Source organism: Quercus lobata, chromosome 1 (genome assembly GCF_001633185.2).
Source record: "Quercus lobata isolate SW786 chromosome 1, ValleyOak3.0 Primary Assembly, whole genome shotgun sequence".
Lineage (NCBI taxonomy): Eukaryota > Viridiplantae > Streptophyta > Magnoliopsida > Fagales > Fagaceae > Quercus > Quercus lobata.
In genome coordinates, this window is record NC_044904.1 from 22006640 (window position 1) to 22078728 (window position 72089).

At 34.1% G+C, this 72089-nt stretch overlaps 3 protein-coding genes across 3 annotated transcripts; 1 reads left to right on the plus strand and 2 right to left on the minus strand.

Moving 5' to 3' along the window:
- Positions 1–9623: 9623 nt before the first annotated feature.
- Positions 9624–14240, plus strand: LOC115983426 (CASP-like protein 5A2). Its single transcript, XM_031106100.1, has 3 exons — positions 9624–10152; positions 12806–12938; positions 13762–14240. The coding sequence occupies exons 1-3, from the start codon at positions 9896–9898 to the stop codon at positions 13951–13953; spliced, it is 582 nt and encodes a 193-aa protein (XP_030961960.1). The 5' UTR covers positions 9624–9895; the 3' UTR covers positions 13954–14240.
- A 6509-nt stretch (positions 14241–20749) lies between these two features.
- LOC115983436 (homeobox-leucine zipper protein REVOLUTA) lies at positions 20750–28408 on the minus strand. The gene is made up of 18 exons (XM_031106109.1): positions 27271–28408; positions 26807–26966; positions 26206–26291; positions 25996–26086; positions 25760–25855; positions 25519–25632; positions 25347–25430; positions 25087–25242; positions 24937–25011; positions 24688–24794; positions 24350–24533; positions 23738–23926; positions 23427–23507; positions 22796–22930; positions 22138–22472; positions 21798–21903; positions 21498–21647; positions 20750–21212 (listed from the first exon to the last, which is right to left on the minus strand). The coding sequence occupies exons 1-18, from the start codon at positions 27501–27503 to the stop codon at positions 21063–21065; spliced, it is 2532 nt and encodes an 843-aa protein (XP_030961969.1). The 5' UTR covers positions 27504–28408; the 3' UTR covers positions 20750–21062.
- A 15008-nt stretch (positions 28409–43416) lies between these two features.
- On the minus strand, positions 43417–47878 carry LOC115983446 (double-stranded RNA-binding protein 2). The gene is made up of 3 exons (XM_031106121.1): positions 47280–47878; positions 44972–45191; positions 43417–44494 (listed from the first exon to the last, which is right to left on the minus strand). The coding sequence occupies exons 1-3, from the start codon at positions 47523–47525 to the stop codon at positions 43767–43769; spliced, it is 1194 nt and encodes a 397-aa protein (XP_030961981.1). The 5' UTR covers positions 47526–47878; the 3' UTR covers positions 43417–43766.
- Positions 47879–72089: the final 24211 nt, after the last annotated feature.

Sequence of the window (72089 nt, forward strand, 5' to 3'; positions counted from 1 at the left end):
TCAGTTGTGGGTTAGGGATATATATATATATATACCACAAAGGGGGAAGGGACACAACGTTGAAGGCGGAAGCACAGTTTAATATACTGAAAATAAACAAAGTAATAGAACTAGCCAAAAAGGTGGTATTGCAGATATAATTAAAGTAATTTAAAACAATAGTAAGGCGGTAGAACCAACCAAGCTGTATAGATCAAAACAATAATAAGGCAGTAAAACTAGCCAAGCAGTATAAATCAAAACAATTTAAAGTATAGAACAAATTGAAAGCTGAAAGTAGTTAATATTGAAAATAAGTAGCAGAATTTACAGTAGTAGTTACAAGATCTCAATAGGTTAATTTCTAGGGAAGAAACAGGTTCTTTTTTAACAAGTGGTTTATCAGTGGCTGGGCTTTTGTCTTTGGATTGACTACTTGCCATGGTGACACTGCAGAAATTCACGAGTAAGAAAATCAGGGACAACATTTTAAGATCCTTTAATATATTCAATATCAAAATAAAAAACACTTAAAATAGCTTGCCATCTAGCAAAAATATGTTTTGAAGCAATATTTTCTACATCTTTTTCAATAACATATTTAGCACTTTTGCAATCAATACGTAACAAAAACTTTTGGTTTAATAAATCACTTTGAAATTTTGAAATACATAGTACTATAGATAAAATTTGAGCATTATTCAATTCATATTTAATCTTTATTTGACTGCCATTAGCAGAAACCAATCTTTCAGTTGACTTTTCAAAATATTTTGAAGGAATTAATCCTTCTTGGATACAATTCATATCCGCGCCAGAATCAATCATAGCAATAACAGTGAAATGGTAATTATGAGAAACAACAATTTTCACTTTTGTAAACCATTTTGGAGGAAGCAATTTATTAACAAGGTTAAGTTGAGAATTATCAACAATACCTTTATCAGAAAGAAGAGTCTGTTGATTGGATTCATCTCCATCTTTGTGCTCATCTTGTTCATTATCAGATTGATTTTGATTAAGATATTTATCAATTTTTAACAATAACAATTCTTGTTTAAGATTATTGTTATCACTTTTAATGCTTTTAAACTCATTTTTTAATTTAATTATTTCTTGTTTAACAACAGTGATTTCATGTTGAAGATCATTAACAGTTAATTCTTTGGATCTCTTTTTATTAAATCTTTCCAAAGTTTCTTCAAAGCTTATAGTTGATTTTAGTTTTTTACTAGTTTCATCTTTTATTAAATTTTTCTTAAGCTTATCCAAATATTCTTTTTGTAATTTAGGGTTTTCAATTTGACTTATCAATTTAATCAACAAACTTTCATTTTCTTCACTTTTAGTGAGAACATTAACATATTTAATAACATTACAACAGGAATCTCTACAACCAATTTAAACATTAGTTGAATCAGAAGAATCATTAGCAGATTGATAGCAAAAATTAGATGAGGAAGAAAAGTCATCTTCCAATGAATCAGACAAATTGTTTGATTCAAGGATTCTGAATAATTCTTCTTGATCTTTATCATCAATATTTAACATGTTAAACTTATTTTTTAACTTACTAGGTTTTTGTTTGCAATCTTTACTGTAGTGTCCAGGTTTACCACAGTTAAAACATTTGCTTTTACCTGATCTCTGTTTATCATATTTCTTAGAAACATTTTTCTTTTTAGCATAAAAATCATTGGGTTTAACAAAGTTGGTTATGTATTTTTTATGGCTATAATTTTTGTGACTTTTAAAATATTTTTTACCCTTTTGCTTGGAAGGAGCAATAGGGGGCAAACCATATTGTTCACAAAAATTACCCATTTCATATTTATCTTTTCTCTTATTCTGTAATTGGTACTTTAACAGTTTTTCATCATTACACATATTAATACCAAGTTTTTTAATAGTACTTAAAATATCACCATAAGTCAAATTATCATAATCAATGGAATCATTTTTACCCATCAACTCTTGTTTTACCTTATGAGCAAAGATAGGAGGCAAAGCATCAATAAACTTTTCTTTCCAATTAGCAATCTTTCCGAAGCATAACTTTGGAAATGAAAACATCAGAGCAAAGAGTACATGAACACTTTGGGAGCAGTCTCAGAGTGTATGAAAAGAAGCATCTGTTTCCAGGTCTTTTAGTTAATTATGAAGATGAAACAGATGATGATGACAGGGACCCTGACTGGCTATCCTAGATGTTTGAATATGGCTTTATCAGGTTCCTCAAGTTAACAAGCCATGACCAGATTAGCCAGTTCTTGCAAAATTATCTAAAGGGTTGTTTCACAGATTAATAGTCCTTTTATTTCCATCAGATGTTGGACTACCTTGCCAAAATGGGAAAGAGATAATTGGATGAATGTTTAGCCTTCCAAACATCTTGTACTCATTAATGGGTTCACCCATCAAGGTCAATGGTATGAAGGAGATTCCCGCCTATCCTTTAAGGACTCTTTTGCTCTTGTTGAATGTTGGAGAAACTATTTCAATAATCAAATTCTTGACGTTATTAGACCTGTGGAAGGACTACCATTTCATAGGTAACACAAATAGAATTCATGTTTTTGGCATTAAACCTTACATCTCTACAGTCCACCATTTAGAAAGAACTGGTCATGATGATCCAAAAAGGTTCCTTATACCAGGAAAAAGTCTAGCTTATGAGCCACTTCTATATTATGGATTTTGCAACCAATATGTTGCATATCATGTGCATGCATGTAATGATGATTCCCTATGGGATCCTTACAATGGTTATCCATTTGATGCCCCTAATACTGATTAAGTCCTCTCAATGCAGACAGCTGAACTAGCCAATGCACTTGTCACAAGCTTGTTAAGTTCCTTGATAAGTTCTATTGATGATATTTCGGATGATTGTTTGGAAGTTTGATTCTCCTATTTGTCTAGCCTGCGCAACGGCCAAAATGCTACAATGTTTACCCATGGTAAAATTCCCCACTATTTCACTACTACCCCATGATGATGTTTTTGAAAAAGAGATTCTTCATGATTTCTATCATTTCAAACTCTTTTTCGGCAAGCTTTGGACACTAGTTATTGCTCCTGTAGATTCCTCATGATCTCCTGCTGATTCCTCATGATTTAGTCAAAAAAGTGAATAAATCACTGTTCATTTTTTATTGTTCATCGGTACTGTTCACTACGCTTTTTATGCCTATTTAAGGGGGGATGTCCCTTATGTTAAACCAAGTTTTGCAAAGTTTTGCTCTAGAGCCAAAATTCTCTTTAGGACTACTTCTCTCCTTTAAAACTTCTCTCTAGAATTTCCCCTATTACCACTATTTCCCTACAAAGCCTTGTAACTAGAACTAGTTCAAGCCTTGTAATTGTTAACCTGTTGAGATCTTGTAACTACTACTGTAAGTTCTGCTACTTATTTTCAATATTAACTACTTTCAGCTTTCAATTCATATTTAATCTTCATTTGACTACCATTAGCAGAAACCAATCTTTCAGTTGACTTTTCAAAATATTTTGAAGGAATTAATCCTTCTTGGATACAGTTCATATTTGCACCAGAATCAATCATAGTAATAACATTGAAATGGTAATCATGAGAAACAACAATTTTCACTATTGTAAACCATTTTGGAGGAAACAATTTATTAACAAGGTTAAGTTGAGAATTATCAACAATACCTTTATCAGAAAGAAGAGCCTGTTGAGTGGATTCATCTCCATCTTTGTGCTCATCTTGTTCATTATCAAATTGTACGAGATGTTTGGAGGGCTGAACATTCATCCAATTATCTCTTTCCCATTTTGGCAAGGTGCTCCAACATCTTATTCTGTAATTGGTATTTTAATAGTTTTTCATCATTACACATATTAATATCAAGTTTTTTAATAGTACTTAAAATATCACCATAAGTTAAATTATCATAATTAATGGAATCATTTTTACCCATCAACTCTTGTTTTACCTTATGAGCAAAGATAGGAGGCAGACCATCAATAAACTTTTCTTTCCAATAAGGCTTATAGCAATCTTTCCGAAGCATAACTCTGGAAATGAAAACATCTTGGTACCATCTGTAATCATACATAGTAGGACATCTCAAATTGTTCAGATAATCAGAAATTCGGGATGAAATATTAGATGGAGTACCAACAAAATGTTTGAGAATAGTATAGACCAAGGTATTGACACCGTCAGGTATACCTTTGTCAATACTTTCATCACAAATAGGCAAATCTTCATCATTCTTTTTAACAGCACGTTTAATAGATTCTCTGGAATCTTCTGTGAGATATGAATCTCACCATCCACGAAGGGTACCAGAAAAACTAGTAGTAAGGAGATCAACAATTTTAGGGTGATCAAGATTATGGTTATTAATATAAGCAACTCCAACCATAGACATATGACCCATTTTATTAATGATTTCTTGTTCAGACAAACCATCAATATTCCATTCATAAATTTTATTAGCAGAAACAGAGAATTGTGTTTGAAAAGATCTTTCTTCAAACTGTATATCAGGTTGAGTAGGTTTTGAATACCAATTTTTTGTAAAAGACATGGGTTTGGAGTTTCCAACAAATCTTTTAATTTTTGGTAAATCATCATCAAAAACCTTTTTAGTAGAAACAGAAGATAATGAATCAGAATCTGTATTTTCATCAGAAACAATTTCTTTTTCCTTTCTTGATATGGTACAAGCAGCACTTGTAGAAGTACCCTCAGTTTTAACTTTTAAATCAGAAAGCATTTTTTGAACAATGTCAAGAGTTTTAGCTTGGGAAGTTTTAAACTTTAATTTTCCATCTTGACTGGGTAAATCAATTAAAGGTTTCTCAGTTTTTGAAATAGGGGTTTTTTCAACAATTTTTTCTTTAATACGGTCAAGTTGTTGACAAATAATATGCAAGGATTCATTAGTAAAATTGTTTTGTTCAATAATACTAATAATAGGAGTTTGATCATCAGCAATTTTGAAAGGGGAGGCCTTAACATCAGTCTTTTTACAGGTTATCAAAATTGTTTCAAGAGGTGGATGGCTAGACCTAACAATGATTTTATATTCTTTAACAAAATTTGATTTTTTTATCACATTCAAATGATTTTTTGAAACTTCATCTTTTAGAACATAATAATTTTCAAGAAAATAAAAAAACAAAATATGTTTTTTCAATTGATTCATCTTTTCTTTCCATTTCCTTTTTATATATATAAATATAAATATATATAGTTAGGTAATTTGACTATATTCGGGTTGGGTCCGGGTTCAAGGTGGGTATCACTAAGACCTGGGCTCAACCCTAACCCGCTTTGGGTTTTATTTTAAAAACCCAAACCTGATCCTACTATTTCGCGGGGCGGTTAAAACCCAACCCATTAGGGTCGGGTCGAGTAAAAATTGTCATTCCTAACTCTCAATGTCCTTTCTCATTATTGTTTTATTTTGGAGAAATACTATATCCATAATATTTTTACAACAAATCTTAAGTGACAAGTTATTACGGGTTGTTATTAATAGACAAGAAAGTAATTTTAGTGGTAGGCTCAAATAATAACAATAGTAACTTACCACCTTTGATTTGTTGTGAATGTATTGTAAAAATATTGTGGACGTAGCATTTCTCTTTATTTTATTATATAAATAATAAAGTTAGAAATACAATAAAAAAATTTTTCAAAAAAAAAATACAATAAAAATTTACACTCTCAAATTATTTTATCATTTCATACACATGGAAAATAAATAAATAAACCATCATAATCTGCAATTATTTTTGAGATTATAAAATAATTTGAAAATGTGGTTAATTATTTTAGTGGTGTGGACTCTTAGATATATGATTAATTAATTAATAAAAAAAAGCCAAATGAGATAGATATATATAAAATAAAATAAAAATTATCTCCTCTTTCTCTCTCTTCAAGCACAACTCTCATTGTTTATATTATTTAATATTGTAGTTTATATTATTTTAATAAGTTGTATGGAAAAATAGAAACTGAGATGTTGTATGAGTTGTAAAATGAGATGGTAAAATAGATAAAATAGGTTTTAGGGTATAAAATAGACTAATAGAGACTCTGTTGCATCTCCGGATGCTAGTGCTCTTGCCGTTCACAGATTGTAAATTTTTTTAAGTATACATTCTTGGATGAAGCTCTTTTTAAGATGGTCAATGGCTATTTTAGCAACTTGAGGGGTTTTATGCCCCCCAATGCTAATGCTCTATCACTTGTAGAGGAGTAAATTTTATGACTACTAAGTTGACAAATGGGTCCCACTAATACTACTTTATTATTTATTATTAAAAAATTGCAACATTGTTTTCTTGTTAAATTTGTTCCAACTCTAAACTAATTGCTCCTAAAAATGTATTGAGTGACTGCAGCATTAGCGAGCAAATTATTTTACAAAAGAGCATACAATGAGTTCTAACATACAAGATATAATAGGAAAATTAGTTGACCATTCTAATAACTTGGTTAACATTAGAAAAAATGGGTCAAAGAAAAATTATCTTTGGCCAACATAAAAAGTATGACTTATTTTTAGAGATTGTTTTTCACTATTTTTTTTTGGAAAACAACTCTATCTCACAGAAAGCTAAATAAGGAAAGTTAAAATATTGTTTTTCAACTCATTTAAGATTATTACCATATATAGGAAAATGAGATAGTGTTATAGAATTTTTTTTTTAGAAAATGACTAATTTTCTAGAAAATATTATTGCTGAAATAAATAGAGTGGAAGCTCTTTCATTCGTATCCTAATCTTATTGGCCTTATTCTAGATTTAGGGCTTGCACTCATTTTCCATAGATTCTATAATTTCTTTTCTTCATGATCATTTGCTTTTACTATTTGAAAAATTAGGAAAAGCTAAAAAAAAAAAGAAAAAAAAAAGAAAAAGAAAAAAAGAAAGGAATTCAATTCAAAAGTTAAATTGGGCGGTGTTAATGTACTGCATCTAAGTTACTAATATACTATATGTAAGTTTCATTTATCTATTAATAAGGTACGAAAATATAGTATATCTTTTTTCTCTATAGCATATCTAAGCTTAATAGTGTTGGGCTTTGACATTCAAACATATAGAAATTAAACAAAGAAAATTGGTTCAACCATTCGATTAGTTGTGGATTTTATTCCAAGCCAACCTTGCTTGAAAATTTGAATTTCAATGAAAGCCGAAGAAAAAAAAAAATAGTTTCAATAAATTGAAAGTTCTTTTTCTTTTTCTCTCAAGACATTTTCTATTGTTGAAAGAGTTATTGAGACCCTAAATTTGAATTACACCAAAATTGGGGAATGACCTAGGATCACTCATCTTTTCTTTGCCGATGACAGCCTCCTCTTCTGTAAAGCTAATAGGGAAGAATGTGAGAAGCTCAAGGAGATTCTTGAGAAATATGAGGCAGCCTCTGGGCAAAAGGTCAACTCAGATAAATCCTCTATTTTCTTCAGCCCAAACACAACCCCTGAACTTAAGGAAACAATCTTTAACATCTTAGGGCCTATGCAAGATTCAAGGCACAATAAATATTTGGGTCTCCCTTCCATCATAGGTAGATCCAAAAAGCTAGTCTTTGCAGAGATTAAAGAGAGAGTGGGGTTGAAATTGGCGGGTTGGAAGGGGAAGTTGCTCTCTTCGGGTGGGAAGGAAATTCTCATCAAAGCGGTGGCCCAAGCTATCCCCACCTACACAATGAGCTGCTTCCTTCTCCCAAAAAGCCTCTGTGATGAGCTTGAAAAAATGATGAGGAACTTTTGGTGGGGGCAGAAAAACCAAGAGTCGAAAGTTGCCTGGATTAGCTGGAGGAAGATGTGTAAGCCAAAATCTCTTGGAGGCTTAGGGTTCCGAAACCTTCATGCTTTCAATCTTGCCCTTCTTGCTAAGCAAGCTTGGAGAATTCTCACAAATCCGGGTTCTCTAGCAGCTCGTATTCTCAAGGCAAAATATTTTCCCTATGGAGATGTGCTTAATGCTAGCTTGGGTAGCAACCCCTCCTACACATGGAGGAGTATTTACAATAGCCTTGAGGTACTTAAAAGAGGCACTCGATGGAGAGTTGGGAATGGTCGGAGGATTCATATTTGGGATGACAAGTGGCTTCCATCCCCCTCGACATACAAAGTCATTACCCCCCCACGAATCACTGAAGACTACCCCATGGTTTCCTCTCTAATTGACCCGGATACTAGATGGTGGAAAATTGATTCTATTAGAGCTCTCTTCCTTCCCGTAGATGCAGAAGCTATTCTCAAGATTCCCTTGAGCTTCAATCTGCCTAATGACAGAATCATTTGGATAGGAAATAAAAAAGGAGAGTTTTCTGTTAAAAGTGCCTACTTTGTTGCTGTTAATCTCCTTGAATCAGCTGAGATTGTGGAATGCTCTTCGGGGGATCCCTTTTTGCCTCTTTGGAAGAATCTTTGGAAGCTTGATCTCCCTGAAAAAGTAAAAATTTTTGCTTGGAGAGCCTGCTTAAATGGCCTACCAACAATGGCTAATATGCACATGAGAGGCCTGAATGCCAACATATTCTGTCCGGCCTGTGATGAGGAGGTTGAATGTTTAAATCACTGCCTTCTCACTTGTGACTTTGCCCTATCTGTTTGGGCCCTTTGGCAAGACTGTCTGCTTGGTTTGCTGCTAGAATCTCGTGACGTTAAGGCCCTTGCTCTTCATTTCCTTGCAAATTCTCCTCCTCGGCACCTGCTGATCTTCTTTGCCATTTCTTGGGCAATTTGGCATAATAGGAACCTGCGTGTTCATGATGAAGATTGTCTTTCGCCCCTCCAAACTTGGAAGATGGCTCAAAGATTGATAGATGACTACCATGGCGCCATTAAATTGGATTTTCCCCCTATGCAGTCCACTCTTAGGGGCTGGTCTGCCCCTCCTCCTGGTGTGTTCAAGGTAAATGTAGATGGGGCATGCTCTATAGATCCTGTGGGGAGTTCAGGGGTTGGTGTTGTTATAAGGGATGAATCTGGCATGGTTATTGCAGCTCTCTGCAAGCTGCTGCCTTCATATTTCCCTGCTGAATGGACGGAGCTTTTTGCTATTGAGCAAGGCCTATTGTTAGCGCAAGAAATGGACCTCCCTCAAATCATGTTGGAATCAGATGCTCTTTCAGCAATTCTTGCTATTAATTCTAGTAACTTTGAAGGTGAAGCTGGTCATTTAGTGGAAGGCATTCTGCAGTCCAAAGTTTTGTTCTCTTGCTGCTCCTTTTCCTACTTGAAAAGGGACTACAACATGGTTGCTCACAAGCTTGCTCAATTTGCCAAGTCTAATCTTTGCTCTCATGTATGGAAAGGTGTTACACCACCTTCTGTTTCTCATTTGATTGTATTAGATTTAGAGCTTTGTGCTGGTGGCTCTCTGTTGTAGCCCTTTTCTGGTTTAATGATAGTATTTTCCTTTCAAAAAAAAAAAAAAAAAAAAAAAATTGGGGAATGACCAATGAGGTGAAAGAGTATAGTTTTTACTTTTTACCACTGGCCGAAATATACTGAGTGATTACTGATTACAGCAGCAGCGAGCAGACAATTTTTTTTTTTTTTTTTTTACGGCGACAATTAACTAACTTTTACAACACAGAAAAAACATTACACGAAAATCAGTTGACCCTACCGCTAAGTCTCTTCATTTTAACAAAAACCAATTTCATTCGCAACCTCTATCATCCTTAACTCCACAACAACAATAAAACCAACACCAACACCAACACCACCAACAACAACAACCTTAATCTCACTCAGAACCCTATTTTTCTCAAATATTCGATTTAGGGCTTACACTCTTTAACTCTTTCAATTCAAAAAAAAAAAAAACTTAGATCGTCGGGTGGTGGTGGTGTTGATGAAATTGAGAGAGGCTGTTGAGGTTGCTGTTGCTGTTGTGGTGGGGAAATGAATGTGAGCCACGCGACGGTTCACCCGGTGGAGGAGTTTCCTACGACGGACGCTGTTGGTGGTGGTGGTGGTGGCGGTGGCGGTGGTGATGGTGGCGGTGGTGGCAACCCTCCGAGGCTGAGGATGAAAGATGTACAGGGTATGCCAGGCACGCCTGGTGGTCTAGCCTTGCGCGCGTGCCAGTTTCTCTTCGCGGTTGCGGCTGTTTGTGTTATGGCTACCACCAGTGACTTCCCTTCTGTCACTGCCTTCAGGTTTAACAACAACTACACTTCCTTTAGCTAAAGCTTTAATTTATGCATTTGATTTTCGCTTATTTTTTTTCTTTATTATTGTTCATATCACTTCTTTTTGTTACAAAACAGTTTATGAATTTTGGATCTGGAAAGCATGTTTGGATGAATAATTTTGATCATACTGTGTACAACATGTAGCCCAATTTGGGTTTTTGGAGATATCTGATTACAGTTTTGTTATTGGTACATTGATTTTTAATCTGATTTCAATTTAGGTTCACCAATGTATATTGTCAGGATTATGACTTCGGATAGAATGTCATTGGTACATCAATTTTTAATCTAATTTCAATTTAGGTTCGCCTAAGTACTGTCTAGACTATGACTTCAAGTAGAATAAAATGGAGGAAAAGAATACAAGTGACTCTGACTAATTTGTTGAGGAGCCATAGTCGACCCTAACAAATTTAGGACTTAGTCTTTGTTGCTGTTGTTGTAACTGTTATTAGTATTGTCACGGAGTTCATAAATTGGTTTCCTGTCAATCTCTATGGGTAGGCAAATGCAAGAGTTAAGCTCACTCAGAGCATTTGGGGCTCATTCTAGATATTAACTTTGTAAGTCAATGTGAATTAGCATCCATCCATCCCTCAAACATAGGTACATAGGAAGTTAAGTGTTTGTCAAGCTCAAAACATGGTTGTGAAAATCTACAATATAGACAGGGCTGCAGGTTACACTTTTAAAATAGGATGCCTTGGCTGAGGTGATCTACATGTTTGGAGATACAGTTTGGGAATTAAAGAGCTCCTAAAGGGTTTTTGGTGAATTTTTTTTTCTGAATGATGTGATTCCCACAAGTGGGATCCCTTATAGGAAGGGACATTTGCATTTTAAAGGTTCTTGTGGGGTGATACCATTGCCCAAGTTTTCTCATCTTTCACCTCCAAGCAGATGTTGTTTCTGTTATTCCCTAGGAGCTGGCTTGTGGATGATGGGGGAGATGTTCATAATTTCTTAGGCATTTCCTCTGGTTTTAGGCTATGCTTGGTGGGGCTTTTAGAGGGGCGCTTAAGCTTTTAAAAGATAGAAGCCACCTCAATCTCATTTGTTAACCCAAGTGTGCTTTAGCTTTTCTTCAATTTTGTAAAACGCTTTGCTTTTTTTGTGGGATAGGAATAGTCACAAGTCACAACTTTGAGGGATGTTAACAGACTATTTCGGATCTGAAACTGCTGTTTTTCAAATCTTTGCATAAGTGGATGCTAGCTTTAGGCTACTTTTCTGCTTCCACCCTTGTAGATTTGCTTGATCATTGTAAAGACTTGAAGTTTGATGTATCCATAGTCTTAGAAATCTCCTCCCTGGTAATCTTCTCTTTCATAAGTTTTAGATTATGAATTTATCATATTCTAGAACATGATGTGGTTTGGCTGACTGATGTTAAAACTGATGCTGATGTCTGTTGTACCTGTGGGTTCTTGTTAGTTCACAAAACTTCTTAATAGAAATCTCCTCCCTGTATCATGCTTGCTTTTTAGCTGGAAGTATAGTAATTAAATGCATTGACAACAAAAGTGTTAGCTTGACGATCTTTTTCCCTTTACAAACTTGAATATAATGATTGCGGAAATGTGATATTGGCGGGCTAAAAGGGCTTTTGCTAGTATGAGGTCTGTGAAATTATTAAGTATCAATGTGATGTGGGAACAACAGCAACAACAACCAAGCCTCATTCCCAAATTTTTGTGGAATGTGAATAATTGGCTTTCCTAAGTCAACAAGAATTAGGGTTTAGTTTTAGTAGCCTACATAAGGGTGCTATTGTTCTCCTATGGAGATAAGTTTGCTTGGCTAATAAAGTTTATTTTGGAATTTTTTAGAATGTCTGGTGCTGATTCTTAGGCTTGTTCTCTCTTGGTTAGTCTGATTCCAAGAAAGCTTAGGTGCTGACTCCTAAGTTATCTATTTTTTATTTTTCTGTTCTTCAATTTTGTTATTGCATCCATTTTGGTTTGGTTCTACATCACAATGTTGGGGAAGCCATGCAAGGGTTAGGAGGATAGGAAAAAAAAAATCCAATATTCAGTTATTCAACAACGATATAATCTAAGATTTGGGGAGTAGACAGATCTGGCACCTAGATACACTTCTGCAACTGACTATTTATGTATATGCTTTTTCTTGTACTTTTATGTTGAATATATGTCCGTAAGATTTTTTACATTTATTTCGTGTCGCTGTTTTTGAATTCTTAGAGCATCCCATTGGGTAATGCAAGCAAACAAAATCCTTAAAACACACTCCAGCAGCTCATCTATTACTGTAGCAAACAATAATGTTGCTACAGTAAAAATGAAGAATACTGTAGCGTGGTGCATCTAATACTTCATTCGAAAAAATCATATTCTCTCTCTTGGCTGCATTGGTTTTTTTTTTTTTTTAATGGGATGAATTGGAAAATAAAGAATGGGATGTGGGGTGTGTTATTAAAATGGTAATGTAAAATAAATAAAGTGTGTTTTGGTGATGCAAAATGCATATATTTTTAAAGAAGCCAATGGGAATGCTCTTATAAGCTTGACTGTTTTTAATTTGTTGTTTCCTATCTAATGGTAGTCCAGCTATTTACTATTCCATATCCTCAAGTTTTTCTAATTTTGATTTCCAGCTACCTTGTTGCGGCTGCTGGCTTGCAGAGTTTCTGGAGCCTTTCATTAGCTATCATTGACATCTATGCCCTTTTAGTGAGGCGTTCATTGCAGAATTATCGAATTGTCAGTTTGTTTACTATTGGTGATGGGGTAAGAAAATCACATGTGATTCTAGCAAAAGACTGGATAACTTCTAGCACATGTTGGCACCACTTGCACTTTCCGCATGTGTGTGCTCGTTTTGTTTTTTCAGGATAAGTAATAATGTCACTTGTTTTGTGTTGGTTCCAGGTAATCACTGGATTTATGATTTCCTGCCCCCCTGGTTGTCTTATTATCACATTTTCCATTTAATTCACAAATTTCATATTCACTGTTATGCCGTCATTAACATTCATAAGCAGCATTGAACTCTTGTGTCATTTGCGAACTACTTGGCTAGCCTAAAATGATCTAATAATTCATTCATTAATGAACAAGAATATTTTTCATTCTCCATAGTTAGTTTTCAAGAGTAACTATGCATTGCATAGCTATCCTATGCACTGAAGAACCTATTTATAGATGACTTTATTTCTTCCCCAGTGAATACTGTAGGGAGTCCAAGTTGGCTCAGAACTAGTAGGGAGCTCCCGCTATTCACTAATTACTACAAGCAAACTGGAGTTGAGTTCAAATTGACTTGAAATGAAAATGATTGTTGTGACTTATGTTTAAAATACTAGTAGTAAACCTTAGGTTTTCTTTAGGCAATTATCCTAATTTTGCATACTAAGTTAGAAACTTATGTAAATTTGATTTTGAAACTATGTATCTTATGTCTCCATCGTGTCTTTTTCTGCCGCAGATGGTGATAAACTTTAGGTTTTCTTCGTGCAGTTGTCCTAATTATGCATTCTAAGTTAGAAGCTTTTGTAAATATGATTTTGCCACCATGTATCTTAAATTACAGCCATGTCTTTTTTGGTTGCAGATTACATCCACTCTTACTTTTGCTGCAGCCTGTGCATCTGCTGGCATCACTGTCCTTATTGACAATGACCTTGATATCTGTGCACAAAACCACTGTATAGAATTTGAAACGGCCACGGGAATGGCTTTCATTTGTTGGTTCACTTCATTGCCATCTTTCCTACTGAACTTCTGGTCATTGGCATCCCGATGAACTAAAAGAAAGCGAAAGAAGATAGAGGCCATTTGGAATATCATTTGAGGCATAGACTTTGTTGGTTTGATCTTTCTTTCCTGTTGTGTTTTGTGATATCCAAAGTACTCAAAGTTGGTTGTGTTTCATCATGTGTATATTAGTATATACGATGTATATCAGGCTGGGATGTTCTTCATATACTCAAGGTTATAGTGATCACAATGGTGAAGTGGTAAACATTCATTTGGGATTTATTACTTAAAAAAGTAATAGACGAGAATGAGTAATATTAAAGATTAAAAAATGATTGGTTGTGCATATGGTAAATGGCATCAAGTAATTCATAATTTAACTGATACATTGTCTCACCCTCCACTCCATGTCTGCAATTGCTCATTGTCTCACCCTCCACTCCATGTCTGCAATTGCTGGAGATCCAAGTAAATTTCAACTCTGTAATTGCCCTATTCATCATGATGCAACTCATTGCAAATCATTTAATCCAATTAGTCAATAGAACTCACCATTGAAAATTGGCTTGCAAGGGGAGGGTGCCGAAAAACTTATATACACATGGTTAAGCATGCACCTAAGTTACATGGGACACATAAATTGTTACATCGTGATATAAGTATCCTAAAACCTGAAACAAACCCTTCATGATGGGATTTCAGTAGTTGCAAAATTGCTTCTCCTATAGAACTTACTGTTAAAGGAAGGAAAGGCACACTAACAGATAACATTAAGCATCACTTATTTAACAAATTTAGCTTCAATTTCAATATAGTGCTTTATCAACAATGTACTCCACTATCTTCATGGACATGCGCTGGAGACCTGGAAATACTTAAATTAAAAACCACAAAAATAGCCTAATTGCTCTAAATGGAAAAGCAATTACCAATTACAGCTAAAACAAAAACTATAATTAATTATTACAAAGCTTATTTGAATCCATCAAATAGTATTTTACTATTTAAGAAAGATTAAAACAACTAAGGCACTTGCTAAGAGCATTCGCATTGGGCAAGATAAATGGTATATGTTAAGGAATTTTAGTATCAAAGCAAAAAAACAAGCCAACATTCGATCTTGTATCTGTTTTATCCTAAAAAAAATTTAGAATTGTGCTACAATACCATCACAAATTTGTGATGGTATTGTAGCACAATTGTAAAAGGAAATAATGTTTTTTTATTCATTCCTCTCTCCTCCCACTCTCTGTCTCACATCTCAATCTTTGTCTTTCTCTCCGTGTCTCATTTCTGGCTTTTATTTATGTTTTGAAATATATTATTTTAATGTGTTGTATTGTAAAATAAAAATTGGGATATTGGGTATATTGTAAAATGGTATGATATAATTGATAAAGTAGTTTTTTGAGATGATAAAATAGAATATGATAGAATTTTCAGATGGGAATGCTCTAAGAAAAAGAAGGTGCTAATTGCTAAACAGCTCCCATTATTTTTAATTCCTACAATAACTCACCATTTACAACGCAAGTAGTTCTCAAATTGTAAATTGCATCGAACATTCCACAGTGAAACCCCCATAAAAAAATAAAACCCAAACCCTCTAAACCGCTCACACTAAAAGCCTTATAATTGAGTGGCATTGACTAGCTCATTTATAGCTCTCATCAATTTTTAATCAATTATATTTCTAGCCCAAAAATTAAAAAACCAACATCAAATTTATAAAGCAATATATTTGCCAAAGTGGAAGAAATTATTTAACGTGCACACATAGAGAGTATTAATTTGGGGAAGTACGAGTGTCGCCATGGGGTAGCGATGTTGCTATAGCGGAAGCATAGCAAGGAGAGAAGCTTTGGACACCATAGGCGAAATCATATGTAAACATATTATTCTTCTATAACAAGTTTGATAAGTACGTGTACATATTATTGCTTTGACTTGATTACTATTTTTCTTATCATAAAATTTCAAAATTTTTCCTATTATGATGTGATGTGCATCTATGTTAGCCTGTGCATTAATTGTATGATTTGGTAGTGTTCTACCTTAATGTTTTCCTTAATTAAACATGGACTAGTATCTTTAGTTGAAGTTGATCTATTAGATCATGCGAACTTTGGATGTATAATACATTCCCAAGCCCATAGCCCAATTCCGGATCTAAGCTTTGATTTAGTTGGACTTTCAGATAGGTGTCAAATTTGGTTCTTAGACTTATAAATAAGTGGCGACTCCTTTCTCTACCCTAACCTCTAAGTTAGTGGTGTATTCTAAAACACATGTTTAGGATGGACACACATTAGGCAACTTCCACGAGATCCATTCACAAAGCAGATGTAAATACATTCATGGATCGCGCCTTAAAGCACTCACCAAAGGAGCAAGAAGTGTTGGGTGAGTTTATCGAAGAATTTGCTAGACTTGCACAATATAGTGAAAATCAAAACGAGAATGCAAAATAAGACTCAAATTTGTGGATTCTCAATTTTACTTCAGAAAATGAGCTATACAAAATGCATTCTTTTGAAAATGCAGAAACAGATCCTACAAAATGTGTTTCTAGCATTGCTAAAATGTGCCCTATTGAAAATGCATTTGAGTGGACATCATAATTGTGCCCTATTAATGTACAACTTTTGTTAATCCTTTTACAAAAGTGGTTAAAAATGGATCTTCACTTTGTTCTAAATTTCGTTAATCTCTTCTTATGTCACACACTCTCTCCCTTGTGAAACATCCCAACTATTAAGCATAGACATTTTACTATCAGGTATAGGTATTTTTTTAAACTAAGGACAGACCATTTAGGTGAGTGACTCAGTGGCAAAGGTTTGTTAAGGTCAATGTTAAGGGTTCACATCTTCGGGAGCTCAGCGTTAATTCACTCAAGATGTCCATAACAAAGTGATCAAAATTGCACCGTAGTAGCCATTACAGCTGAAAAATGTTTAATGTCGGCCCCCAGATGGTATGTACTTTAAACCCCTAGAAAAATATTGATTTAAACATCAGACTATTCAGTTTATGCTAACCATTTCCACAAGTCCAACAGGTACACATATTTCAGACCAGTACAAGATTAAAGGGGTCTTTTGAAAAAAAAATAAAAATTAAGAACATAAAGATAAGCTTATTGAACCAAAACTTTTGGGACGACTCATTTTGGTGCTCCACCATTATTGAACCAAAATTGTCAAACATTGGCATTGTCCGATTGACCAGTTACTCCTGGTCTGTCTCCATGTGGCATTGCATATGGTAACAATGCCGGTAGCCAGAAATACCATGGACTTGGTGAGGAGCTCCAACATAGATCAAGGAAACAAGCAGCAACGACACAAATCAAGATGAGTGACTATCAACAACCAAAATCAGTAGGAATCGTTTGACCTGTGAACAATTTCTGGGATCAACAAGTCTGACTACCATCGAACATTTCCATCCCTTAAATTGCTTTTTCCGGTTATAAAAAACAAACCAACTCGGACAGTAGACAATTAACCCGATCCAACCAATTGATTCGGTCGGATTTTTAAAACCATGGTCATAGATGCCTAATAGATATTTCTAGAGAGAAATTGTAGGATCCGTTTCTGTTTCTGCTTCTGCTTCAGACGTTGATGTTGATTCAAACATTCAACAAGGTGCATCCATATATTTTAGCAATGCTAGAAACACAATTCCACCACCTTTTTAATAGGGCACATACACGAAATTTGAACAAGTCTAAGAGCATCAGTACCCGACCTTCTAAAACTCATAATATGCTATATTTAGCATCAAAGCACAAAAAGTATGCATTATCCGGACTTCCAATTGTAAATTTTTTTATAATCTTGCTATAGTAACCTCTTACAAGTTACAAGTAAGAGCATTTCCATCAAGAGAGTCAAAATTTTTAGCATTCAACATCTCAAAACATTACTTTAACAATTTTAACACCTCATTTTACAATATACCAAACATCAAAAGTTTATTTTTTTTACAACTTCATTTAAATATTATTGTTTTATTCTCTCACTATATTTCTTTCTCTCTCTATTCCTATTCGTGTCTTTCTCTTTCTCTAAAGAAACCCACCACTTTTTTCTCAATCCAAGCAAACCACAACCACACCCACACCCACACCCACACCCACGGCTAGCCACTGCCAACCATCACCACCCAAAAAAAAAAAAAAAACCCACTAGCCAACAGCCACCACAATCCCCAACCACCAAAATCACAAAACCCAAACCCACAATCTCGTCACCACCAACAACCTGAAAAACAAAAACAAAAAGAAAAACAAACTACCAAAATCACAAACCCAAACCCACTGCGAGACCACGAGTTGAGCCACCCACTTCTGCTGAGAAACACCACTGAGACCATCGAGCAACCCAGCAACTGAGCAACCAAGACCCATCAAAACCCACCAACAACCCATCGTGCCACCAGACCCATCAACAACACCACCAAGACCCATCAAAACCGTCGCTGAGGCACCACTGATACAAAACAACCAAGACCCATTAGCTCTGAGACCCACCAAATCAAACCCACATCACCACCGTGGCAACCACCATTAGAATCATAAGTTACCTAAAAAAAAAACTTCAACACCACCATTAACATCACCACTACCACCGTGATTTTTTAGTTGTTGATGCCTGTGAAAGAAGAAAAGAGAGAAGTAAGACCAGTGAGAGAAAAAGAAAGAAGAGAATAGTGAGAGAGATCAGACCTGTGAGGAATTAAAAAAAAATTGTTTACAATCTAGCTACATTGAGCTGTTATCAATGACGACTCACTGTAGCTGAATGCTAAAATATTTAGCATTTAGCATCTTTATTGTAGTTATGTTTTTATGATTTGAAGTATTAAAAATGCTAAAAAATAGCATTTAGCATTTTTAACACATTTGATGAGAATGCTCTAAGAGCTTACTGTAGCAAGATTGTATCTTTAAATAATATTATTTTATTGTGTCTCCCTTTTTTATTAATATTTGTGATTCTTTTCCTCTCTTCTCTCTCTCTCTTCGTCTCATTAGTTTAGTCCTTTTTCTCTCTCTTCCTTCTTTCTCTCATGTTGCTCTCTCTTCTCTTTAAACCCGAAACCCATGGTCATGAACACCATCACCAAAGCCACCCATGGCCAAACCCACTAAGAGAGGCCACTGAAAGCCACCACCATCACAAGCCGCCGTAAGCCGCTAAACGCAAGCCATGGGTTTGCTCTCTCTCTCTCTCTCTTGTTTTGCTCCATTTGTGGTGTGGGTTGATTTCACCCTAGAATGTGGGTTGATCAAGTCGTGGAGAGTGGGTTGATCTCACTGTTGTCTGTGGTGTTTTGTGGGTGTTTTTCCTATGGGTTTGAATGGGTTTTGGTTCGGCCATGGGTGTTTAGCAGTGGTTGTAGTGGGTTTTGTTTGTGGAGGTGGTGGTGGGTTTTATGGGTTTTATTCTTGGTGGTAGGGGTGGATTTTTTTTCACAATTGTGGTGGTGGGTTCTTTTCTGCTATGGTGTGGTGGGTTATATTTGGATTGGTGGCAACAGCAATGGGTTATTTTTTGGTGATTTGGTGCTTTGTTCTTAACTAAAATTTTTTTCTTATAGAAAAGTCTTGGTTGAGTTGTTGGTGGTTAAATAATGGGTGCAATTCTCATTTCTTGGCAGTGGGTGGTGTAATTAGGTTGCTCAACGGTGATGGGTGGTGAGAATGGGAAGCTCTGCAGCGGTGGCAGTGGGTGGTTGAGAGAAAGTAAGAGAAACAGAGATATGAGAGAGAATTGAGATATATTTTTATATTCTTTATATTTTATTGTTTATTTTATTTTAATGTGTTATACAGGTAAAATAAAAGTTAAGATATTAAGTGTATTATAAAATTATATGATATAATAGATAAAACAGCTTTTGAGATGGTATAATAGAATATTTTTTAGAAACTGGATATGGGGAAACTTGTTCCACAACTAATTGAAGTTATGAAAATAAAAATGTGCTAGTAACAAGTCCATTTGAAAGTGATTATCCAGGGCTCACAACTTTAATCTCAACAAATTGTGAGGAAAGTTATGAAACAAAGTATGTACATAACAGAGTTGCCGAAATTTAATTTGTTTGGCAGAAAAGTATGAGGTATGGCGTAAGGTAACAATGTAACATGTGAGAGATTCCAAGATATCAGATGTTTCTCATCATAACCTCTACAGAGTAAATTGTTGATGGGGAGGTTAAAAACTGAAACGAGAATGGAAACAATTCTGAGAGACATCAGTTTCTTGGCAGAGAATACTCAGTAACCCCATTGCGATTTCAACTACCCTGATCCCATAGAGCAGGCGTGCATGCTTATTGCACATGACCGTACTCTCAGAATCCTCATTAAGTACATGACTACAAACACTAAAACCTTTAAATTCAAACAAACAAACAAAAGAGAAATGATGGTATTGTAAATAAAACACAGTCCGTCAAACACCTATATCCAATGGCTTTGGCGGAAAAGAAAAATCTCAAAAAAGTAGGACATTAAAGTTTAAAGAGACAACCCTAGTAAGTACAAAATTAATGCACTTACGGAGTATACTGTGCTAACTTTTTCAGTCCACACTGATTCAACATAAGGACCCACACAAAGGGTAGGGGATGAAGGGGCCAGATAAACAGTACTGTAGCACATATAGATGGTAACTTGTAGCTAGACACGTATACATATACGTACGTACCAATTTAGTCAGTCAATATAAAAAAACACATAATCACGAGTCATGTACAGCAGCATGAGTTGGAAACAAAGCTTTTTGTAACCGCTAATTTGTCAGCCACTGCATGCTAAGAAAGACTGAATAGAAAAGTAGACACGTCTTTGTTCCCCTCATTTCGGTTTTTGCTTCAAGTTCCAACACCAATCTTTAATGGTAAACACTTTCACTACCAGAAAAAATTCACATGGATAACTCAAAAACTCGGGTGCATTTATAAAAATTTAATCAAATTAATATAATGCAAACCTGGGACTAGGATTTAAATAAGTACAAAACTTCCATTTTCTTTGCCCTTTTCTTTTTTCTTTTTCTTTTTTGCTTTTTTTGTTTCCCGAATCCCAAATTCAAGATGGAAAATGAGGAGGGTGATTGGAAATATCAACTAAAATGTTCACACAAAAGACCAGTTTACGAAAGAAAAGGCTAGGCAATGGACAGTGGTCTCATCTGCAGCAAGGACTTTCCATGCAACCGCTTGTTCATATGAAACATGGCGCCCCATTGTCGACATGCAGATTCCACCCGGCAAGTAAGTGAATCCCTGATATCAAAATATGCAAAACATTCAGACATTATGGGTTTATAATGGAAATGTTAAAGGCAGGGAGTTTATATTCAGCAAACCATGAAAAAAATGGGTGAGGTTGAGTTCAGCATATGACTTATGAACCAAAACTATGGTATGGTCCCAAAAGAAAAGAACCAAATATGCATGTGTATATCAAGCAAGAGTCCCAAAGAAGAAATTATGGAATGGACAAGAGTACGTATATCAAGCAACCCGATGGCACACTACAATAAAATAAATTGTTCATTTATAATTCACCTGCTGCATTAACTTGGCAAAGTCAGCACACAATGCCTTGCGTCCAGACTCATCGAATATTTTATCGAGTGTGATGTCTTGTAAAGCCACTAGAGTTGTTTCCAACATGTCAAGCCCTGTCTGGTTTGCGAAGATGAAAACTGGCACTGTCTGCAATGCCAATGAAAATCCAGATTTAGTAAAAAATACTACCATTTAAATAGACTACATAAATTGAACAATATGCTAAACCACTATATCAACTCCATAACCATTCCATCAAAGTATAAAAAGAGGTGTGTTTTCTACTGGAATCTGTACCTTTAATGAACAGCACAAAATGGCATCCTGGTGATTCCATAAATGTTTCAACACCGAATCACCACCCAGAGAATCAGATCTCAGCAGGTCTGCTCCTATATGGTAACTGAGGAAAAGATAAAGAATATAATTAACTAGCTTGTACAGGAATATATTGGAAGGGTCTATATTAAAGCATTTAATAACAGCTCAACAGAAGATAGGTTGATCATGAACTTCAAAATTTTTTGCTTGCAGGACAGAAGCTAACATCCACCTTTTAGTATTCAATGGATTCTGTGATGCCAACCACGGTGTCACACATCCCAACCACATTATGAGAAATCAAAGCAGAACTCACCTATAGCTCTGGCAGATCCAGTGAGCCAGCGTAAGAGCCTCTGGAGAGCCTGGGGAAAGCTTTGGTCCCATGGCTGGGCTCAATCCTGTTGGAGATATTGCCATGGCAACCCTCTGCACAGAGGAGATGACACTTCGGACATACTGGCGTGCCATGGTTGCAACATTATCTTGTAGACTGCTATCAAATGGAAACTGGAAAGCAATAGTCAAGACTGATCGAGAGTAATGACACGATGGCACATCTCCCGCAGCATGGTTTGTTGCTGGGCCCACTTCAAGACTTGATGTAAGATCTAGGGTGCGATGAGTCGACAATGAATCTTTGGCATCACTCTGTATAAAGATGACAGTAAGCATAAGGGGGGAAAATAGACTACATAAACATGATTTCCAGTGTTCAGATAAACTCTCTTAGGCTTTTAAGAGTAAGCATGTGCTTTTAATCAATAAAACTCCTGTGATATATCCATCACAATATATAATTTACATAAAAGTTGTGTCACAAGGAAATTCTGACTTCATTGTGTCAAAGAAATTGACAATGCATTTTCATCTACAGTCAAACATTTCACTCGTGCACAATTATCTGAAATTGATAGACCATTGAAAGTGTGAATAAGTATAAGATTATTCAGGGAAGAACAGATAAACTCAACTGTTTTTGAATCCAATGGAATGATACGGAAACCAGAGGGTAACAGTGGAGCATCATCAGGAAACATTTCATCAATTGGAGCAAATACAAGTTCAGAACAAGCTCCCACAGCATTCTCGTCAACTCCACTACATATCTGCCAAAGAAATTAAGGCATTTAAGTATGATTACATACAACCAACAAACTCTGATCCTTTATAGCTAGGACAACCAGAAAACATGAAGAAAAAGTTAAATAATGCCAGGTCCCAAAATCCAGTAAAAACATATTCACCAATATGTTAATATTTTAACAGTTGGAAAATCTGTTGAATATAAATGTGTTGACATGAAGGTTTTGGGTTGACCCCCAATTATCAGGTCAAAAAATCAGATCAGGTGGCATTCCAATAAAACTGAATCCACACAACTGCTAAGTCTACTTGCCAGGTCATGATTTCAACACAACGTATATAACCATGTCAGAATTTCACAAATTAGTACATATCAATGCTAAAACTTCAACAAATGCTTTTTTTCAGCAAGATATGAGTAACTTGTTGGTTTTACATTTGAGGGGGAAAAAAAAGAAAGCAATATAACCAACAATAAGTAGAGCTGAAAAAAAACAAGCAAAAGTTCAGAAAAAGCACCTGCAATAGATGAATGTCCCTTGATGCAAAAGCATCTTCTTGGGGAAGAGAATGTCCTTCAAGTCGAATAACTTCAAGCAACTGGAAGGCACACCAAGAGTTAGCAAGAATTAATATCTGTGATATATGTTATCCCACAGTCTCACTATGTGTCATTGCACTTTCTCCAAGCAAATCTAGATAAACACATCTCTGCCCACTCTAATTGGAGGAAATTATATATCCATGCCAATATACCCAACTAAGAAGAAGAGGGAGGGGAGACAACAACTACCATTTGAAAAAAAGAAAGAGAAAAAAAAGAAGCATACTTCTTCATGTTCTATTGTGTGGCCAAGAGGCATGATAATTTGGCTCCCAGTAAACCTTGTAGGCCTCATCCCTGGATAAGCATATGAGCCCGCTTTCAGTGATGCAGCTGAATAAGCATCAACGTTGAAATCAGCCCACTCTGAGCGGTGCTCCCTCAGGAAGCGCACCAGGACAGCAGGAGGGACATTCTAGCAAGAAAAGAAAAAGGAAAAACACAAACCTGCTTAGATACATGCATAAGTGCAGGATGCAACCAACAGTCTGACACCCATTTAAGAATTCAAGACTTGCATTGATATACAAATTCATGATGGATGTCTTGCCGAATATTTCAGTTTAATTTATAGCTAATTAGAATATTGATTAAGTACAAACTTGACAATAACCATTATAAAGATACAGAAGATAACGCCAAAGTATTTAAGAAAATAAGGCTTCACTTCACAGATCAGTGTTAAAGATCAAACAAATCTAGATAGGTTTTGATTCCAACCAATGGAGTGAAGTATTGAAAGTTGAGATAGCTGGCCAAATTTCCTTGCTCACTTGCTAAAAATCTCTTGTAACAGTCAACAAGTTTAATAGACATGAGGGGGACTTTCTATACTTACTTGGAGTAGCATGGAAGCCTTTGCACACAGAATTCCTCCAACGAATGAGAGGGAATTTGCAGGATTAGAGGTGGCACTCAAGTTCTTGGTTGAATTAACTGCAATAATCACATCTTCAGCACCATCACTATTGATCAACGACCAGCCATCGTCATTGAATCCATTGACAGCATCATTGAAGCCTCTGCAGCAATGAAGAAAATTGTAAAGAATTAAAAGTTTGCAGATCAACGTACAAAGTCAAAGGCCAAAAAAACTCAAATTGATGAATTGACTTTCACAACAATCTGCTTTAATGCAGCAGAAAATCCAAGAAATAAAGATAATCAAACAGCTACCTGCTCAATCTTTGGCTAAAAGTCCTCAGAACAGCCGGCTGCCTGCCCAAACCATATACAACCTCACCACTTGTCTCCTGAGCTATTTGCCTTATATAGCGCAGGGCCTTCACAGAAAGTATCTAGTCAGTACCTTCTAACATTTTCTTTTTTCAGGGTAGGTAAATTCAGGTTGCACTCAAAGGATTGGACTGAACTCCACATGCAGAAGAAAAAACTAAATTATCAGACCAACTAGAATCTACTCACCGCAATAGTCATTTTCTGGGCCACTACTTTTGATGATTCATAAAGGGGTCGCAGCACTTCTGGCACACTCCATGCCTGAAATAAAATAAAAAGGAATTAATTTCCATGCCAGGTTAGATATACCAAGAAGCTGATCGTTAAAACTCAAACCTCAAGATTCAGGTGGTCAACAATATGGATGATTGACCCTCCACCCTCACACGGCCGAATCAGATAACCACAAGGAAGCATTTCAGCTCTCACAAACTGGGCAGCAGCAGCTGCATTTGGGCCAGCACCAGAACCAGACAGAGATCTCTCACAAACCTTGAGATATAGAGAACAAAATACACATAAACAGCATATTACATTAGGCATCCACTTATAAGGAGACAGTGCATTGTCTATATGATAATAAAAGGCATGCTTACCACAAGACTGCCATTGTCTAAGCTTGTAGTGTATCTTAAAGTCCAAAAATCCCGTGCAGGAGCCAGTGTAGTTGGAGCATATGTCTGAAGCAATTTGATGTTCTTTCTCAGGACAAGAAGATTCATAGGTAGATAACAGAAGAAACATAAAGTAACAACCATTTGTGCTTACCTGTGTGTAAACAAGTTCAATTGTCCCTCCATTACCAGCTGGAAACATGGTGAAAACTTCAAGGCTCCGACATTCCCGAAACCAAGATGGACGATCTTTAAGGATCTCTGCAATCTGTTCACAATTTTTTGAAAAAATACATCAAATTAAAACAGTTCATGAACCTAAACAATTGATAAAACAAATACCAAATAAGAAATGACAAGGTCTGGAGTTTTTCTATGGATGCTAATAAGCTTACCTTTGTAGGTTCTAAACTTACAAGACCGCAAGCTCGAGCTGCCACTCCATTGCAACTTTGGGAAATGGCAAAGATCCCAACCGAATCCGGACCAGGCTGACAAGAGAATTATAAAATTGCTTAGTTAATTCTGGTTCAGGAGTGAAGAAATATGCAATATGATTATTACTTGCATAAACTAAAAAATGATTTCTTAAAAAAAAAAATTTCTTTTTGAAATAAAAATAAATAAATACCTTCATCCCAGGCATCTGGACCCAATCGACAGCAGTTCCTGTAGCCTTTGAAAGGAACTCTGCCAAGGTCTCCTCTGCAATGGAGAGGAGTCTGCCAAAACAATAATTTAAAAAAAAAAAAAAAAATCAGAAACAGCACCAATAACAACATTTATTTCCAGATAATGCAGAGAAAAGAGAAAGCTCATGGCCATTGGTATTTGAGATTACCCAGCAGGGTTATTAGCATCTCTCAGAGAATGCTGAGGAGTGGTAACCACAGAGTCACAACTTGCATCAGTAGTTGCTGCTGATGTCTACAGAAGAAACAATTAAAGGTTAATAAATTTTACCAGGCGAAGAAAACAAACAAAAAGGCCATTGCTGAATTCTTTTGCAGCACAATTAGGTAAACTAACTTGCCCAAGGCCAGAAAAGCTGCAAGTGCCATTAATATCCTTGAAATGTCTTAATCGTGGAATAGTTCAAACATAGTAAAAAGTCTACAAGAATAGAACAAAATGCAAGCAAATTGGGGCCAAAAAAATAAAATCATTGCACATAAGAATGAATAGAAGTCCAACAAATAAATGAAGTACAGAATTTAATAAGATTTTGTCCCACATCAAATTCCTTTTCAAATTTGGTCCTACTCTTGAATTCTCTTTGAAAATGATAAGACCACAACATTAATAGATCAACAGAATTACCTTTTCTTGAACACACATACTGCAATTTGAAACCCCTAATGGACCATATACACAGAACAAGATCCACTACAAGGAAACAAGTAAAGAGAGCAATCTACAAGAGAAAAGACTCATAAACTTACAGTATGCAATTGTTGCCGCATATACCCATTTTCGCATACCAGCTGCGAAACCTGTTTCTGCAGGCGATCATTCTCCTCCATCAACAGCTTGTTCATCGCTGTCAATTTCCTGTTCACAGTCTGGAGCCGTGAAGACTCTTTTCTCTGCTTCTCTCGGCACCTGCATGGCCAAAACACCATAAAACCCAAAAAACCATTCAGCCTTCTATGAAACTAAAACACACCCACTTAAATTGGTCACAAACCCAATTGAAAAAAAACGAACTTTTAGGCCAAATTCACCACCTTTGCTCAAAAAATTACAAATTTATCACAGGACATAAATAGCAACAGATTCGGAAATGCCATAAATATAAACATCTGGTTCAAAGTTCAAACTGTTGCACTCACAAAAAAGGAAAGGATTTATGGGGGGAAAAAAAAACAGAACGAAAGAATGAAACCCGAGTTTCCCAAAATGATACCTGCGATTCTGGAACCAGACCTTGATCTGCTTGGGCTCGATGTTGGAGAGAATGGGGCACTCTCGAATCAGTTGCTGTCTACGCAAAGAGCTGGGCTTTGGGCACTCAGAATAGACTCGCTCGAGCGCCTCAACTTGCTCAGCTGTGTACCTTACATACTTGCCAGCATCAAGGTGCCTACTGATACTCCCACTGCTACTCTCTCTGTGCTGCTGAGCCACAGCCATAGCCATTTTTTTCCTCAACCAAGAAAAAGCTGTTCAAGAGCTACTACTTTTTTTTTTTTTTTGCTCTGGTAATTAAAAGGGTAAAGATTCTTTAGCTTGGTAAAGTCCGTCTTCTTAAATAGTCAAGAAACTTATTGGTGAAGATAAAAGCCAAAAAATGATTAAAGGCTAAGACTATGCATGTATGAATACAGACATACACACGCATACAACTTTTTTTTATCCTTCTAGATTCTCAGCTATTGGTCGGTGATGATGTAAAAACGAACTGTTATGAAGAATAAAACGCTGGGTTCGGTTTGGATTTCCCACAGATACAACCAAAACTCACCGAAATCTCTCACTGTTTTGAACTAATCTGAACTAAGATACCCAAACAAACAAAAAAAAAAAAACAACTTTCCACCAAAACAAAGAAAACCCACTTGTCCCTCAAACTCACTGACACCAAGTCTTAAAGTTTTTGAGCTAAATCTCAAAAGAAAATTTTCACATAGATCCTTCAGCAAACCACTTCAGACCCATCATTTCATGTGATGCAGAGAGCTTGTTGAGTGAGCTTGCGAGGGAATAAGGAAAAGAAGAAGAAGAAGAAGAAAGCTATGGCTCTCTCTCTCTCTCTCTCTCTCTTGGTCAGTGTTGGGGGCAAAAGAGAGCCAATGGTTGAAGCATTAGAGACAACCAGGTAACAATATGCAAACGAGAAGAACACAGAGTGATGATGATGATGATGATGATGAAGAAACCCTAATCATGACGAGAGAGAAGAAGCTACAGTGAAGAAATGAGAAAAAATTTTGGAAGGAAGATTTTGATTTTTGGGGCTATTTTAGAGAGAAAGAAAGAGAAAAAAAAGACAATGATCTGAACTGAGCTGAAACAGTGGGGAATAAAAGAGAGGAGAGAGAGAGAGTTGATTTGCACGCAAATCGACAAAACTAAGGAGCAGGCAATGGTTTTTTTTTTTTCTTCTTTTTTTCTTTATAATTTACGGCGGCATTTACGTCATTGTCCCTAGTGTTTCTTTGAATTGACGTCTTTAGACCATTGCTGCCTCATCTGTCAATCGCCCCACTGCATCGGTCAATTAACCAAATCTTTATTGGCAGGACTAATTTATTACTGTATTTTACATTACAACATATACCAGTACTAACTATTATTATTTAATTATTATTTTAGTACTCTTCTTTTTTTTTTTTCTTTTTTTTTTGAGAAAATTTTAGTACTCTTCTTACTTATCAAATATATATATATATGGGTCCGGTTAATGTATGCTTTAAGAGCATATATTAACAAATCCATTTTTTGAAAATTTTTATTGGAAATTGAAAAAGTTGTCAAAATTTTTTCAATTTTCGATAAACTTTTTTCATAATTTGTTCGATATTGTGTGCTCTTAGGACACACATTAATAAAATCCAAGAGATTTATTAACATATGCCCTTAGGGCATATATTAGTAATCCATTTTAAGCAACTTTTTATTGAAAAACGAAAAGATAATTCATTGTTTTGACAATTTTTTCGATTTCTTATAAAAATTTTCCAAAATGGATGGTTAGCATACCCTTAAAAAAAAGTTTTGTTAATAGATGTTCTTGGAAGTTAAAATATTTGTTAATAGATTATTTTTAAAAAATGTCAATACAATTTTTATGGAAAATATTAAAAACCGTCATAAAAATCAGTTCATTTTTTCATAGAAGTTTCTAAAAATATTTTATAAACTAATGTTCTTAGAAGATTCGTTAACATTTTCCTTAAAAGAATAACTAGAGTATAACCCATGCGTTACCAACAGAAGTGATAATAAGATAGTCTTATTCTCTTATCTAGTTTTTTTTTTTTTTTGAGAAACACACTCTTATCTAGTTAAGTGATGTAGAAGTTTCTCAAAACTTTAGCGCTTGAATTCAATAGAGTTTTGGATGCTTGATAGATTGATTATGGCAAAACTTTTACAACTTCTAGGATCCCCTTGAAGCTAATGAGTTCCTCTATTTATAGGAGTATGGAGAATGTTTGATAACATATGATTGATTTTTTTTTTTTTTTGAGAAATAATTACAATATGCTGCTGAACTCACGACTCAAACCCCTTCCTTCCAAACACTCAATGCATGGCGAGGTGATACATGTCATAGTTTAGATAAAAATACTTTAAGCATTGTTCACCGAGAGACAGATGACATTATTTGGTTTGCAAACTATCTTAATTTGCAAAACATGGGAATAAAATATATTAGATTGCATGTGTAACTTTAAATTAAATATAGACTAGTGTTGACTTGTGATTGGATCTTTACGAGGAAAAAGAAAAATCCACTGAGATTATCAAATTCTTGTGTCCAAATCAGGACGGCACCACCTTAAGGTCAAGGTGATTTAAAAATTTTTATTTGTTTACCCTTCAAAAAAAATTTGGGAACACCTTCAATTTTTGTTATGTCAATAAAATTAAATTTTGCTCCATAATTTATTATACATTCAGTGAATGAATGATTGCTTGGTTGTGTACATTGAAAGAGATGTAGTTTATAACATTGATAATGAGACTATCATACACCAATTTCAAAATATGAAAACTCGTAAAAAGCAATTGTAAACTTTATATATTTGCGTATTTTTTTATTGTTGTTATTGTCAATATATGAATTTCTCTTTTTATTAGATTGTATAATTTATGTTTCTTAAAGAACACTTTGAGAAAAATTTATGGAGCCACCACCGGTCCAAATCACGCTCTAATTACATTCAAGAGGATTTTTTTTAATATAAGTGGAACCTAATAGTCATTCTATGTCGAAGGGCAAAAGTCCAGCCCTTACTAGGCCCAAGATACACACTATAATGTTAGATCCGACCCAAACTTGATGAACATCGAACTACAAATACACAAACCTACGTGTACCCGGCAAGCATATCCAAACAAATCCCACTATCACTGAGAATGGAAGGCAATGCCTTAGGGGAATCTGCCTGCCGAAAACACAAGATTTAGCATCGAACACAAGTTACTAGAAAATCATTTCAATAGCAGGATTGTGGATCTCACCCATAATACAAGATTAGACACGCTAGTATCATAACCAAGACTTAAGAAGCCACCCAAACTCCATGAGTGGAGAGACCCATGTACATGAAGGATATTCCCTCGTCATGACAAACCCATTAAAGCAAAAGTATAAAAATGGAGGAAAGGGTAAATGAAGGGGGGTGGAACATAACTTTGGGAAGAGATACACGAAAGAACGAAAGAAAAGTGAGAGATTAGAACATCATTCTAGGGTAAGGTGATCTAGCTTGAACACCTAAAAGGGCATCTAGGCTGTCTGATAGTCTCCTCAGCCAACTACATTTCTAACAAATAATTATCATAGCATCATCTTATACTGTCTATTATTAGCTAAACTTCTTATGGGATCTCCCATCGTGGGCTAAACCCAATACAGAACACAAATAAATTGGGGTTTTAGGCCTAACAAGCCCAAAGTCATTGGAAAGTCATGACCACATTTTAGTCATAAGACATATCAAAAACACAACCCCTCAAAATAGTTGTCCATGAAACATAAAAAATAAATAAATAACAAAAACTTTTAAAAGGAAACAACAAAATAAAAAGTTCATGGAAGAAAAATTTGCAAATTCTTAAAGCTTAAAACCTATAGTTACTCTTTGTTTGGCTCAGCTTATTAGTTGCCTCATGTAATTTGATTTATTTATGTATACTTTTTTAAAATCTTAATTTTTTTGGTATAATTTATTTGTACTCAATTTATTAAAATAAGCTAATAAAATAATTGAGAGATTTATAAAATCTTTCTTCAAGAAGTTGAGAGAGAGAGAGAGGGGGGGGGGGGGTAAAGGAGAGGAGGGGCAGTACAACAACATATATATCCAACTCCCCCAAAGAAGTGAAGAATCATATCAAACATTTTGAAAGATGTTGCATCCTTAACGTTAGTTTCTCTTAGTGTGTGGTTGCGTAGCAAACGCGGTAGGCGTTTTGTGTTTTTTTTTTTAGTCTCGTGCACTGTTCATGGAACCCACAAATACGGAAAACACAGCAAAAAACAATAAATCTGGATTCCATGGACACTATTCATAGTTTAGAAATGATTTTGCTATAGTATTTTCAGCAATAAATTTTTAATTTTCAATTTTCAGCAATAAACAGTATTCAAACACCCGATTTTAATTCAGCAATTTTAATTCAGGCTTAAGACACCCGATTTTCTATAGAAAAATGGAGGCGGCTCAATAGGCAAGTGCTAAGAGAATACGAGGCTTCTAGATACCTCATTTGGAGCTCGAACCAAGTCAACCAACATTTATATGGCCTACAGTACAGTCCAACTATAAAAAAAACAGAGAGGAACATTTCTCCCGCTAGCTTCTGTTTAGTTTTCAATCTACAATTGGAATTTTCATGGCCATAGTGTTGTTTTCGAGTCTGATATTTTAGTTGTCACTAGTACTACCATGCGTGTTTAATCTAAGTAGATTATCACCATCACATAATAATAAGTATCATGGGTTATATTCTATACATAGTAGGTTAAAATTAAAATCTATGCCATAAACCATTAAATTCCTTTTTCTAAAAAAAATAACTTGATAAACAAGATAATAGCAATTTGAACTGAATCCGTTGAAAACATTAAATTGAAATTCCCAAATATATGATATAAAAAAATAGTGAGAAAAAAATATGTGCAAAATAAAATAATCACACAAGAAAATATTTACGTGATTCAGCAATTTGTTTATATCCACAAAATTGCAGTGATTTCACTATTTACAGAAAAAAAACACAAGATGTAACAATACAATTTTTTTTCCTCTCAAAACAACATTATTTTACTCTTGTACAGAGGATTCATAATAAGCTAAACACAGGTCAAAAAAATTTCTATGAGCACTCCAGCTTGGGCCATAACACTTTTATATTGGATCGGATCATAATTCAGATTAAACATAACTAGGTTTCATATAACCCAACATAAAAAATATCAACCAATTAAATTATGAGATTTTGGCCATCAAACTCAATAATAACATAAGATAACTTACAAGTCCCCCCAGAAAAGGCATCGACCAAGTGAGAAGAATCATAATTTTTAAGTCAAATTTGAAGAGTAGGGGCCAATCTTCAACAAAACTGTGTTATAAATTAATCAAATCATTGGTAAATCGCAATAGGCCAAAAGATGAGAACATTCTTTAACAAGATATATATAAAAAATAAAAAGAAAATGATTAATATTATATACTTATTAAGTGCCTTATAGTGGCAGTCTCGAGAATGGTCGTCACCAAACAAGGACAATTCGAAAGCCAAAATAAAAGGGACCATATATTCCATTTGAATATGACTCTCTCTCTATTTATGAGTTTGAACTCGGTTTCTTAATTCCAGACCAACCAACCTTATTATAAAAATTATTAAAAAAAAAAAAAAAAATACCCATCAAAGTGGGATTCTGATTTGGAATTTCTTCCGGCGCAGACCGTCACACACATTAGTCTTTGGTCGGTGATATCTGGGGATTTCCCATTACATAGTACAAAATAACTTGTTTATTCATGTTTTTTTTTGATGAACAACTTGTTTATTCATGTTATATATTTTATACATTCAGATTATATAATTTCATCTATATAAAAAAAATGATAGTCTCAAATTACATATGGTATGGCATTTTTCATTTTTGGGACTTTGCTTTTGGCATGCGTGAAAAGCAGGGTCACGTGCTTCCCACAAAAGCCCACACATAGCAAAAAAAATGTCTTATATTTTACTACTACTACTAGTGTTTCTTCTTCTTCTTTGTAAGAACTAAGAAGCAGAGTAATAATTAATTTGACTTGATTATGTTTTTTTTCTTTCTTACATTGAAGATTGAACAAGCAAAGGTCTTATCTATGTGTTTTTTGTGTGGATAAAGAAGCAGCAAGAGGAGGCTATATTGCATCAGAAGCAACATGGAAGTGTCATAAGATATTATTATTTTACGCATCCAGTTGAAATTAATCTTTTTGATACCATGATGATTGTGTTATTTTAGTCGGGGAATTAAAATATATATATATATATATATATATATATATATATATTGGGGTTTTGATTGCATAGATTCAGCTCAATTTGTAGAGGTGTCAGTGAGCTATTGAAGGATCGGATTGATGGTTGTTTGGTTCACTTTAAAGTTGGCCACGTCATCAAGAGGATTATTTATATCTATACCCTATAGTTGATGATAATATTATTATCCAGTTAGGCCTCCAAGGGTTCTACTTTACGAAGATAAAATAAACTGGACCTTGCTTAAGAAATGAAGCATCAAATTGGAGCATGAATCCAAGAAATGAATCAAATTGGGCTCCACTTGTATATAAAGGTTCATATTTGCTGAGGATGTATACCAAATTTAGACCCCAAATGAAGTTGTAAATTGTGATGGAGTCATGCTGTGGTCGGTACACATGTTATGCTTCTATACATCAATGGATAAACGCAGAGTTATTAGAGTAGTCGAGTCCAGAACTTATGTTAATGAATCATTCATTGGCCACTATCGTTGAGTTTTTTCCTTAAACAATTAAATAACAAAACAAATAGGCGATTTGTGAGAATGCTCCCAAGTCATCAAACGAAGCAAAACTGGGTTTGCAGAGCAAAGTTGTCAAAGCAAGAAAAACTTGGTTTGCAGGAGCATGTTCAAGTCGCCCAAGTAAGAAAAACTTGATTTGCGAGAATGCGCCCAAGTAATCAAAGTAAACAAAGCAAGAAAATGATGGGGTGAAATTTGATTTGTGCATGCTAGACACATGTGTGTCTTTAAGCTATGATGAGATGCTTGTGAGAGCTAAGTGGGGGATGCCAACAAAAAGGGCAATGTGTTTTCAAGTGAGGGAATCCATATTAACGCTCTTTGCTCACTTTCTCTTGCTTCTCATGATGTGTTTTAGCACAAGTCTTCTTGTTTTATAGTGTCTCATGGCCTAGTTTTTGTTAAAGGGGACTTCCCCTTAAAAAAAAAAAAATGAAAAAAAGGGTTTTACATGTATGATCATTGACTCGGCTCACTTGAGCTCGTTATTGATGGCGTGAGGCACTTGGGCATGTTAGCACTATTTGTGTCGTGACACAACATTTTTGTGAAGTGCATAACTCAAACTAAGCAACTCTTGAAATCGCAAGTGTGACCAAATTCAGGACTTCTACCAACGCGCTACGCTCCTAGGGAGCATTGAAGGGGACTTCCTATGCCTTTGATTTCTTAGAGTACCTATGCTTAGGGCAGATGGTTTACCTAAAGTCTTATGGTTTGCTTAAATTTATTTCCATGTTAGGAAATAAGTAAAGTGAAAGCCGTGTTTGATATTAATTAAGTTATTAACCACAAAAGGGAGGATTGATTATTCGTACCATATTGACCAATGCCAAAGCAAAGTCATCAATTAATGCAAATAGCCTTGGAAAAGACTAAAGAGGAAGATAGTTGGCGTATTTAATGCAATGAAAACTAATTGATAATTGTGGGCGAATTTTTATAAACAACAATTTTAGTAAAAAAAAAAAAGAAATAAGTTTGGTAACTATTTTTTCCTCTTATTTTTTATTTTTAAAAATAATTTTTTAATTTTGAAATTAAAAAACTTGTTTAGTAACCTAAAATAGATAAAAAATAAAAATTGTTTTTAAAACTTAATTTGTGAAAATTTTCTCAGTTTATAATTTTTAAAAGTCAATGAAAATACATATTTAATTTAATGAATTTATCTCATTTAATGAGTTAGTATTAAAGTTCAAATCTTAGTAACAACATATTTTAGTATTTTCTATTTTTTTAATTTCAACTAACCAAACATGTTTTTAATTTCAAAAATACAAGAATTTTTTTTCTTTATATTACTAAAAATAAGTTTTTAAAAATAGAAAATAAAAATTGTTACTAGATATAACCTAAGAAACCAAAATTCTAGCTCGCTCAAGAGCTAATACATCACAAAAAATAGAGGAAACATCTAGAGGGACTAGACATCCACGCTTGGCTAATTGGACCCAACCTCTTAGTTTATGTGCCCTAAGTAAATTAGCACCTTAATTAAGGACACGACTGACATGTCATCTAATTCAAAAAAATCACTCTCCTACCGGTCAAACCTCTTCTCCCTAAAATTTGAAATCTTAATGGACTTGAGCAAGTGGTTAGATTGGATTGAATGTGGTTTCAATTGGCTAGGATTATTGTATATTGAATATTGATGGCCATGTAATTTGGCCTACCTATTCAATGGCTAAATAGGTTCGTTTGGCCATGAAATTAACTAACAACCGTTACCCAACTGTTATGAGCATTCATTAAGTCATCAATTTCCTATCAAATATATATATATATATATATATATATATATGAAAGGGGAGCATTAAGGAGGGCAACGGTCAGTCTATATAACGATGGCCAATCCCATTTGGCAAAGGTATGAGACATTCCACTAGAATTTCTATTCCCGACTCTTTTCTTTCAATTCTTTGATGTTTCTTAATTTAAGCATTGAAGTCCTTATGTCGGTGCAACATCAATATCCTTGGATCAATCTTGAAGACTTTCCAAAGCTTTGTGCTTGGACGAGTGGACTATTGAATTTTTTTTTATTATTTATTTTTTTATGAAATATTGAATATTTTTGCATCCTCAAACTCTCTATATTTTAGGGTGGTTTCAAAAGAAATCCTATAGTTTTCAAATTAAGTCGTGAAATTTAAAACTGTTACATATTAAATCTACAGTTTTCTTAGTTTTGAGTTGAATTATAAAGTTTCAAAATTGTATCAAATTAAACTCTTCAATCAAACCCAAAAAGTTCAGAGTTTAAATTAATATGATTTTAAAAGTTTAGTGTTTGATTTGAAATTAATGAAATTGTAGTGGGAAAAAAAGCATAACTAACTGATTAAACAGATTTTAATGTGTTACTTTCTGCTTACACAATTAAATTTTAAAGGTGGGATGTAAGGTCAACCTTTAAATACCCATCATAGGACAAATAATGATAGTCAGATCAGTCTCTGGTGTGATATGAATGTATTCAATTAGAAAAAGTCTTGAAATGGCTAAGTGTCCGTTCTCGGGTTTAGTTTGAGGAAGAGGTTACAAGTGGATAATCTCTCCCCTTTTCCTTTATATATATATATATATATATATATAAAGAAAAAAAGAAAAGAAAAAACTCCCATTTTATCCAGGTGTTTCTTAGCTTTATATAGTTGGCCAAAATGCATCTACATTTGGAGGGTTAGGATTAGACTTCCTTAATACTTGTCCCATCAAGGCTTTGCTAGAATGTTTTACACTAAGATGTGAGCTGTGTGGGCACTATTCATGGTCATTTCTCTATTAATGTGGCCAGGTAAATGGTTGTAATGCAAAGGAGATGACTGCTTTGTCATTCATTTTTCTTCTCTTTCTTGTTCAATGCCAAGTTACCATTTTCCACTCTCAGGTTGCGCCGTGCTCCTTTTAACTCTGACTCTCGATTTTCCGAGGTTAGGTAGGTGTCCTTGCCAACTATGACTGTTCAACCTCCACATGAGTTACGTGAATACTTTCCGAGGACATCCTGCCAATATTTCCTGAGGTTTACCTCCTCGAAAATGCCCTTACCTCTTTTATCAACTATTTTGGATCCTTGTCCCCCACAAAAACTATAAGGTTTAATTTATAACAATTTTAAAATTTAATTAAAAATTTTCAAACCATAATATTTGATTTTAAACTACCCATACAATATAGGGTTTCAAATATAATTTATTAAAAAAACAGGGAAATAGTTTGATATTGTGGATTTAGCTTCGTAAGCCTATTTGTGTGCATGACAATAGGCTAGTATTATCTTTTCTTTCAATAAATAATTTTCATTTATATTAAGGATTTCTCCGTCAGTAAAGAGAGAGAGAGAGAAAAAAAACAAACCCTCATCCTTAAGTAAAAGTAACAAATAATAGGATAGGAATATAGGATAGGGTGTACCCATTAAAAAAAAAAGTAACAAATAATACTGCCAAGTGTCAAGTTTGATCAATTGGGAGAGGTGGTTCAAAAAATTTGAGTTGGTCGAAGATAACAGCTGGCCAAGGTGCCGCCCCACCCCCCCAACGATAAAATCGTTTTCCTTTTTAACCCAAAAAAAGAAAAATCAATTATCAATGACTGTCCATTTTTATTTTTATTTTTATTTTTGGTTTATGGGTTTTATCTTATGTTTTGGTCCATGGATGTGTAATATTTGAATTGCTTTAACTAAATTGTTTTTCAGCACTTAATTGAGATTACTTAAAGAAATAACTAATTGCATAGAGGCTCTTTTCCATCTATAGCTACTTCCAACACATCAACCACGAATAGAGAACTTTAACAGCAACCACAATAGTTACTCTATAAGTATTAAGTTATTGTGAGGTGAGAGGTAAATGCCAATGTTCAAGTCTCTAAAAGAGAGTTTCATACACATATACACTTAAATTAAGTTAGTGTACATTCTCAAAAAAAATAAATAATAAATTAAGTTAGCTTAAATTTTTTACTTTATATATATATAAAAGAGTTACAAATGATAAATGAATATGGAACATTTTTTTTTTTTAACAGGAAATGAATATGAAAAATGTTATAAGATAACATTACAATAATAGTAATTTTGTTTGTTAGCATTTTAAACAGGGGAGATTTATAATAATAATAAAAAAAAATTGCTAAGAATTTCATCGTGGAGATGATAATGGATGGATTTTAATATACTTTTATCATTTATCATTAAGTATAACTTAGATGAGAGATGCCGAATTATTATTTTTAAATATATATATTTTTTTATATCTAAGATACATGCTAGATAATTTGGTATACCCATTAAAATTTAGGAAGATGATAAGTTTTCTTCAAAAATTATTTGGTATGTGTGTGTATTTACACATAATATATGCAAAAATTATAAGTTATTCTAATATTAAAAATTAAGTATTTATGTATAAGTCATAATTGCTTACGCGCTCTCGAATGCATGTGTTTTGAGTTTATCTTAACTACTGTATTAGAACTATGATTGGCCCTTAAGTCTGCCCCTGGGATCAAGTTAAAATTCTTTCAAATATAAAATATTCTTAAAAATTAAACCAAACAAATTGTATGTAAAAGTGAAACAATGGTTAAACCATAAATTTGTGCCCCAAAAAAGGAAAATATATATCCTCTGTGCGAGAGAGAGAAATCTTTGTTTGGATCTGGTGATGGAAGATTATTCAACTCTCAAAATTCAAAAGAACAGATTTTCAATCTCTTTGTATGACTTTTGCAATCTCCATATTCCAGGCATGCCAATGGGATAAACCCATGTGGAAAATCCTTGCGGAAAATAAAAGTGAAGAATTTGACTTTCAACACTGAAAAGCCTTTCATGCTCGCTATATTTGGGTGTTGTCGGCATTATTATGTACGATCAGTTTCAGACACAACTCTCTCTCTTTTTCTCTCTCTCAGACACGAAAAAAAAAAGAAGTTGAGTATATTCTTGATGTGTAGAAAAGATTTTATGTTCATTGTTCATGATGTGCCTTTGTCACACTTTGGTTTGTATCTAGACTATATAAGAGACATTCTTAGTCTCCCATTAAAACAAACAAACAAAAAAAGAAGAAGAAGAAAAGACACACGTTTTAATCTTTCCCGTTGAATTTTTCTTTCAACACCAAAATATTCAAACCCAATATCTCTCATTTTGTTGAGTGGTTAAATGATACAAGAATGAATTTGTCAAAGAAAAAAAAAATTATTGGAACATGATATGACTAAATAAAAAAGATATGTTTTATTAAATAATCACCGATCTATGGTATGGTACTGAATAGAAGTGAAACAACGTAACACACGGGTTTTTTTTTCTCTTTTCTTTGCATGACATTAACATTACATGTTTCTTTCTTCTCTAGCTAAATATATATATAAATAAAAAAATAAAAAGTACAATCAATGGTGTATGATGAGATATAACAAAGTCAAATGGGTATATTTTTCTTTTAAAAACTTTATGTCATGGGATTAACATCCTTCCACTTTGTCCCCCTCTTCCTCTTAATATTTTTTTCCCTTTTGTTTTCTTTGCTTTTTTTGATTGTTCTTCTTCCTAATGGGTGGAGGGTTCCCATCTTTTGCCTTGAGCCATTGCTTTTCTCATAGGAAAGGAATATAAATGCCAGTGCTCCCCCCTAACCCCCTTTTGGGCCCCATCTCGGGTCCAATCGTGTGGGCCCTTCCTGTCTGGGCCGACTCCATGCACATCAATCTCATCTCTCTCTCTCTCTAGGAGGAAAAAAAAAAAAAATTAAAAAATACAATAATATATATGTTGTTGCGTAAATCAATAGAATGCTGTCGTGGCATTGCTTTGAGGGTAGGTGTCGTTGAAGTGGAGACTTGACCCCACACAACACAAGCTAGCCAGCCAGCCACTTTGTTTGTCACAAACTGTATCACTCTCTCTCTACCTTTGCTTGTTTGGCACACTTAACATTGTTGTAGTAGTACCCCTCATTTTAACATCATTTCACACTCCCCATGCTCTGTTATTTTCACCATAAAGCTTTAACCCACAAATGGATAAAGATGCCACTGCTGCTTCTTGGTGGTTAGGGGTGTTGCTGAAGCAAAACTAGTCACTTTGGGAGAAAAAAAAAAAGGACTGTGGTCACTCCAACCCCTGTTGAATAAGACCAGCTACATGACAAAATTTCTTATAACCATTAGTGTGTTTCTTTGTTCAAATTGATTAATTATGTTTAACCACTTGATAGATACCCCAAATCTGCCATAAAGATCAGCATAATTAGGTATCGTTATAGACTTTTTTTTATAGCTTACCTTCCAACTCAGGAGAATGCACCACAAAGTATTATGGGCACCCACAACCACAATGGTCATTTTCTGAATTTTGCTTGTGGGAATTGTGGAACATTACTACTAAAAACTTCTTTTTTTTTAATAGAGTTTCAATCTAATGCGTCTATTTCTAATCATTGTATTCTTTATCATCAGACTAAGACATCAAATGATTTTTGGTGTAGGCAGGAATTGTACCCCAAATTTCTTATTCAACCTTCAAAAATTTATCAATTGAGCTAACTGGAATCCACGTTACTAAAACTCTTGATACATGGTCATTGGTTCTTATATCAATGTATTTTGCGTATCACTAATCACTAACCACATAACATTATGAACAAAAAGTAGGCAAGTGGAGGACCCCTTAAAGGCATAAATGGATTATACCCCTGACCATGAGATCTGCATGGCCGAAAATCTTGTTGATTTTGGTCCACTTAAATAAATTATTATCGTCGTATTGGATTTTTAATTAATTGAAACATATAGGGACATCACCAATTGCCATAGTGGTTAAATATATGACACAAATTAGTTTTTGGTATAAGTGAAATTCAAACTCAAATTTCTTATTTACCAACAAGAGATTTTGTGTTATTAGTTATGACCCGAGATACTGTGCTGTACAAATTGTTATTTGCAATAGAAGTATTTAAATTTAGACTCGGTGATAGATCATTATTTAAATAAGATAATAGTAGATTAGTATTGTTATTTTCTTGTATTTAAATTGATCCCTATGTTTTAGGGTATGATTAGTTCCTATATTTTAGGATTTGTTGATGAGTTTATCTCATCATTGGCTATTTATGTAGATTGAATGCATTAATGAGAATTAAGCAAAAAATTAATAAAAAAATGTCTATTATCTCTCTCAAGTTCAGGAGATTGATCATTTCGAATTGATTATACTATCTTCTATTTTCAGCAAGGTCATAACACTTTGCTTATTATTGAACAAATTGAAATCCACCTGATTAATTAATAATGCTTAACATTGTGACTGGAACATATCATACACAATCCAAATTTCCCAAAGAGGAAAAATTATGTTGCACATGTCCGAAAATACCTAAGAATTTTTCGTTGATTAGAAGATGAAATTCAGCTGTCCAAGGCAACCTGCTTTACTGTTTTACAAACCCGGATTGGCTGAACCTTAAGGGACAAAGACAGAGAGGACTGAAATATAGTTCAAGGACAATAAATGAATGGAAATGAAAAAATTGACAATAGACGTGTTGGGCATTCTAAAAGCTCAATTATGCATTATTCTGGCTTGTTCAGTTCCTCTATTTGTAGAAAGAAGGACCTGCATCATAATTGGTGTTGAATTTTTACATGGTGATGATCATGGGCAAGAAGGAAAATGCCCACGTACCATCTTCTCCTTTGAGATGGTACGAACTTGTTTGGTTGTCAAGCTCACCGACTGTATGGCTGTATCTCATCTGTCTTGCATTCGTAAACCTTGAGGTCCCGTACAACATTTCATTTCAAATTGACTTTCTATACAAATTTATATATTGGCAAACAGGTTCAAAGGTGACATAACCAAGTTCAAAATCACCTTTAATTATATATACAGAATTAGGTACTAAAATTTGGATGATGTAGATCACATTGGATTGGATTATGACTGATTGTTTTAGCATATTTTGCAGATGTGACAGTGCTTCTCCAAATTGGGAAAATGGTATCATAAAAAAATAAAAACTCAAAAGGGAAAAAAAGGGGCAGAAACTCATACTGGAAAGTTAAAACAACATGAAAGATAGAAGCCCACCAAGTTAATGGGCCTGATGAAAGTGTTTTTTGTTGTCTTTCATTTTCCAATGAATTATTGCAGCATGAGAACACTCTTATCACTATGGGCCCATGAAACTAGTGTCATATCAATCTTAAAGGGGGCTGCTGTTATATATAGTACCCGTTTCTCACTTGGAAGTGATTTTGGACTGTACGTGGTGAGGCTCATTGCTCATATATATGACAGTCATGTTAAGTCCAAGAATGAGTGCTTCAAATCCTTGCAAAATGGGAGGTTTACTTTGCTCTTAAAAAAAAAAAAAAAAATACTATATTGCTAGGATATAGTCCCACCCCCTACTCTATATAATCTTGATATCCTCACAACATAATAAAAAATTCATTGAGTTGGGTAAATGATTACAATTGATAATGGTCACTTTCCGAGGCATGGAGTGCATTAAATTATCAGTGGAGGATATAGTTATCTAGTCTTTTCAAATCATCTTTTTTAGATGGGCTTAGGATTTTACGAATCCCATTTTCTTATCAAATCGTACTTTTTAAAATTTTTTAATTTTTACAAAAAGTCTTCCATGAAGCACAGCATCGTTTTGGTAGTAATAGAAAATATTAAGAAAGAAGGCAACAAGAAAATATTACTTTTTTTGTGGAATTATACTGTATTTCCCCTTTGTTTTGCTTTGGCATTAACCTCCCTTAAATTTGAAAATGCTGGACACTCACAGATTGTAATTTTCATGTAAATAACTCAACGGAATCTTTTCCTGGGACTAGAATTAAGTATTGTAAACAATAAATTTTTCTTCATATGTTGTTACAGCTAGTGAGGAAGTAAAATATGGCATGTCAAGTCCAGGAGCATACCCTAACTTGGAGGTCAAGCTAACAAGCAAACCCAATAGAATATGAAGAGAAGCCAGGGGCTACTTCTCCATTGAACTAGAGAATCTACATTCTCTTGAAACAAACTAATCGCTCAGCATGCCAATAACACGTCTCAGTAAGATTTCCACTCAGAATCTGAATTTGACTCTGAAGAAGACTTTAACACACTTCTCCATAGTTTAACTAGGAATAAAACATTTCCTCCAGATGGTGCAGCAAGAAGAGGTATATAAGCAATGTTAAAAATTAAAATTTTAAAAGATTATGAATCCAAGCCATGAACCACGTTTAGTATTTCTTCCCTAAGGTCCCCAATGATTGAAAGCCCACTCATCAAGAGCTCAGAAAGAAGTTTGCATAGAAAAAAGGCAAAATTTTAATCACCTTTGCAATTCCACTCTTACAACTAACATGGACAAGCAATAATAAGATGAGCAAAGAGGCTGACCCAGCTGCTAATAAATGGCAAAGATATGAGACTGCTGATACTAATTTAACCTGCTCTGTATCTTCTAACAAAACAAAGATGAAAAAGGTAACCAAAAAAGAGATCTAAAGTAAGAACACTCATATAACAGATGAGAATAGATAGACAAGACAAACTTCGGAGCACCACAAAACAATAACTTAGCTTTCCACAAATGCAAAATCTTCCCTAACCATCATCAGAGTTTGAGTTGTTCGAAGCTTTGTACTGTCTCAGATTCTTGTCGGTTGCTTGCAGTTGTGCTCCTCGTTTCCTCTACTTGAGCTGATAATTTACTTGGCAGGGTAGGTGCAATAACAGTTGGAGGATCTTCTTTTTGAACAACTGGAGGATCGTCTTTGCGAGCTGGTGGAGCAGCATATACAGGTATAGCCTGCCTAATGGAGATGGGAGCAGCACATTGGACAGGTGAGGCCCGCATCACCTGAGAGGTTAGCTTCACTGGTTGTGGAAACGGTGGGGCAGAGTAAACAGGCACTGCAGTCCTTATTGTCACAGGTTGTGCAATACCATGGCAGGGTGTCCTAAATTGTCGGATGGGAACATAGGGAGTAGCACCTGCCGCAGGGAACTTCTGAGAACGGATCCCACGACCTTCCAGAGCGGTAGACTGTGGTGACAGCATGTGGCTGTCATTTACTGTTGTTAAGTGGTGTCTGTTTCGAGGAGCTGTCTTCTGGCAGATTAGGGGGAGGATCTTTGATGTGGTAACAGGCGGAGGTTGTGGACTAGATGGTCTAGGGCTCTGCATTGGGAACTTCTTTGGAAATGGTATGAGAGCATTAGGGTTAGCCATTGCTCTCTTTTCCTTCAATCGGTAGTTCATTAAAGCTCGTGCTATCGTGATCTGTTCCAGCTCATCACTGTTTTCTGGTTCAGATGAAGAACTTGCAGCCTCTTTTGCCACTGGCCAGAAAGAAAAGAAGTTATTTACATTCAACAAGAAATTCATAGGCATGATCTGGGCGCATTGATGGATGATGACATCTCAAAAATAGCACCACTGAAATCATGGAATCAACTTAAGAGAATTTAATTGTCTATAAGGCAAGTCCAAATGAAGCAATAACTGCTCCACCAAATATTCTTGTTTCAGCCCCAACAATCAGGCTTCCATTCAAAATGATGACTGGTGCACCAAGGCCAGACATTCACTAAATTTATAAATGCTTTGTAAGCAAAATGTGTTGTAAATTATTATTTTTATTTTTAGCGGAACTCCAGATATAGGTATGAGATCTATCTTCTGGTGGCACTATTCCTTACAATAGTTTACTAAGGGAATGAACCATACAGTCAGCTGGAGCATTCCTCCACTTTAAAAAGAGCAGTCTTAACATTCTATCATTATAACTATTGACAGAAAGTTCAATGAAGACTCACATTGTTTTAGAGATGACCAAGCTGCCATAGCTGCATTTTTCTCCGCTTGTTTCTTATTTTTGGCGGGTTCTCCTGTGAATGTGATTCCAGCCAATTCAACTATCCCTGTAAACACAGGTAGGTGTCCAAGACCAGACCTGAATGTTGTGTATTGTGGCAATGGGGCTCCAACTCTTTGTGCAATTTCCTGCAGGAGGTTCTTGTAAACCCCCGTCTCGTCCTAACCAAAGGCAAGCCTAATCAGTACCAGAACAACAAAACTAGCTACAGCTGTCAACTTAGTGTATTTAAAAATGTGAAAAGTACAGATGTTTGTAACCAAAAAAGGCCAGCAGAAAAGCCACTCAGAGGTAACTGAAACTGATAGGCTATACACGGTATTTGCTTAGATTTATTCCATACAATTATGTGCAAATTTGTTCAGAAGATAAGAAAGAATGCTTATGAAATAAGTAGAGAACTGCATATAACTCAATGACAATGTTAAGAAGGAAAATCTAAGATTCAGATATGCATCTACCTAATTTCTTCTTCATTTTTTTATTTAATACTTAACAGGTGGGGCGGGATTCAAAACCTCCTCTCCCATGGGAGAGCGGGGCATCCACCAAATTACATTCACAAACAGAAAGCAGAAATTTAATAGTTCACCAGTCAAACCATGCCTCTCTTCTCTTTCATCTAGCATCATTATTAAGATTAGAATCACAATAAGTATTGAGAAATAATTGAAGAGTCACAACCTAACATGGCTTAAAATAAAGGGGAAACTTGAAACAGGATAAGTGCAAACAATCTAAGAAGTTACATTAAGAAAACTTAGATACCGAATAAACCTGGATCATAGCTGCAACTCACATGAATAGAAATAATTTATTATGTCTAAGATCACATCATATACATCCACTATACGAGTTTTGTTTGGAAGGAAATTTGTTTGGAACATCTATACTTGCTTGTTCAAGTTAAATTGGGTTACAAAAGTGTTAGATTAAATTCACAATTTTCTAATAACTTAAGCTTTTGGGACAATTGCTATTTTTCATGGTATTAGAGCATGGGGTCCTGGGTTCAATACCAATCAAAATTCACTTCTTTTAAAAACAATATGAAGTACAAACTATTTGCTTCCATTAACAAAGATATAAAGCATTTATTTCCATTACTAAAGTAACTAAACATATCAAATGTTCATTAAAATCTTCACCCTTGAGATATAAGATTTGAAAACTGCTGAGTTAAATGCCATTTTCTGTGACAACAACTGTTATATATAGCATTTAGATATTCTTACTGACAAAACTTTTGACTTCATGGCAAATTTTACTAGCTAACCCAAACCTAACCTCCCCTGAAAACCAATTTATTCATTTATTTATTTAATGAAAAATGGAATAAGATTAGTCAATTAGATTAAAACATTTTTTTAAGAAAAGCTCAGGCAGATTGAAATTCAATATGAAATCATAGATCTCTCATTATTCTGGAACACAAGACCAGAAAGGTCTATCTTTTGAGTTGATTACTATTTTTTTTCTTTTCCTCTCTCTAAACTTCTGGAAGCTAAGAAAACAAAAAGAAGATATTGTTAAAAAATGATGGGAACCAATCAGAGGGTCAATGCTGAAGAAAAAAGGTTTACAAAGTTCTGGGTCATCAAAGACCCCCCACTTCTCCCAAACACATTTTATTTTTTAATGACCGAAATACCCTTTCTGGAGCAGATTGTTACACCAGCAAATCCGGGAGACCCAGTACAGCTGGTTCCCAGAACAGAGAAAACAAACAAAAACGAAAACATATTTTTCTCAATCTCTCTCTCTCACACTTTTGAAAGCAAAACTTCTCTCAGAAACTTCTCAGTTCCTACAATTTTCTAAAAATCTTTTTTTTTTTTAATTAAAAAAATGACTTTTTTTTTTTAAATATAATAAATTTCAGTCCTCACGCGTCAGCTAAAGAAAGTCAGAAAATGCCACTGCTTTGAAAACCCAATTGCCAGAATTGGAGCAAGGGCACTTCCGTAATTTCCCAAAAACAAAAAAAAAAAAACCCAAACCTTCAAACTCGCCGGCGATAAATCCGGGTTGTGTCATGTGTGCGCAGGATAACCAGACCGGCGCACGTTAGCAAAAAAACACACACATAGGGCTTCAAAGAAAATTGAAGTTGATGACACTAAATAATTGATCAGTTTACAAAAAAAAAAATTAGAAAGATCAGAAGCTTTAAAACTAGAACCAGAAATAGAAAGCAAAGTGACGGAACCCTAACGGCTGTTAAAAAAGGAAAAAGGGGTTGAACTGACCAGGATCCTGGCGGCGAGAGAGTGAGAGGGGCCACGGTGGGAGAGAGAGTTGAGGGCGACCTCGGCGGCGGAGTGCTCGGCCTGGCGGAGAGTGGAGCAGTACTGAGGGCTCTCGAAGATCTCGCCGTTAAAGTTGACGGTGGCCTTGAACCTGGGCGCGTGGTCCGGACCTTCCCGAATGCACGTGTAGGAAGGCAGGTTGAAGCAGCTCCGCTGGGCCAGCTCCTGAAGCTGGTTTTTGTACATTTCTTCTTCTGCTCCTCTCCCCTATATTTTCCTCTCACTCCTAAACTCTCTCCCTCTCTCTCTCTCAAGCTTCAATTACTACTCCTACTACTACTCTCTCTTCTCTGCGCTTCGCACATGAAAAAAATGGAGGCGGACCCAGATCGGATCCGCGGGTTTTCGGGTCGTATGATGAGAAGAAAAGGGTTCGGGGTTTGGTTTTAGACTGTAGTGCCGGAGAATGAGGTCCGGAGAGGTGAAGGTGATTAGGGTTTTTATAGAGAGAGAAAGAGATAGAGAGAGAGAGAGAGACGGAAGCAGAGAGAAATGGTGCGAAGCTCGGACTTTAGAGAGAGAAAGAGTTGGGGACTTATAATTTGGTAGTGGAGTAGTAATGTAAAGTATTTCTCTTTTTCTTTTTTGTTTTTGTTTTTTTTGTTTGTTTTTGTTTTTTGTTTTTTGTTTTTTTTTTGGGTTTTGGGTTTTTGGGGAGAGTATTATTAAAATGTGGAATTTATTATACTATTGATTTTATTGTCGCGAGTCAACTGAACGTTAGGCTGCATGGATGTGATCTTTTTCTCTAGATTTTCTCCCCCCCCCCCCCCCCCCTTTTTCTATTTATTTTAAATTAAAAATGCATTTTATTTTTTCTAATAAAAAATAAGAAAAAATTACATGTACAAGCTATTATAATTTTGAAATTAGCAAATATGGAAATATAAACTTTAGAAGGTAAAAAATTAAAAATCTCAACCGTTCGGCCCTTTTAAATGAAGCCACGTATTTTTGGTTGAATATGCGTTACTAATTTTAATTTGTTATCATTTTTTAACTTAACGGTTTAATGTATTACCTTTGAAAGATAAGATTTAAGTGCGTAATGTCATGCATGCAACTTTCTTTAACACAGTTGTCATGACTTATTGTAATTTGAACGTTGCTTTTACTTGGATACTAATTGTATTATGTACCAATCACAAGCTATGTTGTCATGTCATAGTTTTGAAAAAAATGTTGTATTCTTAGATTCACCCTCTTGAAAGTTCTATATTCATCTAATCATAGTGACCCAACTCATTGAAGATTCAACACTTAGACCCTAATTTTAGCTTAAAATAGGCTGAATGGACGTTTTCTTTTTCCTTAGATTTTCATAACTTTTTTTTTCCTTCTTTCTATTTAGTTTAAATTACAAATAATTTTATTTATTTTATTAATTAAAAATAAGAAAAAATTACATTTAAAAGTAACAAATGAAACTATAAAATTTTAAATGGTAGCAAATTAAATCTCAACTATTCAACCCATTCAAGTGGAACCACGTAATTTTGGTTGAATATGCGTTACCGATTTTAATTTGTTACCTTTTTAAGCTTCATGGTTTAATGTATTACTTTTAAAATGATAAGGTTTAACTAAGTAACGCCATGCATGCAACTTTTTTCAACACAGTTGTCATGACTTTTTGTAATTTGAACAACGTCTCTTTTTTACTTGGGTACTGATTATATTATGTACCAATCACAAGCTATGTCGCCATGTTGGTAGTTGTGAAAACTGTTGTTGTGGGGCCTGAAATTTGGAATCCCGGCCCACTTCACATTAAGGGCCCAAAGCCCAAGCCGAGGAGCCCTACTGCCGAGGAGGTATGATGAGAACCCCTTAATGGCCCAAGAATGTAGCCGAGGACAACCTCACGCTCAACGCCTCACAAAACGCCTGAAGAAAAGGACAAACTCAGTACAAGAGCAGTACAAGCGAGAAAGCTGCCAACACCATAATGTGGAGCCCAGCACCTGACAAGCCCATACCCCATACCATGCTATCCAGTTTTTCCCAACCACTCTGACGTGAGGATTGATAGGATGAGTAATTGCCCCAAACAAGGAGAAACTGACATGTAGATGAAGAAGGGGAATTGAATACTAGTATAAAAGGGAAAAGAGAGCTAAAAAGGGGGGGGGGGATCCAACAAAAACAGAGGAATGGTGAGAATGTAATTCCCTTCGGACCAAGTCCGAGGAGTCCAACCTTTCAAACCAGTTCGATGTAAGGCCTAGCTATACAAGCCAAACTTATCTTCGTATGAGCTTGCATGGGAAACATGACTAAACCGCCGTCTTACGACCAAAGTCCTGCCTTTCCAAATTCACTCTCTACAAATCATATTGTTCGGGCCATTTACATACGAGCCCAAAGTCATCCTTGGGTCGTTAAAAATTGTGTCCCTACAGTTGTATTCTTAGATTCATCATCTTGGAAATTCTACCTTCATCTAACCATAGTAACCCAACTCATTGAAGGTTCAACACTCAAACCCTAATTTTAGCTTAAAATAGGCTGAATGGATGTTTTCTTTTTCCTTAGATTTTCATAACTTTTTTTTTTCCTTTTTCTATTTATTTTATATTACAAATAATTTTATTTATTTTATTAATTAAAAATAAGAAAACATGACATTTAAAAGTAACAAATGAAACTATAAAATTATAAATGGTAGCAAATTAAATCTCAACTATTCAGCCCATTCAAGTGGAACCACGTAATTTTGGTTGAATATGCGTTACCGATTTTAATTTGTTACCTTTTTAAGCTTCATGGTTTAATGTATTACTTTTAAAATGATAAGGTTTAACTAAGTAACGTCATGCATGCAACTTTCTTCAACACAGCTGTCATGACTTTTTGTAATAAGAGACTTTTTGTAATTTGAGCAACATCTCTTTTTTACTTGGGTACTAAATATATTAGGTACCAATCACAAGCTATGTCGTCATGTCAGTAGTTGTGAAAAGATGTGTATTCTTAGATTCACCATCTTGAAAATTCTACCTTCATCTAACCATAGTAACCCAACTCATTGAAGATTCAACACTCAAACCCTAATTTTAGCTTAAAATAGGCTGAATGGACGTTTTCTTTTTCCTTAGATTTTCATAACTTTTTTGTCCTTTTTTCTATTTATTTTAAATTACAAATAATTTTATTTATTTTATTAATTAAAAATAAGAAAACATTACATTTAAAAGTAATAAATGAAACTATAAAATTTTAAATGGTAGCAAATTAAATCTCAACTATTCAGCCCATTCAAGTGGAACCGCGTAATTTTGGTTGAATATGCGTTACCAATTTTAATTTGGTACCTTTTTAAGCTTCATGGCTTTTAAAATGATAAGGTTTAACTAAGTAACGCCATGCATGCAACTTTCTTCAACACAACTGTCATGACTTTTTGTAATTTGAGCAACATCTCTTTTTTACTTGGGTACTAATTATATTATGTACCAATCACAAGCTATGTCGCCATGTCGGTAGTTGTGAAAAAATGTTGTATTCTTAGATTCATCATCTTGGAAATTCTACCTTCATCTAACCATAATAACCCAACTCATTGAAGATTCGACACTCAAAACCCCTAATTTTGGCTTAAAATAGGCTAAATGGACGTTATTTTTTTCCTTAGATTTTCATAACCTTTTTTCTATTTATTTTAAATTAATTTTTTTTCTAATTAAAAATAAGAAAAAATTACATCAAAAACTAACAAATGAAACTATAAAACTTTAAAAGGTGAGAAATTAAAAATCTCATAAGTTCAACCCTTTCAAGTGGAGCCACGTATTTTTGGTTGAATATGCGTTATAGATTTTAATTTGTTACCTTTTTTAACTTCATGGTTTAATGTATTTCTTTGAAAATGACAAGGTTTAAGTGAGTAACGCCATGCATACAACTTTCTGCAACATAGTTGTCATGATTTATTGTAATTTGAACAACATTGCTTTTACTTGGGTCCTTTACTAACACAGATTGTATTATACACTAATAACAAGCTATGTCGCCATGTCGGTAGTGATGAAAAATGTTGTATCCTTAAATTCATTATCTTGAAAATTCTACCTTTGTCTAACCGTAATAACTCAAACTCATTGAAGATTCAACACTCAAAACCCTTAACTTTGGCTTAACATACACTACATGGATGTTATCATTTTCCTTAGATTTTCATAGCTTTTTCTTTTTCCCCCCTTTTTTCTATTTATTTTAAATTTAAATGTATTTTATTTTTCTAATAAAAGATAAGAAAAAATTACATTCAAAAGTAACAAATGAAACAATAGAATTTTTAAAGGTAGCAAATTAAATCTCAATCATTAGAGCCTTTCCAGTGGAACCACATGTCTGTGGTTGAATATGCGTTATGTGTTTTAATTTATTACCTTTAACTTCATGGTTTAATTTACTACCTTTAAAGTGATAAGGTTTAATTGAGTAAAGCTATGCATGCAACTTTCTTCAACTGTCACGACTTATTGTATTTTGAACAACATCATTTTTATTTAGTCCATCACTAACACTAATTATATTATGCACCAATCACAAGTTTTGTCGTCATAATGGTAGTTGTGAAAAATGTTGTATACTTAGATTCATTATCTTGGATATTCTACTTCTGTCTAACCATAATAACCCAACTCATTGAAGATTCAACATTAAAAAACCCTAATTTTGGCTTAACATTACGTTGCATGGATGTTATCTTTCTTCCTTAGATTTTTAGAACCTTTTCCCCCTTTTATTCTATTTATTTTAATTCTAAAATGTATTTTAAATTTTTAATTAAAAATAAGAAAAAATTACATTCAAAATTAACAAATGAAACCGTAGAAATTTAAAAATGTAGCAAATTAAATCTCAACCGTTCGACCTTTCAAGTGGAACCACATGTCTGTGGTTGAATATGCGTTACGAGTTTTAATTTTTTACCTTTTTTTAACTTCATGGTTTAATTTATTACCTTTAAAATGATAAGGTTTAAATGAGTAATGCTATGCATGCAATTTTCTTTAACACAGTTGTCATGAGTTATTGTAATTTGAAGAACATCATTTTTACTTGGGTCCATCACTAACACTAATTGTATTATGCACCAATCACAAACTATGTCATCATGTCGGTAGTTGTGAAAAATGTTGTATCCTTAGATTCATTATCTTGGAAATTCTACCTTTGTCTAACCATAATAACCTAGCTCAATGAAGATTCAACACTCAAAAACCCTAATTTTGGCTTTACATATGCTACATGGATGTTATCTTTTTCCTTAGATTTTCATAACATTTTTTTTCCTTTTCCTATTTATTTTAAATTCAAAATGTATTTTATTTTTATAAATAAAAATAAAAAGATTATGTAGGATTAAGGGCCCAAATTATATATTGGGCCGTAGGCCTTGTCCGAGAGCATGAGTGGTCCGAGGAGGAACGAACAGTAATGAATGATTCAGGCTCAGGATTTAATGAGCAAGATACAAATAGGAAGGTTGTCCGAGGAGGAATATCTCATTGGATACAATAAGTACAACTCAAATATGTATTCCAATGATCAGAGTGACTTTCCATGAAACTTCAGTGATAGGAACGTGCATCATGAACATACAAGAAGGAGGGGAACCCAAAAATATCTAAGGGAAAACTACTACTACCACATTGAATGCACTGCAGTTACTTTTCTGGCCGCATTTATGTGGAGAAGGCCTCTGAACAGTGTTGCCTTGGCTACCACAACTCACAGAAAGCCAAAGAGGGTGTCTAATGAGACAGGTACTCAAATAAGAGTTTAGATGACTAACAAGTGTAGGATCAAGATGGTCCAAAGGGAGCTATATAATGTAAGAGACCCTCCATGAGGAAGTGATCGGAAAAATAGAAAGAAAACACTGTAGCCATCATAATTATACTTGTATTCAGTTTAGTTGATTTATATAAAGACTTACCTCATCGAACAGTGAATTGATTCAGATCAGTGCTTCTTGTTTTTGTTTGATCATCCTTTAAATCCCTACTAGCCGTTGTCCAATTCATTAAGGCCTAGTTATTTGACCCACTCTCTACAAATTTATTGTACTGGGCTCACTGGGGCAAGATCCTATACATCTTGGGCTTGGGCTGCAAAATGTGTCCTTACAGATTACATTTAAAAGTAACAAATGAAGCCACAAAATTTTAAAATATAGTAAATTAAATCTCAACCGTTTGACCCTTTCAAGAGGAACCACATGTTTGTGGTTGAATATGCATTACAAGTTTTAATTTGTTACATTTTTTAACTTCATGGTTTAATTTACTACCTTTAAAATGATAAGGTTTAATAGAGTAATGTTAGGCATGCAATTTTCTTCAATACAACTGTCATGACTTATTGTAATTTGAACAACATTGTGTTTACTTGGGTCCATTACTAACACTAATTGTATTATGCACCAATCACAAGCTATGTCGCTATGTCGTAGTGGTGAAAAATGTTGTATCCGTAGATTATATATCTTCGAAATTCCACCTTCCTCTAACCATAATAGCCCAACTCATTGAAGATTCAACACTCAAAAACTCTAATTTTGTCTTGGACATAGGTTGCATGGATGTGATATATTTCCCTAGAATTTTAGAACCTTTTTTTTCCCTTATATATATTTATTTTAAATTAAAAAAATATTTTATTTTTTCTAATAAGAAAGAATAGAACAAAATACATTTAAAAGTAACAAATGAAACCATCAAAATTTTAAAGGTAGCAAATTGAATCTCAATCGCTTGACCTTCTTTGGTGAAACCACCTGTTTGGGGTTTAATACGTGTTATTGAGTTTAATTTGTTACTCCCTCTGTCCCAGTTTGTTTGTCCTTTATTCCATTTTAGGAGGTTCTAAAATATTGTCCTATTTCTAAAAATGAAAGTCATTAATTTACTAATGCTTCTATTATACTCCTACTTTATTTTCAAAACTATTTGAAAAGAAAACTAACAAATATTTAAAAAATCAATCTAATTGAGGCACCTTTTTAGTTGCCTCATTAAAAATAACTCTTTAAAAAAAAAAACTAATATATTTATTTAAGGATAGTTTTGTAAACTTATACATTTTTATAAGGCAGACAAGACAATAAATGATGTTTCATTAAAATGTTTGACTTTTCAAACAGAACAAACAAATTGGGATGGAATGAGTATTTTTTTTTTTTTTTAATTTCATGGTTTAATTTATTATTTTTAAAACAATAAGGTTTATACGAGTAAGGCATGCAACTTTCTTCAACAGTTGTCATGACTTACTATAATTTGAATAACATTGTTTTTACTTGGGTCCATTACTAACACTAATTATATTATGCACCAATCACAAGCTATGTCACCACGCTGGAAGTTGTGAAAAATATTATATCCTAAGATTCATAATCTTGGAAATTCTACATTTGTTTAACCATAATAACCCAACTCATTGAAGATTCAACACTCAAAAACTATAATTTTGGCTTAACACATGAAGCACGAATGTTATATTTTTCCTTAGATTTCATAACCTTTTCCCCTCCCCCTTTTTTTCTATTTTATTTTAAATTAAAAATGTATTTTATTTTCCAAATTCAAAATGATAGGCCAAGAATGTATTAATCTCTTGTAATGAATTAACCAATTAATTAGCCAAGTTAATTAATTAATTCAATTAGCATGCAATACGCATGGTAGCACAAACAAATCACCAACTAAGTTAATATGCAGTGAAAAATAAAGTTGACATGGTGATTTGTTTACGAATAGGGAAAACCTTCAAGACAAAAACCCCACCGGGTGATTTAAAGGTTACCACTCCTGAGAATCCACTATCATCATGACAAGCGATTACAAGTAAAGGAATCGAAGTACCTTATACCAACCTACAGTTGAACCGTTACCCCAATACACAATTGGAGTTGTTCTGTAGTGACAATCTCTCATTTTCAATGCATGACTCCCAGTACGTGACTAACTAATTAATGCATGGATCCAAGTACGTGACTAACCACCAACTTGAGAAGGATGTTGGTTACAAAGTTTTTCAGTTCATCAACATGATGAAGATCACGAAACTCTTTGTTTACAGAACTCAACGGCGTACAAACGCAGCAACTTCTTCAAGAAAAAGATGAACTAGGGCAAATTTGTCTCCAGTCACAATTTACTTGAACAAAACCTTTGCATCAAGTTTCATCAGCTATGACGGCCTTTAAAATAATCCTTATATATGTTTAGGGTTGTGAGAAAAGAAAGTCTAAACAAGTATACACAGATATGTGTGAAATCAGATCTGAAAAACTGATTTTCGTAAATCTCAATAGATAGGTTATTTATCGAGTAGCTGTCAAGTATCAGGCTAAACATGCCTTTTAAACCTTGATAGATGCTATCTGTCGAGATAGCTGTCGAGATTTAAAATACAACACTTCTTTACTTGATTCTTGGACGGATTTGCATGGCTTTAATACTTGGACTTGAATTCTTGTTCCTTGAAGTATTAAACACATCCTAAATCTCCCAAATTACAAGTAAAGTACGTTTTGTTAAAGGATTAGCCAATTCTAAATGACGTATGTTCCTAACATGATTCACATATATCCTAACACAAAATAATAAAAAATTACATTTAAAATTAACAAATAAAACCATAAAATTTTGAAAGGCAGCAAATTAAACCTCAACCGTTTGATGCTCTTTGGTAGAACCATGTGTTTAGGGTTTAATATGCGTTATAGAGTTTAATTTGTTACCTTTTCTAGCTTCATGGTTTAATTGATTACTTTTAAAATAATAAAGTTTAATTGGGTAATGCTAGGCATGTAACTTTCTTCAAACTAGCTGTCATGACTTATTGTAATTTAAACAACATCACTTTTATTTGGATTCATCACTAACACTAATTGTATTATACACTAATCACTAGTTATGTTGCCATGTCAATATTTGTGAAAAATGGTGTATCCTTAGATTCATTGTCTTGAAAATTCTACCTTGGTCTAATTAACCATAATAACCCAACTCATCGAATATTTAATACCTAAAAAACCCTAAAAGTAACAAATGAATTTGTAAATTTTTAAAAGGTAGCAAATTAAATCCCAACCGTTCAACCCTTTTAGGTGGAACCGCATTTTTGAGGTCTAATATGCGTTACAGAGTCTAATTTGTTACCTTTCCTAACTTCATGGTTTAAACTATTATTTTAAAACAATAAGGTTTAATTGAGTAACTCTAAGCATGTAACTTTCTTCAAAATGGTTGTCATGACTTGTTGTAATTTGAAGAACATAACTTTTACTTGAGTCCATCACTAATACTAATTGTATCATGCACCAAAAACAAGTTATATCGTAGTTGTAAAAAACGTTCTATCCTTAGAATTATTGTCTTGGAAATTCTACCTTGATGTATCATCATAACCCAACTCATTGGAGATTAAGCACAAAGAGTAGGGATGGAGGGAGACTTGGACTAGGGGGGACAATGCCCCCCCTTATATATATATTTTTTAAATTAATATATACATAGGTACCAATTTAAGCAGTTTTGTTCTATAAAATCACACTTTGCCCCCTTAACATTATCATTGATCCTTTTAAGAGTACTACTTTAGCCAAAAACTTTTCTATAACATTTTTACAAACTGTTGTGGTAGTAAAATTTATTGGTTTGCATCTGAGTCCATCACTTACATCACATTTTTACTTGCTAATAACTACTCACCACATTAATAATTTGTAAAAAAGGTTTGTAATTCTAGCATTTTCCTTCTTTTAAAGGCCATATCTAAAATCTAAAGCAAAATAAACAAGCCCAAAAAAATTATTCAATAACAAAAATTACCAATAGTAAAGCTAAAAACAATTAAACTTAATCAATCAATTTTACCCAAAACAAACAACCTAACATTTTTTACTTGAATGCACACATAAAAACACAAAAGAAAAAAGAAAAAAAAAAAAAAACTATTAGCTATTAAGTAATTGAGCCAGAAGTTAGAGTCGTCACACGCAATCAACAACAAAGCTGCCCTTTAACTTCAAGTCCAGACTCCATCCCTGAAAAAAAGGGGTCTAAACAAGTCCACAAAGTAAGGTATTACAAAGTGCTTCTTAAAGCTGGTTCAGCCATAGTCTAACCTTCGTCCTACTACATTCTTGATAGGGTCAAACGTTGGTAACAATGATTATGATCAAATCAATGTCATACCATTTCCCTTGAAGGTCTGTACTTATAAGTCTTAAAATACTATACACTAAGCCACATGAGAGTAACTCTTTGCCATTGGACTGCTCACCCTGATGGTGATTGATCTTCGACCAAAATACAAATTATGCCTTTCATATTTGTCTTAGTTTTTACTTTAGTACTTGATATTGAAAAAGAAATGACGTGGTAAAAAAAGGTTTACTTTTTCTTTCTCTTAATGATAGGAATTGAAGAAACATGTAATGGTCACTCAATTGACGGTGTATAACCCCTTGTTTGGTTATTAATAACACAAGGAAAAAGGGAGGATTTTTGTTTTGTTTTGTTTTGGATTCCCATAATGCATATTACCATATGGTCATAATTCACTATTGAAATTTATCCCATTGTGCTTGACATATGAATACTATTTCATCTGGGAAGTTTGGTTTCTCTTATTCGTTGCAATTGCTCTATTTATAATTTTATTAACCTTTTTTAAAATTTTCACCAATTGATGATTTGACCTAACCGACTGTTAATCTAAAAAATGAGGATATAGTTGGCTTCGCTCAACAAATCTGTCAACAAAGGGTAGGAACATTCCTAACTCTTAAGAGCCAGGTCGTATGATAAGTTGATATAGAACTTCTTGATCCATGAGCACCCTTAGGTATTTGGTTGCTTTGATCGATGGGTTGGATGACTTGATGTAGGTTGGATGCATGGAGTTGTGAGAGAGTGGCTGCCACCATCCATGGCGGTGGTGGATAAAAATGAAGAATAAGAAGCAGAGAAAATAAAAAATGATCCATAAGAGTTAAGTCGGATGATGAGTTGATATAAAACATGACCATACTTGATCCATGAGCAACCCTAGGTTTTTTTTTTTTTTTTGATAGGAACAACCCTAGTTATTTGGTTGATTTGATCGATAGGTTGGATGACTTGATGTAGGTTGGAAGGTTGAATTGAGTTGTGAGAGAGTGGCTGCCAGCCTGCCACCAACCATGGCCGCAGTAGATAAAAATATAATTTAAAAAAAAATGTACTTAAAAAAAATGATATGACATATTTTAATTAAACTGTCTACCATAATTGAAAGCTTAGTTGATATATAATTGAAACATCATAGAAATTAACTGAAAGAGGACATTGATAATGACATGAAACCTTAGGAAGTAAAATCATTTAAAAAAAAATTATGGACTAAAAGTCAGAACTAATCCAAATAAGTGTGTAATTTGCATTTTAGCCTGAATTTTGTCATTATCTAATAATAGAAAATTTTCTACATAATTTTCTTCGTGATATTACGTAATAAACATATTTGCCCAAATTTATTTATCAAGCATATTTTTAAATTGTTTCATAATAAATTTTTATATATTTCTTTCAATATAATTATATAATGAGTTTGATTGGTTTGATTGGAATATATATTTTATTTAAAATTTAATTGGACCAATTTTTCATCATGTAATTTTAAAATTGTAGTTATTTGAAGCGTTACAGTTTCTTCGGAGGAGGGAAATGAATGAAATAAAATGAAATGGAAAGAATAATTTTAGACTATTCTTCATTTCTATTGTTTGGGAGTTAATGGAGGAAATAGAAGCACATTCTCTTATTTGGGAGTTTAAATGGGAGGAAATGAAAAAAGTAGAAGGGAATACTCATTCCTCTCTCTTTTCACAAAATCTCAAATTTTCATTCCCTCCAAAAATTCCACTATAGATTTAGCCATTTATTTTAAAACAGGGGTCTATTAGTAATATTGTCATAAAATAATTCAATTCATTTTCTCTTATATTATCCTCAAATAAGATTACTTACACTCCATTCCTTTCCATTCATTTATTTTAAAATATTCAAATAATGTTATTTAGTTATATTTCTTTTTCTTTTTTTCATTTTTTACATTCATTTCCCTTACTTAAATATATCTCATTTCATTTCATTCTCTTATGAACTCCCAAATGAAACCTTAGTGAATCTCAATTAAATAAAAGTAATGAAAACTTAAGTCAATTGCACTTGAGTCCTATATGAGCTGAAAGACACTTCACACTATTTTAGTGCATTTAGCAACAACAACATACAAACAAATAAACAAAAAATTAGAATGAATTTTTTTTTTTTTTTTTTAAAAAAACCCATAAAATGATGATATCTTTAATAAATTGAGTCATTTGTTCGAGTTTTAATACATTCATAAATCTTTTTTTTTTTGAATTTTTGTAGTTCCAAATATTACCCACAGATGCAGCTTGCATGATTTTCATTAGTTTAGTTACAAGAAGTCAAGAACATTCATATTGCACCATTGGGCCTTCCTGGTACCTGGTCTCCTAGTGACCTAACAACTCAGGGGTTCTATCCCCTGCATAAACACTTACCCAGCAAACAAAAAAAAAAAAAAAACAAAAAAAAAAGGAAGAAAAAAAGAACATTCATATTGCAGTAGTTTTTAAATTGCAGAATTGTCATTGACGAAAACTTCAACTAATATTTTTTTATGACAGGACTATGTTCTTATGTCAAATTATATTGTAAAGTTTATCATGTATATTATTTACTAAAAATGAAGTATGTGTATGAGCAAGCTGGCTGGTTGGAAGACTAGATTTCTTTCCTTTGCAGGCAGATCGGTATTAGTGAAATCTGTCATGTCTACTATTCCGAATTATGTAATGCAAGCCGCTGCCCTTCCTACTCACCTTTGTGATAAATTGAATAAAATTAATAGGGACTTCTTGTGGGGTTCAACAAGTGAAAAGAGAAGACTTCATTTGGTTGGGTGGAGTAAGATTATTAGGCTGAAGGAAGAGGGAGGCCTTGGAATTCAAGCTGCTAAATTTAAGAACTTGGCATTATTAGCAAAGCTAAATTGGAGGCTAAATCAGGAAAAAGAAAGTTTATGGGCTAAGGTAATTCTAAAGAAGTATTGTTCAACGGATAGAATGAGAGCTAAAGATCCGGATAAGTTGCCATGTTCTCCAAATTGGAGAGCTATAAAGGCTAGGTTTCAAACCTTTGCTGATGGTATTTGTTGGGGGGTTGGGAATGGAGAAAGAATTAATCTTTGGTCGGATAGTTGGATAAGGGGATGCTCATTGAGAGAATTGATTGAAGGCCCTTTAACTCAAAGGGAGATTGATATGAAGTTGTCAGAGTTATTTCTTGATTCGGAGCAAGGGTGGAAGTGGGAAGCTTTATCCTTTGAGTTGCCGGTTAGTATTAAAGATAGGATTAAAGCTATTCCAAGGCAGTTGGTTGGAAGAGGAGAAGATGTGATTATGTGGAAGCGTTCTAAGGATGGAGAGTTCACTACAAATTCTGCCTATGCTTGGCTGAATGGATCTCAGCAAGAGGAAGTTAATTTCCAAGGGCAATGGATATGGAAGATAGACATATTGCCAAAAATTATTAATTTTCTTTGGCTGTGTATGCATAACAGTCTGCCTGTTAGATCTGTTTTGGCTATGAGGGGTATGACACGGGAGAGTTGCTGCCTTTTGTGTAACAATTCTTCGGAAACTATTAGTCATTTGTTGAAAGTGTGTGTGGCGGCAAAAGATTTCTGGTTTAAACTTAAGATTCCCCATGAAATGGTTAGTTCCTTTGTTGAAATGGATTTGTTTGATTGGCTGAAATTTAATTGCCAAATTAAGACGTTACATTATTCTTCTGTGCCATGGTCATATGTTTTTTCTTTTGCAATTTGGAATTTGTGGAAACATAGAAATGACATGGTGTTTAATAATAATATCGTGAATGGAAGCTTACATAGTATTAGTAAAAGTCAAGTTTTGGAATACTACTACTGTGTGGGTAAGATTAGGAGTCAAAAGAATAAGGTGGTTTGTAATATCAGGTGGGAAAAACATCCCTTAGGATGGTGTAAATTAAATACTGATGGGGCTTCCTTTGGTAATCCGGGAGGGGCAGGAGGAAGGGGGGAGGGTTATAAGAGATAGTGAGGGTAGATGGTTGAGAGGCTTTGCTCGGTCTATCGGTTTCACAACCAGCATTATAGCAGAGTTTTGGGCTTTAAGGGACAGTTTGTTGCAGGTTGTTCAGATGGGGGTGTAGAATCTTGTGATTGAATTAGATGCTAAGGTGGTTGTTGAGTTGGTGCAGTCTTACTTTCCCTCTAATGCTTTTTATTCCTCCTTGTTGGCTAATTGTAGGTCACTTCTGGGCAGGTTTCAGCACTACAGAGTGCAGCACGCATTTAGGGAAGCGAATAGAGTTGCTGATGCTATGGCTAAGTTAGGTTGTGTGATGCAAGACCATTTTGTATTTTGGGATAATCCCCCATCTGATATAATTTTAGCTTTTGTGTATTCTGATACTATTGGGGAAACTGTATGTAAGCTTACTGCCTCTAATTTAGCCATTTTGGCTTAGTTGTTTAATAATATTTTCTGTTAACAAAAAAAAAAGAAGTATGTGAGACACCCAGATGGTGGGTTCAATAGATTTAGGATCTATTTGGATACCGCTTATTTGCTAAAAACTGAAAATACTGTAACAAAATACTCTCTCCGTCCCACTTTGTTTGTCCTGTTTGAAAAGTCAAATTTTTTAAGGGAACATCATTTATTGTTTTGTCTACCTTTTAAAATGTATAAGTTTCCAAAATTACCCTTAAATAAATTTATCAAAAAATCGAATTATTATTTTTAGAAAATAAAATAGGGGTATAATAGAAACATTAGTAAATTAATGACTTTTATTTTTATAAACAGGACAATATTTTGGGACATCTCAAAATGGAATTGAGGACAAACAAAGTGGGACGGAGGGTATAATTTTTAAAGGCTTGAAAAGTGCCGTGAAACCCAAAAAAGTATGGGTATGCGTGTTTTTGTGTTTTTGGTTGGGTTGTGAACAATGCTGTGAGACCCAATCAAAAACAAAAACGCAAACACAACGCTGAATCATTTGCAGCAATCGCACACTTAAAGGAATGTACTGAAAATTTTGAGATTAATTTTAAGTTCTTGATTCAGGTTATTAGTTCATGGGATTTTTTTTTTTTTTTTTTTCGTAGAATTTTATGAATAGAAAGTGAAGTAGTCCCCTTAAAGGCTAAAATAGCATGCAGTAAGTTTTATTACAGTACGTACTTAGAGCATATATTAATAAGAGAGGTGTTTCGTCCATAATATTTTTACAACAAATCATATGTGGTTAATTGTTATTGGTTTAAATTTGAATTTTACACTAAGATTATTTTTTTGCTCCAATAATAACAACTAGTAACAACCTGCCACTTAAAAATTATTATAAAAATATTGTGAAAATATTATAAACATATTATTTTTTTATTAATAAACTATTTTTAAAAAAAAATTATAAAAAAAATATAAAAATGATTAACAATTTTCATAACATTTTCAACCGAATCCACGATAAAGTATGTGAAGTTCTTAATAGTACTGTGAAATGTGAACTGACTGATGTCGCATCCCAGTTAATGTGAAGTTATTCATCTACAGTAATTGTCTCAATTAATGTACACAGTGGGTAATTAAATGAGCTGTAACGTTGTTGTTTTCATAAATCATGTCATTTAAGAAGAAAAAAAAATTAGGTCAGGGCTTCTTCACTTTTCATTTATTGCTACGACTTTAAGATTTTTTTGTTTCAATAATAATACTTTCCTTGAATTTTCTTTTAAGATAGGTAGACCATGGAAGATATAAGTGTGAATAGCAGATATAGAGGAATTACAAAGAATGTCACTACTATTACACTATCACTTGAATCTCATGGTTGTTAAGTATTAATAAATTCATCTTCCATGTGAGTATTTTATAATATTATCTCTCTTAAAAAATAAGAAAAAGAAAAAAAATCCCCACCATCTACCTAGGAAAAAAAGAAGAAGAAGAAGATACTATTACATATTTATACAAACTAAATTATTAGATTGAAGTAATCCTTCCCCTTCCCCTTCCCATAACCTCAAGAGCAGCAATCCTAGATTGTAATTTTTTAAAGACTTTTATCATAATATTGTTATTAGCTAAAGAAGTTAATTTTAGGCATGACAAAATTGTCGCTAAATCAATGTTTTGAGTCTTCGACAAATAATGTCTTAATAGTTAATGGTAAATAGTAGACATTACAAACGGGTTGGGAAGTATAAGTTCAAGTTTGACATGGTTGGGGGTCGGGTCAAATCCAAATCTTATGACCATTTTCCCAATTTTTGATGGGTCAAGTCAATTAGGTATGATTTGTATTTTTTTTTTCATGTAAAAAAAAATACTTTCTAATTCCTCTTTTTTTTTTTTTTGTATTTTTTTCAATGCAATTAAAATAATTAAAAAAACACTTAAAGATAAAAGTTGAATGATTAATAATTCCACAAAAGAATAAAAGAGAATGCATAGACATGTTACGTATGAAATATATATGAAACAAAGTTAAAATCACCTTTAAAATAACTAGCTGTATGTTTGAATTAGCCTATTTTCTAAAAGTTGTCAAATGTTTATTTGTACTTCAAAAAAATAAAGGTTTTAAAAGGGTGAATATAATCAATATGAGATAAAGTTAAAATCACCTATAAACTGAACAAATTGCACACTTGAATTAGCTTACTTGTTGAAAGTTTCAAACGTTTATTCGTATTAAAAAAATAAAGGTTTTAAAAAGCTGAGTATGGGTTCTGTTAATAATTGAGAGACTTGGAGACAAGTTGAATTTTTAATTAAGGTGACAAGCTCTAGTAAGATCTACTTTTTTTTCTTTTTTTTTTTTAGTTACTTTAAAAAAAGAAAAAGAAAAAGAAAAGATCTACTTGTTCATATAGTAGGGATTGCACATTAGCAGCAATATGGTCCGCTCCTTGACAAACATTTTGTAATTGTGTTTGGTTTTACTTTCGGTACTTTTTTAACTAGAGGTCTCTTTTTATTCTAAATATACAATAGCAAATGGTAGTGGGTTTTAATTTCCACTTTTCATTTAGTTAGTGGATGATATGACAGTTTTTCATTAAAATAAAAAGAAATTACAGTTAAAAAAATAATGGAGGTAAGTCAAATCTTTTGTAATTAGGATTTTAAGCCTAGGCTAGGTTTCCTCTTTCTTTTTTTTTTCTTTTTTTTCTTTTTTTTCAGCAGAGTTGTAAATTTTTTTTTTTTATTTTTTTTTTCTCTTCTCTCTGATATTTTCAAGTTAGGTCCTTTCCCATTACACTTCAAAGTTAGTAGAAATCGGTATCAAATCATTTATAGTTTGAATTTTCCATTTGAACATATCAGTATAATTCACATATTTGGATTTTTTTTCCCTTTGATTATAAAAGTCGTAGATGGAATTAATTGTTCAATAATTTTGAATTAATAATTTCACTAGTTTTCATAATTATTACAATAATTACCATAAGAGAATCAATAACCAACTGTACATGAGGATTTTTTTGTCATAGATATATAGATATATTTAATGTACTCTCCCAATTTGTTTGTCCTGTTTGAAAAGTTAAAATTTTTAAGAAAACATCATTTATTGTCTTATTTGCCTTATAAAAATGTATAGGTTTACAAAACTACCCTTAAATAAATTTATCAGCTTTTTAAAAAAGAGTTATTCTGATGGGTCAGATTGTTGAGAAATATTTCCAAGATATGTTTACTACTTCTCAACCTGATAGTTTTGATACAATCCTGGATGGGATTGAACCAGCAATGACAGTTGAGATGTGTGTAGCCCTTGACCGTGACTTTCAGGTTGAGGAAGTGGACCAAGCTCTTAAACAAATGACACCTCTTACCTCCCCGAGACCTGATGGTATGTCTCCTATTTTTTATAAGACTTATTGGCACATAGTTGGTAAGGATGTAACTACTATGGTTTTAAATGCTTTAAATTTTGGTGTGGTTCGTGAGTCCCTAAATTTTACTTTCATATCTCTCATCCCAAAAATAAAGAACCTAAAAAAAGTCTCTGATTTTTGACCTATCAGTCTCTGCAATGTGGTTTACAAGCTGATTTCAAAGGTGCTGGTTAATCGGTTGAAAAAAATCTTGTCAAATTTGGTTTTTGAATCCCAAAGTGCTTTCCTATCTGGTAGATTAATTTCAAACAATGTGTTGGTTGCATTTGAAACCCTGCACTATCTTAAGAGAAAAACCCAAGGTAAACTGGGCTTTATGGCACTAAAACTTGATATGAGTAAGGCATATGACCGGGTAGAATGGGTCTTTCTGGAGAAAATAATGAGGAAATTGGGTTTTATTGATAAATTGGTGACTCTCATTATGTCTTGTTTGACTTCAGTTTCTTATGCTGTCTTGCTCAATGGCCAACCGGTGGGAAACATTAAGCCAACTAGAGGGCTCAGATAAGGTGATCCATTATCGCCCTACTTATTTTTGCTATGTGCTATGGGATTACAGGGGTTGTTAAAAAAGGCAAAAGCAAATGGGGATATCAAAGGTGTTTCTCTATGCAGGAATGGCCCTCGGGTTTCCCATTTATTCTTTGCTGATGACAGTGTCCTGTTTTGTCGAGCAAAGGAGGAGGAGTGCCAAAATATTCTTGATTTACTCTCGGTCTATGAAAGAGGTCCAGGGCAAAAAATAAACAGGGACAAGACCAACATATTTTTCAGCACCAACACTCAGCCAGATATGTAAACCTGGATTCAAAATATTCTAGGTGTGCTTGCTATTCGCCAATATGAGAAATATTTGGGACTACCTGCATTGGTAGGCAGAGCGAAGAAACAAAGCTTTGCCTACATTAAAGAAAGGGTGTGGAGAAAGTTATAAGGGTGGAAGGAGAAGCTCCTCTCTCAAGCTGGTAGGGAAATTTTGATTAAATCTGTCATTCAGGTCATCCCTACATATACGATGAGTTGTTTCAAACTCCCTAGGGGGTTGATTAAGGAATTGGAAACACTCATTAGGAAATTTTGGTGGGGATATGATGGTAATAGTAAAAAGGTGCATTGGGTGAAATGGGAAAAACTTTGTGAGGATAAGGGGAATGGAGGAATGGGTTTTAAGGACATTGAGAAATTCAATGATTCTTTATTGGCGAAACAAGTTTGGCGTATGATAAATCACCCGGATTCCTTGTGCCATAGAGTCTTTTTTTAAAGCTAGATTTTTTTCCGGATTGTTCGATACTTGAAGCTAGGGAGTCTACTACCGGATCCTATGCATGGAAGAGCATTTTAAGTGCTCGAGATGTGATTCGAAAGGGAATGGTTTGGAGGATAGGGAATGGGAGCTCTGTTAGAATCAAAGAAGACAAATGGTTGCCGATCAAAACACACAGAGGTGTTGTATCACCTATGCCCACTATTGAACCGGGTGCAAGAGTGAATACACTCATCAAGGCCGAGACAGGGGAGTGGAATACATCTGAAATCCATCGCTTATTCTTGCCTCATGAAGCAGCCACTATTTGTGGTATCCCATTGAGCACCAGACTTCCACCTGATCGGATCATATGGGGCCTCACTCCCTCTGGTACTTTCACAACTAAGAGTGCTTATAAACTTTTAGTTTCCCATGCTTCAACTAACCTTGCAGGTACCTCTTCGTTGGTGCCACAAAATAAGTTTTGGAAAGACCTCTGGCAACTAAGAGTCCCTAACAAAATAAAGCATTTCGCTTGGCGAGCATGCAACAGCTCCCTCCCAACCATGGTCAATCTTTAACGCAGGCATATCTTTGTTTTGAATACATGTGAAGTATGCGAGACTCAGCCTGAAGATGAACTCCATGCTCTTTGGTCCTGTTCGAAGCTTGCTGAGGTGTGGAACTCTCTCAACTGGACCCAACAAGCTACCAATGTACAGGTCTCCAACTTCAAGGACTTGTTGGAGCATTTTATACAAACCGACGAAGATTACAGGAAGGAGATTTTCATCACTGTGGCATGGCTGCTGTGGAATCGTCGCAATGCTTCAAGAGTGGGGCAGACCACCCAACCCCTGCACAAGATCACCCAACTGGCGGGAAGCTTACTCCAGGAGTTTCTTAATGCTCAAGAACCCACCAAAGCTAATCTTGAGCCTCCTCCGATCCAGCAATTTCAGCAATGGCGCCCACCTGACGCTTACATTTTCAAGGCCAATTTCGATGCGATGGTGTTTAAGTCGGAAAACAGGGCTGGCCTAGGTGTGGTAATTAGGGACTGGTGTGGGGAGGCTATCGGTGCATTAACCACATCAGTCCCACTAGCTCAGACAGTGGTTCAATTGGAAGCGCTAGCGTGTCGTCGAGCAATATAGTTTGCCAGGGAGATAGGCCTTTCACAGGTCATCTTTAAAGGTGACGCGTCCACAGTCATTCAAGCAGTACAGAAGGGGTATTCAGATGTCTTACCGTTCGGGCATGTCATCGAGGATATTCACGTGCTAGCTTTGGATTTTCAGTTTACTAGTTTCACTCATGTCTCTCGAGTTTGTAATGTTGTGGCTGATGCTTTAGCCAAAAAAGCAAAAACTTATAGAGGCACCCAGGTTTGGTTACAAGAATTACCTGAGGACATAGCCTCCTTAGCTAGTTTTGATGTTCACTGAAGTCTCTTTTCTTTCTTTATGAATAAATTTCCAAGCATTGCTAGTCTGGTTTCTCAAACAAAAAAAAAAAAAAATGAGGCAACTAAAAATGTGCTCCAATTAAATTGATTTTTTTTAAATACTAGTTAGTTTTCTTTTCAAATTGTTTTGAAAATAAAGTAGGGATATAATAGGAACATTAGTAAACTAATAATTTTTATTTTTAGAAATAAGACAATATTTTGGGACATCCCAAAATGAAATAAAGGACAAACAAACTAGGACAGAGGTAGTATGTTTTTACAAACTATAATGAGAAGAAAACAATATACAAGTGTTTTTATTATTATTATTTTTTTTAAGAAAAACAAAAAATGAAGGAAAGAGGGTGGTGTTTCCTACCATGCTGTGTGGACAGGACAGCTTGATGTATTTATAGGCATAAGACAAAAAAGAATTAAGGTATATTATATGTAGGGATGAGCGCCCAAATTTGTATATTGGGCCTTAGGCCTTAGCCGAAGACGCTAGTTGGTCTGAGAGCTGATAAATAGTAGTGATGGTGTCGATCTCAAAATCCCATAAGTAAGATTCAAACAGAAAGGTTGAGAAAGGTGGTCCGAAGAGGAGTATCCCCTCTAATGAACAAAGCATAGATCAAATGTGTATTCTATCACTCAAAGTGACATTTTAGGAAATTTCACTAAGAAAGACATGCATTTTGAACGTACTGGGAGAATAGGAGCTAGGAAATATCTAAGGAAAAGTTACTGCCACCGCATTAAATGCCCTACAGCTAATTTTTTGATCGCATTTATGTGGAGAAGACTCCTGAACAGTACTACCTTGGCTACCATAATTCATAGAAAGCTAGAGAGGGTGTCAGATGGGATAAACACTCAAGTAGTGGCTCAAATGATCAATAAGTGTAGGATCAAGATAGTCCAAGAGGAACTATATAATAGAGGAGACCCTCCATGGATAAGGGATTGAGAAAAAGAGAGAATTACTATAGCATTAAGAACTGACTTTGTAATCAAATCTGAAAGAAATATATAAGAATGGATCTCCTCGGACTTTGCCGAAGACATTTTTCTTCATTATAAACCTGTCCATTTACATATGCTCGTCATCTAAATTTACTTTTGTGCCTGTCTAATTCATTAGAGTCCAGTTTTCCAATCTATTTTTTACAAATTCATTGTTTTGGGCTTTTTGGACCTCAGTCCATCTATCTGTTGGGTTAGGATTTCAATCCTGGTCCTTACATTATATATTTAAATATGATTTTTTAATAAAAAATTTAAATATTAATTTTAAAAAAAATTTATGAACAAAAGTATTTAAACTTCCATTATTTTGTTTTATATGCAAAATTATCAATTAACATGAACTATGTAGAATTTTTTTTATAGAAAATTTATAGACACAAAAAAATTGTCAAAAATTTTCACATATGTTGATGTGACAAATTAATAGCGGTAAGTAAAAATGTGATGTTAGTAGTGGACTTAAATGAGAGTTAGAAAAAGTTTGTCAACTCAACTATTGTGAAAAATGTTGTAAAATTTTGTGCATTGCTCTTTTTTTTTAGAAGTGCTACATTCACAACATTTTCACAAGAAATCTTAGGCATGAAGTTGTTAAACTTTTTAATTTGAATTCATTATTGAAATTACCTTTTTGACCACTAATAATAGCGAATAACAACTTTTACCACTTGAAATTTATTGTAAAAAATACTACGTTTGTAACATTTTTCTCTCTCATTTTCTTGTTTTTTATTTGATAAAAAATATTATTTTATTTATTGACCAACATTTTAGTTTAATTAATACTATTATAAAATATTAATTTAAGGGCTTAGATAACCGTCTTATTTGCCTATACTATAAAGGTGACCCTGTGTGTGAGCCAGACACAAAATATTTTAAATCTTGAGCTTAGGTGTATGTGTATCTCACCTCACCTATGGGCAAGACTTGAACTTAAAGCGATTTTTGTGAGGAATCCCAACTCATTCCACCTCACTTTACGAGTTTCGGTGGTGCTCAACTGGTGAAACAGTAGTTAGTACAAAGTACTAACAGAGATTTATGGTTGCCCTATAGTTGAAGGTACGCTGTGGTTAATGATGGGAGTGAAGCTGACCATCAATCGTACGACAAATAACAAAAAAAGGATTGCTTCATCATGAGCATGACCCAAACTATAGGATTGCTCATTTATACGCCACTTCTCAATGGGTGAAATTTCATAACTAATCATGTGATCAGAATTGTTCAGTATGGAATACGTGGTGGCCTCTAAGCCACAGTGCATCAATGGCTCTTTTATTTCTTTTATTTATTATTATAAAAATATACAAACTATTTTATAATTTTTTATAAATTATTGACTTGATTTAACATTTTTTAAATAATTATTTATAAGTAAAAATGTAATGCTAAAGATGGACTCAAATTAAAACCAGTAAGAAATTGACATATCAATTGTTTGTAAAAATTTGATAAAATAATTTGTGTCAATATTATTAGTTTTATAAAAATGACGAAACACATATATAATGCTCAAGTCAGAGGCACCATTGGCAATGGAATCTCTTGGAACAATTCTTTGATTTTCAAAAGTACCCCCACATTATTTTACTAAGGTTGATGGGGATGTATTTATTATTGTTGTAAAGGGTTTTTAATGTCATTGAACATCATTAAAAAGCATTGGACTTCATTATCATGGACAAGGTGAGTGGGGAACATAACTTTTTTAATCTCCGATATTGGTGAAGTTTGACTGTTCTAATTCACGAAAATGCCACCACGTAGTTAATACTTTTGACAATATGGTGATGGCTAACGTAAATGAACAAGTTTGAATATTTCTCCCCTTCAATTAATTGATATTGATAGTCGCTCCCAGCAAATAATAAAAACAAAATCATACCAGTTGTTTACCAAAACAAATTCAATTTTTAATACCAGGCTTTAAATGTGTTGAAAAAACCATTATGAAGCCACGTACCAAAACTTCTTCAATCATTATGAACCTCTGAGTCATCTTCGAGCGCGTAGTCTTGGAAGGTGACTCTGAGGTTCTATACAAAGAAATAAAGAAGGATACCAGATGCCTGGCCACCTCACAGCAGATATACATTTTCTTATTTCACACTTCTCCGTTTTTAAACTATCGGTTGTTTGCAGACATTGTAATAAGCTTGCTCATGCCCTTAGCAAGATGAGCAACAATCCTCCCACATATGTCCATCTGGAAGGAAGATGTACCACTAGACCTCATATCTGTATTCTAGGCTGATTTCAATAGATAATAAGCATTGACATTTTTCTCAAAAAAATAAAAGAAAATAAAAAACTCACTTACCAAGATAATTATTAAAAAAAAAAAAAAAAAAAAAACCCTTGCATATATGGCTCTATTCTTTATATTTTTGGAACATTCGTTAGAAATGATCCTACTGCTACTTGAGTCCTTTTTCCCTTTTAATACTTAGATAGGTATCACTTGATCCAAATATCCGGTGGTGACTTATAAAAGCGTAGTTTGATAATAATATTATTTTTGAATAAATTGGAATTAGGGTAAAAATTACTATTTTATAAATTCAAAGGCGAAATCATCATTTTGTATGTTTATAAAACTTTATATTTGATCTAAGATAAAAACTCACATCATAATGGGCATTATGAAATTCAATGGCAAAGTGGTCATTTTGTTGGGGGTGAAATTTTGAGTTTTTGATAAGTCATATGATAGAAGATTTGTATGGGTTGATAATTGTAAGGAACCAATTTGGTTCCCAAGCCCAAAGGTCAAAAGGATCTTAACTCAAAGAGCTCAATACAATGAATTTATAGAGAGTGGGTCAGAAAATTATGCTCTAATGAATTGAACAACAATTATGGTGGGTTTAGATGACCTTAAAGCAAAGATAAATATATTTTATCCAAAGAAAATCGTTCTTAGCACAATCTGAGAAGATGTATTCTTATATAAATCTCTTTT

What these genes read in the sequence shown, in the direction of transcription:
- LOC115983426 (XM_031106100.1), top strand. Translation starts at nt 9,896, where the DNA reads ATGAATGTGAGCCACGCGACGGTTCACCCGGTGGAGGAGTTTCCTACG. An exon ending in CCTTCTGTCACTGCCTTCAG is followed by an intron (nt 10,153 to 12,805) that starts GTTTAACAACAA and finishes TTTGATTTCCAG; the next exon opens with CTACCTTGTTGCGGCTGCTG. An exon ending in TGTTTACTATTGGTGATGGG is followed by an intron (nt 12,939 to 13,761) that starts GTAAGAAAATCA and finishes TTTTGGTTGCAG; the next exon opens with ATTACATCCACTCTTACTTT.
- LOC115983436 (XM_031106109.1), bottom strand. Translation starts at nt 27,503, where the DNA reads ATGGCTATGGCTGTGGCTCAGCAGCACAGAGAGAGTAGCAGTGGGAGT. An exon ending in CCCAGAAAATGACTATTGCG is followed by an intron (nt 24,795 to 24,936) that starts GTGAGTAGATTC and finishes CTTTCTGTGAAG; the next exon opens with GCCCTGCGCTATATAAGGCA. An exon ending in ACACAATAGAACATGAAGAA is followed by an intron (nt 23,508 to 23,737) that starts GTATGCTTCTTT and finishes TGTGCCTTCCAG; the next exon opens with TTGCTTGAAGTTATTCGACT.
- LOC115983446 (XM_031106121.1), bottom strand. Translation starts at nt 47,525, where the DNA reads ATGTACAAAAACCAGCTTCAGGAGCTGGCCCAGCGGAGCTGCTTCAAC. An exon ending in CTCTCGCCGCCAGGATCCTG is followed by an intron (nt 45,192 to 47,279) that starts GTCAGTTCAACC and finishes GCCTTTGGTTAG; the next exon opens with GACGAGACGGGGGTTTACAA. An exon ending in TTGGTCATCTCTAAAACAAT is followed by an intron (nt 44,495 to 44,971) that starts GTGAGTCTTCAT and finishes CTTTCTGGCCAG; the next exon opens with TGGCAAAAGAGGCTGCAAGT.